The sequence below is a fragment of the Rhipicephalus microplus genome, chromosome 6, assembly GCF_043290135.1.
Source record: "Rhipicephalus microplus isolate Deutch F79 chromosome 6, USDA_Rmic, whole genome shotgun sequence".
Classification (NCBI taxonomy): domain Eukaryota; kingdom Metazoa; phylum Arthropoda; class Arachnida; order Ixodida; family Ixodidae; genus Rhipicephalus; species Rhipicephalus microplus.
In genome coordinates, this window is record NC_134705.1 from 119,026,977 (window position 1) to 119,099,065 (window position 72,089).

The 72,089-nt window shown below is 42.6% G+C and overlaps 2 protein-coding genes and 1 long non-coding RNA gene across 3 annotated transcripts; all 3 read right to left on the reverse strand.

Annotated features, from left to right (window-relative positions):
- Positions 1-19,382: 19,382 nt before the first annotated feature.
- On the reverse strand, positions 19,383-23,119 carry LOC142764900 (uncharacterized). The gene is made up of 3 exons (XM_075865444.1): positions 22,900-23,119; positions 21,738-21,845; positions 19,383-19,569 (listed from the first exon to the last, which is right to left on the reverse strand). Exons 1-3 carry the CDS (start codon positions 22,996-22,998, stop codon positions 19,429-19,431), a joined length of 348 nt encoding a protein of 115 aa, XP_075721559.1. The 5' UTR covers positions 22,999-23,119; the 3' UTR covers positions 19,383-19,428.
- Positions 23,120-30,503: 7,384 nt separating this feature from the next.
- On the reverse strand, positions 30,504-41,642 carry LOC142766006 (uncharacterized). The gene is made up of 6 exons (XM_075867817.1): positions 41,481-41,642; positions 39,226-39,308; positions 36,620-36,848; positions 31,851-32,064; positions 30,651-30,828; positions 30,504-30,545 (listed from the first exon to the last, which is right to left on the reverse strand). The coding sequence occupies exons 1-6, from the start codon at positions 41,512-41,514 to the stop codon at positions 30,504-30,506; spliced, it is 780 nt and encodes a 259-aa protein (XP_075723932.1). The 5' UTR covers positions 41,515-41,642.
- A 5,330-nt stretch (positions 41,643-46,972) lies between these two features.
- Positions 46,973-56,952, reverse strand: LOC142764901 (uncharacterized). The gene is made up of 3 exons (XR_012883952.1): positions 56,892-56,952; positions 51,787-51,855; positions 46,973-47,002 (listed from the first exon to the last, which is right to left on the reverse strand). It is a non-coding gene; the product is annotated as an uncharacterized LOC142764901 (long non-coding RNA).
- Positions 56,953-72,089: the final 15,137 nt, after the last annotated feature.

A 72,089-nucleotide genomic window follows, 5' to 3' on the forward strand; every position in this document is an offset into this window, starting at 1 on the left:
TGCTTCACTTTCGTGTTTTACCGATTATTAGACACAGGAATCAGCCACAATTTTTTCTTTGCAATCAGACAGCATATATTTTACAACGTTATATTCATGACGGCAATACGTCAGTGGGGCCATGGTGGACCCTGGCATGCAATGACGTAGCCAATCAGGAATTGCAATCCCCGATTGCCGTGGTATTTTCATAAAAGCTACGCAAAGCTCTATTTAGTGCTACTTTTTGTTGTGTCTGCTAAGAAACTCAGAATGCCTGTTCTTTATTTTTTTTTCTTTCTAATGACTGCTTATATAAAAGCCTTCGTGTGGAAAGACAAGCGTAAATGCTTCTTCAGATAATCTCTCGAAGTACGCAAGCGTAGATTCTTCTTCAGGTAATCTTTCCACTTCAATTGTTGTAGAAGCACTTCAATAGATACATAACATACAGCCACGAACCTATCTATGAAGACGGACATAGTGCATTGCTGAAGTGAGTGCAGAAGTTTCATATAGCGTGGTAGAACATCAATATTAAAAGCTAAGAATAACGCAAATGAGTGCTGAGGAGCTAGTGTATAGGACAGGGTTGGAAAGAAAACAGTACTGTTAATCTGTTCTTTCACGCGCATCATATGAGCCCACGAGCCTAAAGTTGCAGGCAGCTTATATATTTAGTTCTCTACCAATCACACTTTCTCGGTTGCAAGGGCAGCACAATTGATAAAGATGAAGAAGTAGATCAACAACATTCCATGACTTACGTGCTTTCTGCAAAATGGTTGACGGTGCAAATAGTGACACGATTAGTGGACACCGGCCATGGCTGGTGTTTTATTTGGAACAAAGTGCGAGTTTCTCTAGAACAAATGACATCTTGTTTTAATACTACACTTATGAGAAATGAACCGCCGAATCGTTCTTCAAATGAACGATTTGCACACAAACGCCAGAGTAAACGAAAATCTCCAGAAATCACGCTGACTAGCTGCTCACATCAGTTAACACATAAAACATTGTCTTAGACATCACTCTTAAACTATATTTTATATAAACATGAATTAACGAGGGGCTCCCAAAAATACTCATATCTACCAGGCAGTGCTAACGCACTTGAAAAGGAGGGCGAGTTTCCAAATAAACGAAAATATGCACAATTCACCACAAAGCAATAAGACACCTAACTGTTACGATCATGTTACCTCAGTTCATTTGCAATGTTCAAGTTGACAGTGCATGCCTCAATAGATTTTGTAGAGATAAGAACTATGCTTGGATTGAATAAACTTTCATTTGGTCCTCCAAAACACAGATCACTGTGTTGCGGGCAGCTCCCCCGTGGGGACTGAGATGCAAAGCTCCTAAGCCGCCTCGCGGGCTTGGTGGACAGCCCAGAGCTGATCTACCAAGGATGAGCTGCGGATTGCCGCCTCCCATCTGGCAGAGGTGACGTTCGATATATGAGCGAATTTGGTGCACTGCCAGAGCAAGTGTTCTAATGAAGCTATTTTCCAACAATGTGGACAAAGATTACTTGGGTATAGGTCAGGGTACATGATGTGTAACATTTTCAAAGTAGGGTACATCTGCGTTTGCAAAAGCCTCAATGTAAGTGCATGGGGCCGGGTTAGATTTTTGTGAGGTGGAGGGAAAATCCTTCTAGACAGGTAGAAATGTTTAGTGAGCTCGTTATATGTTGTAAGAATTTCGGGGTTATCCCATTCACCGGTAGAACCCGGGGAGGCGCGGTTGGAGAGTTCTCGCGCCGCCTCGTGTGCTGCTTCATTGAGATTGGGAGAGGAATAGTTGATCTGCCCAAGGTGAGCTAGGACCAACTCAGAAAATGATGCGTTACTTTCTTGCCTTGCAGTATTCTCAGCGTTTGTTCAGAGACTGTCCCCTTGGCGAACGCCCGTAGTGCTGCCATGGAATCACTGTAGACGACTTCAATGTTATCCATCTTGAGTGCTAAGGCGATGGCCACCTGTTCCGCAATGATTGGGTCTTTCGTCTTGACCGTCGCTGAGTTGACGACATGGCCAGCCCCATCGACCACCACTGCCACAAACGCTTTTCCATTGGCGTAGGAAGCCGCGTCAACAAATACAACCCCTCGTTCCTCGTTTGAGACTTAACGAAGTATAGTTCTGGCCCTCGCTACTCTTCTTCCGACGTTGTGTTCTGGATGCATGTTTCTTGGTATAGGAGACACCGTGATATTCTCCCTGATGTTGTCGGGGATATCATTGTAATTGCGTCTGATTGCTATTGGGTATTGGCCCAGCTCCTGCAGGATCATTCTCCCCGACCTTGTTGTAGATAACCTTGCAAACTGTGCTCTCTCTTGGGCTTCTGCTATTTCTTCGAGCGTGTTGTGAATGCCAAGCTCAAGGAGATGCTCGGTGCTGATATGTATGGGTAGGCCCTGGGCCTTCTTGATAACTTTCCCGAGGAGCACATTCAGTGTCTCGGACTCTGCTCTTGACCAGTTGTGCATTGCTGCCTCGTACGTGAAGTGGCTTGGAACAAGCGCATGCATCAACCTGATGAGGTTGTCTTCCTTGATCCCAGTTTTTTTTGTTGGCCACTCTGCGTATGAGGTGCACCGCACTGTCTGTTTTCCAAGTTAACTTGGCTATAGATTTGCTGTTGGCGCCGGTAGACTCTATCAGCATGCCCAGGACATTGATGGAGTCGACCCTCTGGATGGCATCCCCTTGATTTGTATGGAGGTGGATGTCTATCAGCTTTAACGGCTTCCATCCCCTGGGCTTCGGTCCCCGGCGTGCAGTCCGATACAGTAAAAGTTCTGACTTACTCTAGGAGCACTTGAGCCCGGAAGAACAAAGGTATTCTTCTACGGTGTCAATCGCCTCTTGCAGAGCGCTCTCAATCTGCCCCTCGCTTTCACCTGTGCACCAGATGGTAATGTCATCTGCGTAGATGCTGTGCTTCAATCTTTCAATGCTCAATAATTTCTTTGACAGTACAATCATGGCAATGTTGAACAGCAATGGTGAAATCACTGCCCCTTGCGGCGTGCCCCTTGCTTCTAGTTCGATTGCTGCTGTCTCGACATCTGCAATCTTCATAAGAACTATGATAACACCTAGGCCAATCTCGGGAGCTGCAAGCGTATGAACAGTGTTTGTCCGCTGATATTTTAGAGTTGGAGACGCTTGATAGTTTACCGGCCTTGTGACAGTCACGAGTTGAACGGGAGCAATCTAGAATCAACAGTTTTGAACCCGAGTTCACTTGACAACCAGTTTAACATACGCCCAGTGCAAGGTTGAGCCCACCCACCACGTTGGCGCTTGCAGAAGATCTGTCCTCATGCTACTACGCCAGCGAGCGGTATGGTTCAGCTGTAAGACAATTGCGCAGGCAATGCACTCACGCACAAAGAAAACAGGGATAAGTTCTTCCATATAAGTTCTTCTCTATAATTCCTTTCATCACTTGGCTACCTCGTAACGCAATCTATTTCACCCTGCTCACGAAGTACCACTCACAACCGCGTAGCTGTGATGAAGTGGCCACCCCCATTGACATTTGTGGTGAATAACGACTTTCGAGGCATCGCTTCTACTAATTCTTTTCTCCAGAAAAAATTTTAGGCGTGTATTGTAAATAACAATGACCTGTCAATTTATTTGCGTGTAATATTCGATAGAATCAAGACGAGCAGCACGAAGGTGCTGCGTATGCACTCTTTTGGTAATCGGGAGTGGAAAATTCCATGCTCGGGGTGAAACGAAAGACCTCACCTAGAGGTCCATTAATGCCCACGGACATGCCGGTAAGCGGTGAGATTCATCTCGTAGAGATAGTTCGACAATCACAGTGACTTGCTGCACTGTTGAAATGTTGACTGAGTGGCAGCGCTGACGCGTTCGTACGTGGTTTTCTTTCGAAAACCTCCTCAATTGCTACTATACATGCATTTGAGACGTTAATTTTTTTGCTCAACGCTGCTTTCACACGCTCCGCGCTGCTCTTCTCTTGTGACCGACGTAGTGCGAGCTCAAGGCAAACTAAAGTTCGCGAAAAGCTCAGGCCATTCTGCATAGCTGCTCTGTGTACGTTGTCACGCCACAACGGCTGCCACTCTGTCAAAGCTGCACAACCACTCGCTATACATTTCACTTTGCTGGCAACTGGGACAGTCAACGTTCCCCCGCAGGAGTGACTCCTTTTGCGAAGGCCTTCCACTTCTTCAGCTGTTAACTGGCTCCACCGGCCATTCTTTCGTGACCTAGTAGATTCGAACATTTAAACTTGAGATGATGTGGAGTCAAGAACAGCGACGGTAGTGCCACTCATTATTATGCGTCATCCAGTTATTTAGAAGCATGGAAATTTTTATCACGGGATTTTTTTCGAGGCCATTCATCAAGGTGCCCTGTTGCAGCGATCATGCATCTGCTGCGAAGTGGTATAGCGGGGGCGATAGCTCAGACCATCGAACTGATCGTAAGTACGGAGTTAATAGCTAGTTCAGTGAGCCAGGTAGGGTAAACATTAATTATGATCACCGTGAACCAAGAGGCTTTGCCCTCTGCAACTTTTTCTCCGCTCCCATCACACGTGTGCCGATTGGTTTGGCGTGGAGTGCATTAGTTATGATAGGCGAGCGAATTACATGACGAAACATTCACGTAAAATCACGTAATATTTATGCACATGACTAAAGACAGCTTATGAAGCAAATGGTTACGTGACTACAATCACGTAACATCATGTGACAACTGGTCACGTGACATTATCTGGCCAATAACCTCGTAACCGCAAGTCACGTGACTGAAGGCACGTAACGTCAGGTGTGTACTAGTCATGGGAATAGAATCATGCTACATAACGTAACTAATCACATAACACGTTGCCACCAAAACACGGGACACGTGACTTATAGGGCAACAAACTGATATGGGAGAGCAGTCAATTCTCCAAATAATTAGTACTACCAGCTAGCACAAACAGAAAACAAATTAACTTCTCTACCAACGCATGGCAATACTGGCAACCTTGAGCTAGGTCGAACACTATCTCCACTGCCGGTTCTTGTCGTGCGCCACTCGTACAAACTGCATGCTTTTCTGTTTCTCAGTTACACCAGAAACTACGTAATTTGGCCGCTAGTTTTCACCCACAGATTTCTGGTGACGGCATCATCTCCCACCAAGCAAAGTAAAGCTCAGAAAATAAAACAGTACCTTTAATTTTTTTCTTATTTGGTTTCGTCCCCTACAGTAACGAATTATGATGCCCTGCCAAAAACGCATAAAGTCTACATGGCATAATTATGAGGTACTCAGTATTATATTAAAAACATACAATAAAGGATTGTTTTTTGCAAGTTTCAGCAAATAATGGTGACAAGCATATAACCATTTATGTAATTATTCGGCCACCAGTCAGCTTTTGTACTTTGATAAAATTGATCAAGTATTGGGCCTCAAACATTCACACTGTTTTTGGTTGTACTCGATTCCAGCGGAAAGAAAAGAACTGTTTTTTCGGTGGTCCTAGAACGCAGCGTGATGAAATATTGTCCAACATGGCAGTGTCTCCAGAAAAGTGATCTGTTGCAGCATTAAGAAGCACTAAAATCTAAATTGACCATGGTTGGCCACTCAGAAAGCCTGCAGTAATGTGCACAATTTTCTCAGGTCATTTCAAGAAATATGTGGCGTGTGACGCGCCTTCAATGTTTACGTACACAATTGTGTGCGCTGGGATTGAAAGGGTTATGGTAAGATGAAGTTCTGGTGAGATAAATACAATGTATCTGTATGTCGCCTCTGAAGTGTTCAATTACCTGCTTCCTGAGGAGGTGCAGTCAAATCTGTAAAAAAAAAAAAGCGATGCTTCATCATGCACTTGCAGGGAACCTGAAGCCCTTTAGGAATTACTTCGGAGCATGTAAGCACAGTCCAACGCAAGCACAATTCACAAAATGAGAAAAGAGTTCTTAAACGGGAAAGTGAATGCTAATGGCTATTTTCAGCCAAAAAAAACAGACGCTGTAGCCGCAGGGCTAATTTAAATTCCGAATCAACCTGGCCCCCTTTCTAAGCTCCGACTACAGCGCGTCACAATTCAGTCACACAGACTGCACAGTTTGTTATGCTCATTCGTCTACTACTTCATTTTCATGAGTAGAATAACGTGTCCTTTTTAAAACCACTTTTCAGAAGTTCCTCGTGCTGATTGCAAATATTGAAATCGTTTTCAATTGCGTTGTGTTAACGACGGTGGGCTTTGCCTTCAGATATGACGCAGTGACTTCTACGTAAATTAGCCCGTCTGGTTGCGACATAGGTAGGTTGGAAGGGAAGGAGGGCTCTCTACTTTGTAATCATGCAATCACTTATAAAAACCCCCTTCTTTTGGCATTTTATCGAACATTAACTTTTTGTTTTAGATATTTCGCCGACTGTTACTTGTCTAGCAACAAAATATTCTCAAGAAGTCTACATACAGGATGAGGAGCAGCGTAAAGCTAATTTAGCAACCCATAAAGTGCTAAAATGATGCATTGAACCTGTAGAACATCCTATATTATTCGAACATCTATAAATAACAATACTTTTATACCTACTAACTTTTGTTTCAAACAGAACCTTAGTTTACGAATCCTTCCTCCCTCTTCCTTTGTATTCAAGATTCTCCGACAGATGCTCAGACGGAAGTAATAGAGCCATTTTAATTTACCACAATTAGGGTGTACCAAGATATATATATATATATATATATATATATATATAAGGGAAAGAAGTGTATACCTGAAGGCTCGTTTTTTCCGTGTTTTAAACACAATATTAATGAGATCTAACAGACAGTAATGCCAAGGAATGTACGGAGGAAGTTATTACAACCAATGGAATGTAAATAAGAAGAAAGAAGAAAGAAAAGTGGATGAAAAAACAACCAGCCGTGAGCAGGAATTGAACGCGTTATTCGAAGGTCGTAGGTTCGATTCCTCCTCACGGCTGGTTATTTTTTCATCCACTTTTCTTTCCTCTTTCTTCTTATTTACATTCCATTGCTTCTAATACCTTCCCCTGTACATTCCTCTTGGCATTACTGTCTGTTAGATCTCATTATATATATATATATATATATGTATATATATATATATATATATATATATATATATATATATATATATATATATATATATATATATATATATGGTGTTTAACGTCCGAAAACCATCATACGATTATGAAAGACGCCGTAGTGGAGGGCTCCGGCAATTTCGACCGCCTGAAGTTTTTCAACGTGCACCAGGCTAGGGTGCACCAAACGATGTTACTTTTCTGTTGATACAAGCAAGTAAGTATTTACATACCGGCCATCTCAGTCGATTCCACAGCGTACTCCGACATTTCTGATTGCTCAGCCATTTCTGAAAAAAAAAAACGCAACATGTCAGGCTACTGTTACAAAACCACTAGAACTCTGGGTAAGATCTGTTACGAGGTTTTTATGAAGCAATGTCACAAAAATGGCAAAGAACAGGGTGCTGGCGACGCACAACTGAGGTAGGGGCTAGAGTACGCACGCAGCCTCTGCCTAATAAGCTCGAAAAAATGTGCGGAGTCGTGGAGGCTCGCTAGCCTGGAAACAAATAGGTGCTTTAGTGGAACCAAGTGATCCTCTACACCACCGTAATTTGAGCAGCAATACTTATTTTATTTTTTTTTGCTGAGAAGCATGTTCCAACGCAGCGCAAGGACATAAGGACAAGTTCTTGTAGTGACTACAAATCACCTTGTTGCAAGAATCATTTCAAGTACCATTAAAACACTCATATTTAAGGCATGTTTTCTCGTTTATTATCTCAAAACGTGTAACTGTATTAGCGCTGTTAGCACTCATTTCGTCTTGTTGGCCTTTACATTTGAAGAAAGCATTTTATGATAAACTGCGAAGCCTGAATTCATTACAGCACATAGAACACGCACACTCCCAGGAATAGCTATTTCACAATCATTTTTAATGCGAAAAGTGTTATACGTATGTACACGTACCGTGTACAGCGGGTATGCGTAAATGCCCTGAACCTCATAATTGCCGCCCCCAACACACACACACACACACATATATATATATATATATATATATATATATATATATATATATATATATATATATATATATATATATATATATATATATATATATAAGAAACCTCAGCGTAGACTACACTCTAAAAAAAGAGCGAGTAAAAAGGGTGTCTTTTTGTCCCACAACAATAATCGTCATCTATATTGCGTTCCATTCTTGCGCTATCGCCCCGCGCCCGGTACATTCCGGTCACGATCGACATGCCCAACATCAGGGTTACATTGTATTCTCGATAGGAAAATGGCCAGCGCCGAGTTTTCAAGAAAGGAAGCGCACGCAAGCCTGATGACGATTATTGTTGTGAGACAAAAAGGCAACCTTTTTACTCGATATTTTTTTAGAGTGTAGGTCATCAAATATTAAACATATTAAACAGGCATGCTGTGAAGAAAAGTGATAGAAAGGAGACTTCTAAGCTGTCCTCCTGTCCCCACTGTACATATCTATGTACAGAAATAGTCCCAGTAATTCGTTAGTAGTCGTGGCCTGTGACGTTAACATAGATTTTCTTTCCATGAAAAAAGACGTGAGAAACGGACTCTATTTATTTATTTATTTAAAATTCCTTAGAGGCCCTTTACAGGGCATTGAGTAAGGGGGGTAATTGGTGAAGTTTTACAGATCACACAAAATTAATTCACGCGTCACAAAGCGTATCAGCACAATGAAAATATGTCGTGGTTTGCAATATAGGTTGAAGGTAACAGGCGATAACAAGAAAAAAGAAAAGGCAATTTCATAGTGCACACACGACAGTGAGAACCGAATACAGTCATTATAGCATATGAAGGCGACATCAACCAAAGATAGCCAGCTGGCTTTACCTCAACGACGTGCCGTAATTTGTTTATAAGTTGCAGAATATATAATAGAAAAAGCACCAAAAAATGTAGAACCTATACCCATATACACAAAACATTTCCAGTGAGCAACAAACATAACCGGGCACAAAATCCGACACTAAAAAAAATATCCTTGACCCCTGCTCGGTTAAAGACATTTACTACATCAGAACATGGACTACGGGGCAAAGTAAAAATGATATAAGGGTTTCGTTTGGAACAACACACTTTTGTTATCAAAGTCGGGACTTAATTTTGTCATTTATGCGCCCAGTGGTCACTATTGTGCTCCTAAGAATAAATACACAGATAATTTGCAATTTCTCCCTTTGGCTAACGTGGCTGCCATCGCTGATAGTTTAGCTAACTTGCTCTATTTTAGCCGCACTCTGCCTCCTTACTGTAAGCTCTCATTAGCGCTAGACTACACTGGTGGGTGAAAATGAAATTAATAGGCATAGTATTTATCTACGGAAAAGCAAGCCCGGCAAGAGACTAAGCTATTTAACACTAACTTGTAGCTATTCATACACGGAAAATCCGAAATACAAGTGCTATTAAAGAAATCCTAAGACTGGAAGGCTCCTTGCACACGGGTTAAACTAGTCTGAACATATTTGCTGCTGTGGGGGGTCACATGGACGATAAACAAATACAAGAGTAAGACCCTGCCTATACGTCACAATTCGCAGGATTCAGCCTTAAACACTAATATTTTTTACTTACTGAGGGCTTTGGGTTCTCTCGAAGACCGGCAAGAATAGAACAGGGCAGCTCAGACGCACGCTATTTGTTGTTGTTGTTGTTGCCCCTTCGCACTGGCACATACCCACTATGGGGGATTGGCCATGAAATCTAGAAGTATCCTATATGAGATATATTAAAAGGTTTATCCTTAATGAAAAAACTAATGATGTAATAGAAAATAATAATTAACTAAAAAGGAATATTAAACTAAACAAATAATTGAAGATTGAATCAAGAAGAGAAAAGGTGAGGTAATACTACAGTGGAAGACAGAAATTTTGAGTAGACCAGACAATCGAGCTTATCTCGCCCGGTCACAATCAAATGAATATGCAAATTTCATTCAAAATTAGACAAGTGTCTTCAGAAATATATTTAAGCTGGCATTATTATGACAAGCGCTTTGATTCTCGAATGAAATTGCATACAGCATCGAATACGCTCCTGTGGCAATGTCCCAAGCTAAAGGCACCGAAACTTAGAACATTATCTGCAGTTAAATTTAAACCTACTGCTTGAAACGGAACAATTAAAAGTCTTTTCCTAATTAATGAATAGTTTTTACATGTTATAAAGTAATGCTCTATTGTTTCCGTTTCTTCACAGAATGGACACAGGGGGGATATCGCCAGACCAGCTCTGTGCAAGTAAAAGTTTAATGGAGGGACACGACATCGAAATTTGGTTAAAATAACTTCTAACTTTTTAGATTGACTCCACTGAGGTTTCCAGGGGTATGTTAGGTGCTGATAGTCCGTATATTTAGTAATATTTTCCATAATATCCGTATAAATAGCCCATTTTCTATATCTGATCGACACTATGTGTTCCGATTCTGGTAGTACCGAGATCACAGGGCCATCAAGTGTGGCTCGAGATAGTGAATCGGCTATTTCATTCAACCGTATGCCACAGTGTCCCGGGACCCAGACTAACTTCAGGAACTTCACATGAGGTGGAACTAATGTTTGTAATGTCGCTAGAGCTCTTGATTGTTCTGAAGCTGTGAGAGTAGTACACAGCGAAAGAGAATCAGTAATTATCATTGCACTCTCTTCGTTTGAAGGAAGTTTTCGTAGCGCTAAAATAATAGCCAGGAGCTCAGCTTCGCTAACTGGTTGGTCGTCATTCATAACTGGTGACGCACGCTAACTGGTTGGTCGTCATTCTTTTCACTTTAATGATCGCTCATACCCGCCAGATTAAATAAACTACTTTCTTCTGACAATAAAATTAAGCTATGTTTTTAATAAGCTTGTTATAGGCCTAAACAAAATAAAATCACGGCAAAATAATTTAGACGAACGTATTTCGTGAACCGCCATAAATTAACTTCAAATTCCCTATGGCCGAGAGATATTGTGATTCCGCACCGGAGGAAGCAGGCACCCAAGAAAGAGTTTGCGCCATATAAAGGATTTTCATTGGTTTCAAACCACTTTTGAAGACTTGGCTTGAGCAGAGGGAATTGATGAAGAAAAATTGAATAAAATAGTCTCCTATGAGCTCCAAATATCGGGCCCAGTGGCAATAAATCTGTACCAGCAGAGTGATGATAAAACGTGGAAACATATACACGAATACGCACTTTGGTAAAATTTCTTTGTTTTGCTTGCTTGAGAAAAGAAGTCGTCAATATCAGGTGGATTGTTTTCTCCTTTAATTTTTAATGGATGAGCTGTACATTACCACTTCAAGGTTTGCCCAACGTTTAGTGCGAATGACCCCAGTACTGCTCGCAGAGACAGTCGCTCTTCAATGCACTCGATTGGCTGGACAACCAATTTCTTTCGTGAGCCACGGACAAAGCAAAACTTGGGTTTTCGTTATCATCCTGGGTCGGCTATTACATGAATTGACAAGGAGGAGGAATAAACTTTATTATTCAAAAATGGGAGGAGAAACGGGGAAACCGAGTTTCACGGGGACGAGGTTGGGGCCCAAGAGGCCGCAACACGAGCAGATCAGTCCGCCAGCTTGGCTGGTATATGCAAATTTGCAAAGAGTAAAAGCGAGCATGGGTACGCCACCTAGCGGTTGTCGGACCCTTTCTCGCTCGGCCGCGAAAAGGCTTGAGTGGCCATGCTTTCTGTATGTAGTATATTCCTTTATGCGGATAGTATATACGTATATACACTAAAGCGCTTACAACGCATTAGCACATTCTATGGGCACAGTCCAGTTTACACAGCGTGATGACATCGTAAATGAAGTTTGTACAGATAATGGCAAGGAGCTATAATAACTGAAATTCAATTATTTTTTTCCCATCGAGAATATAAAAGGAAAGCTATATCAACAGTAGTATTTTTTGCAGTAAATTATGTATGATTAAAATCACAAAAAGGTCAAATTTCAAAGTGGTGCGCAAAATCACACATTATACAGTGCCACCATGAGAACACACAACCAAACAATTTCATTAACAACAAAATCATGGACGAGATTACCGCTAAATAACCATTTGAATGAGTCAGTGATACGAAGGAGTATATATATAATAAATAAATAATTGTAGAAGAATAAAATGTTCACCAGACGTCACGTGATGCCCGTGAATGTTTTTAAATAGAAATTCCCACCCACTACAAAGAGCTAAGACACGTATATACTCAGGTATTTGACATATAATCGAGAAACTCGTGCCAAAATTTTATTGTTGCTAAAAAATAAAAATTAACCATACATGTTGGATAACATAAGGCCGATCGCACTAACATCAAACTTAGTGAAATCGATTGAGAGAATCATCAATGTACGAATTAATGAACTAATTACCATGAGGTCAATTCTAAGCCCCTGTCAAATTGGGTTCAGGGCTAGTTGTTCAATTGGGGATGCCCACGTTGATTTAGAAAGTCGGCCTCAATTAGCTCAGCTACATAAAAATATGCAGCTTTAGTTACCTTATACATCGCTAAAGCATATGATACCATGGAGCACTGTAATTTGATAGATCGATTAGAATACCTTGATTTCCCAACATACATAGTAGCGTGGGTTCACAATTTTCTCGTAGACAGGAAATTTCATTGCTTTAAAGATGGGAGATGGGTTTTCATCATCTACTCACACCCAAACGAGGGGAGTACCGCAAGGCTTCGTGCTTTCCCAGGTGCTATTTAATTTACTAATGAGCACCATTCCACGTAAAAAGGATATAACAACTTATGTTTATGCATACGATATCGCATATTTTGCAATGGAAGATAACATTCAGACCTTATATGGACGGCTTCATACTTACCCTAATGTATTGGATAGCTGGATCGATGGCAACTGCTTTCTACTTAATCCGAGTAAATGTGCCCTCGTTGTTTTCCCGCTGCAATACCCTGTGAACATCTCTATGTCTTACCATCATGAGGATATACCACAGGTGGAATCTGTTAATTACCTTAGAGTAATTTATCACACATCGCTCAACTGGTGACCTCATATCAAATATATCGCCGGAAAAGTTGTGCGGGCCATTGCCATATTACGTAGGCTAAACAACTGCCGCATAGGTATGAGAAGTGACATATTGGTAATGATATATCACGTGTACGTTCGTCCTATTTTGGAAATTGGTTGTGTAATTTCCTCTGGAGTTCCAGCTTACAAGTTTCGGTATCTAATTATTCTGGAAAAAGAAGCTTTGCGCTTGTGCCTTCGCCCTCCCAAAACAGTTGCTAACAATGTGTTGTATCTGGAATCGATGTTCCCTCCGCTTTCTTGTACAATTCCCCTTCTGACTGGTCAAACATTCTTAAGAATTTAAGAATCATCATTACGACATTCAAAAACAGCCTTTTTTTTCACCCCGGAATTATTTTTTGGTGCTAGATGGCCGCGAGTGCAGACCCCACAATATATATTTGTGCAACATTTACTGGAGCCTCCAAACGTACGTATATGCGACATCATGCCGAGTCCTGATAATTCAGCCCCGGTGGAAATCCCATTTGACGACATTTTTCCTAATAATGCCGAATTACTTTTCCATATTATTTTGGATGGTTTACTACAAGATCACCTTGGCAATATTACAACGAACGTTAATATTGCTACAGACGCATCGCAATATGATGAAAAATCAGGGGTTGCCATTTTCAGCCCGATTTCGGATTGAATATATTCCCTTCGACTACCCGATTTCATACCCGTTTTTATGGCTGAATTTCTGGCAGTAGTGCTTACCTTACACAAGTTAGATACAGCAATTACATAAGCTGTCATAATACCAGATTCCCTATCTCTCTGTGCGGCACTTTCTGTTGGTGCTGATAATCAAGTAACAAAGGCGTTACGTGCACTAGTACTTGCGCATTTGAGAAAATTACGATATGTTTGGGTGCCTGGACATAAAGGTTTATTTCTAAATGAAATAGCCGATTCCATAGCTAAGTCGTCGGTCAGCGAACCGATTCCGCCGCACTGTCCATCATCGCTTATGTGACTGCTGCTTGATTCCGCAGACGTACGCTTATGGAAGTCTTTAAAGGTTCAGCACTAACAAACTCTACAGAATATAACCATTTAATATATCCCAGGTGAAGATACTTTTGCCGCACTCGTAAACAAGAAGTAGCTATCACAAAGATGCGCTGCCGGGTACGAAATCTAAATTTCTATTAACACAGGTCTATAAACACAGAACGCGCACCTTCGCCATTGTGCGCATTCTGTGATGAACTGGAAATAATAGATCATTTCTTTTTGAACTGCAGGTGGTTTAACACATTACGAAAAACCCTTTTAGAAATACCTTTACGTGGTATTGGTATGGACTTATCTGTGCCTGTCATTTGGTCTTTTGTAGCTTCTATTTCTGGTTTTTCTAATGCAACAGTATGTACGGCCGTCCGGAACTATATTGGTGAAACTAATAGGTTGACTAATTAACCAGTTCTATTGTCCTAACATGTCTGCATAATTATATACGTAAAAAATCAAATTATTGCTCTATTCTAAGAATAACTTTGTTTATGTATATATTTGTATGCATTACATTAAGCACCACACTTTACTAGGCTATCAGTAATCTTTCTGTTTTACCTCCATTATTCCAAATCTGAACAGTAATTTTTAAACCCACTCGATTCTTGGCCAATCCCCCATAGTGAGTATGCGCCACTGTCAATAGGTGAACAACAACAACAAACGCACATAACGCGTTGCAGTTGTCTAGCGGGTGCCTCGCTTCTCCGCAGCCTCACGAGTAATAACACAGTAGGTACTACCATACTTCACCAATATATGATTGATTACGGCATTGGATATCTTGCTTGCCTGTACTTGTAGTGTTCCATCCCATAAGCGTTCACGGCGAACTTCATGTTGTTCCTCCAGTTGCGTGTTTCTCACAGGCGTTCCATATCTTATTATTTTCACTGTTTAAACGTACTTCAAAAAGTTCAACTGGAAAAGAATTTCCCATTTCAAGTTAAAAAATGAAACGTAACTTTGTCGTGAGAGATGCGGAAAATTGGTTGGCGTGGTATTTTTGAAAATATATCCTATAATAACAAAGGTAATAAAAGCTTGAACATTAATATTGCTGGCAATGACAATAAGGATAGTGGAAAACTTGTCACTGAAAGGACCATTTTATATTGTGTACTTCTACAGATGCACCGATTATAACAAAACAGTGGACGCAACGCTCAAAATGCAATTAGCCCTTCTTTTCAGTGGTAGCTATGCTGAAATTGCTAGTTTGCGACGCCTATACTACTGTAGCGCACTTTCAAGGAAGTAATCAGAATACAATTTTCTTCGTCAGACAAGCGATTGCCTCCTCCACACTTAATTTGTAGGTGCACCCATAAAGGTCAATCCGACTTGACGGATTCATATGTCGCTTAGTTGTACGCCTAATAAATAAAATCAACAAATAATCAAGCCAAGGAAGATATGGCATCAGCATTTCATTCACCTTCACTAAAATTTGACTCATGTACGCACTTCCAGGTATGCCATTCTCGTAGGTGACCACCTCGACGAAACTGGAAAGCAAGCTCAGGGACGCATACAATGAGTCCACGTGAACTGTTTTCGTCAAGCAGTAACAATCTGATACACCTTAATCTGGGACACCTTAATCTATTAAGATGACGACTAAGGTGCCTTGTGCCTGGAACAGAACACTGCAGCTCGAGTTATAGAAATGAAACAACTACTCAAGTTAAAACGTTGGTAGAATCTGAAGTCGTAAGTGCCGCCCGGCAGCCCAAATGAACGGCACAGTAGCGTAAGAGCACCACCCGTTTGAGCAACACTTGTTCGAAAAGCCAAAGTTTTTGGCGTCCTCACTGTGGCGTTTATAGGGACCGCCAACAAGCTTGAAAAACAACGTGAATACTGGAAACACGCGTAGAACACGTGATCACTTTCAGCCAATACGGGCGCGGCATGCCTTTCAATTATATACGCGTTCGGGTTCCTCGCGAACGATGGCAATTCAAGCCAAGTTTGAATCCGACAGATCCTAGCATTCACCAGCGTGGCTGAGCTCACAAAGCGAGTTTCGCCTCTACACGTTTTCCTAAGGAACTTCATTGTCCTAGGTATACAGCTCAATGCAACAAATGAAAAAGGAGAAGTGCTTGGTGTGAACAACACTTTAGAAAAGCTTGCGGCAGCGATGCTTCTTTCGCAGAAGGATCGGCTATCCCTGACGAAAGAGTGCACAGAAAAGCTCATTCGCTTTGGTCATTCTCCCACAATGTTCGCAATAAAATTCAACTTAATTATTTCATTCAAGTATAAGCGAGGTCACACTTCGGAAAGAGGACTATAGACGTTGGCACCTGAGTGCGTCATTGTGCCTGTAACAACAACCGCCCACTCAGAGGCACTTGCAAGAAAATTGAAACTGGCCAAAACCTTACATAAAAACACATGCAGAAAAATCAGGGAAGCCTTTAAGAGTTGAAAGCGATAGCGATATTCTGTCCCTAGTGCGTACCTCAAAGACTTGGTGTATGAAACCTTTTCGAACTTGCTTGCACCAACTACGTGGCCTTGAAGGTGCAATAGGGTTTTTCACAAGCAGAGGCATGGTTGTGTGGTAGAACACCCGCTTTCCGCGCAAAGACCCATGTTCCCCCTCTAACACGTATACTTTAATAAATTTATTTGAATCATTCTTGATTTTTTGGTCACGCAAGGTATTTTCTTGACTCACAACTAGCGACACCAATACCTACGCCGGAACTTTTGCATAGCCACCTGTTTAACGCGTTAAAATAAAAGAGCGAGTACAATTTTGATCAACATAGAATAGCCGACGTATTATCATCGCCGCAAACACAAATCACTGAACACAAACATAACGCAATACTCACAGCAACACCGAATAGCTATAAAAAGTATACGATTTATTATCACTCTATTTTTCCTAACTAACAGTTCTTCCTTTTATACATTTGTTGTTCGACAGTTTTTTAATTTGGTAGTATAGCATTTGTCAACTAGAGATTGTCTTGATCCTTTTATTGCTATTGCTAACATGCTCCATAGTAAATTTTGGAGTTCATCAATATTTTGAAATTTGTCAATATTTTTTCTGTTCAAATATTCTTGTTTCAATAGTGTGTTAATTTGATCACACAGTGTTTGTGAACCCTACCTTCTCCTTATCCTATTATTTCTGTATTTAACATGTCGGAATGTATGAAGCAAATTTTTTTGCTAGTCGTGTAAGGTGAGTGAAAAGGTAGTGTTATTCGTGAGAGATGTGTCTCAAACCCCTCGGCAATGTCTTAATTCATGTATGTTCAGTATGCCCAGTTTGCTTAAGTGTTCTTGAACAAACTGTGCCGGAGGACATTTCTACGACAACGAGGGAACAACGACGCAACGATCTGCCACATTACGAAACCCCTCGGCAAATTGTACCTCCTAACGAGAACACGAGCTAAGAGCTCGACAGCTTTGAAAATACTTTGACTAACGTAGTGAGGCAGTCTACAACAAGGCTGCCGAATCAAGTAAGACAGCCGTCATGGTAATTTGCCGCATACCATTGAAACTGGCGCGACTCCGCTTGAAACAACCTGTACCACAAATGTGGCATCCGCGGCTACTGCTCTAGTTAATAGAGATAACGAAGTCTAAAACACCTCCGCGGTAGTCCTTTGATTTTCTGGAGGTCTATAGATTGTGTGTACGTGGTGGACAAGCGAATGCCATCCCGAGAATATTCAGCGACAATCTGTTACAAAAAACAAGCCATTACCTGGTGCCAAGATGTAGAGGGTATCTCAGATAATGAGCTGGCGTGACCATCGGCTCAAGATTCCACCAGCTTAGCACAGAGGGATAAAAAATACAAACCTCACACTGCTCAAAATATACTTCACCGACGTACGACAAGGATGTGTTGTGCCCCACCATAAATTCAGGCTAACAGTTCCACATCTAGAATGGTTTTATTACCTAAACTCTACATATCTGAAGTGCCAGTTGATACCAACGCTTCTCTGCATAGCATAAGAATATTGGAGTAAACCTGTGGAAGCACAGTGACCTGTGATACTCACGATTCTCCTTTACTTTGTGAGTCTGTCTGCTCCCGAACAGGCTTAAGATCTGAAGGGGTCTCGAGGATCAATTCTGACGAGCAAAGGCGGCCGCGTGTGTTCATAAAGAGAAAGCTCTTTGTTGACGATTCGCCATTCTTTATTTTTCTCAACGGTAAACGTTGTATACCGCTTCATATCTTCCTGAGAAGCCACGCAATCGATAATAGTGCTCAGAATACATTGTTTAACATCGATGCTTTATTTCGTAACCTTTGTAAAATGTATCGCTCGATAAGCTTGAACCAAAACAAGATAGACACGATGCAAACCCAAAATGCATTACCATGCCGCTGAGTGAAGCTGAAACTTTGGGTGTTGGTTGGTTCCTCAACACCTTGGCGCAGCCCATCCAGGGGGATAGGCCAAGAATGTGACGGTGCCTTGCTTTTCAAATTATTTCACTTGTTGAAAGGGAGGGTCGGATTAATTAGGTAATATAGGAAATAATTTAAAGTTGTTAGATTTCTAAAAGAAGAACCTTAAATAAACATAATAAACACACAAAAAGAAAAAAAAGAGTTCTATACATAAACCACAGAAGTTATCTATTTTTAGCATTCAATTCTTTTAGATTCTCGACGCTGACTATGGACGCGGGTCGGTGGCCTGGAAGTGCGCCTGCCAGTTGACTGAAACTCTGACGAGCGCCAGAGAGAAGACGAAAGATACGATTAATCGATGCCACCCTCCAAAAGGGGTTTCGTGAAAAGCAGCTGCCACGAAATATGACGCCACTAAAGTGCCTACATTTTTCCCTGTTCTTTCTTTAGTACCGACAACCATCGAGGAACCTCAGAAGAATCTCATTGCCTAACGCTCATTTTCGGCAATAATGGTCGTCTTAAGCCTTTGGCAGCACCTGGTGAAACGATTCGTCTGCTCACCGGAGGAGAAAGGCACATCTCATTTACTTAAGTATGCGTCGCTAATGTACTTAGACATAGTTAGACAAATAATTGTGGCAGAGGCTGGCTGTGTGTGAGAGAGGGCTGAGAGAAAATGCCGTTGTTGGTGCTTACTTAGGTAAAGGGGAAATAACTAGGGGCTATGAACGCGGCGCTCACACATCACTTACACACCACCAAAAGCACATTCATCGTAAACCTTATATTGATACGTGCCACTACGGGGACTTCCGCGGTTAATGTTTATTATTTGCTGGCCAGGTAGTCCCGCAGCTTCCGCTCCCTGTCGAAGCTCGAAATGCACGTTCCGGGAGTCATAGAGAAGTGAGTGTTGTACAAGAGCCAGGCGAGCTTTGGTGGCAATTTTAGGCTCAACACAGCATCAACCTGTCACAAGAAGTCGCAACAGAAGCTGTCAACATGTAATCAATCATTTTTATGTTAGTAAGGTTTAGGTAAGTAACGCTTCGTTTATTCAAACCTACATTTGATACAAAATTGCCGTGTAAGGCTGAGTAATTGCCTGACTATAGCTGGAGCCACATCGGGAGCAAAGCAAAACGAGCACATCAGTGTACAATATAAGCGGAAAGTTCAACAGTACATATTATTCTACACGGGTTCCAGTGTCAGAAATAATGGTGAGTAGATAACGCGAAAATGTAAACACATCTCGCTATAATGCAATCATAATACAAAAATGCGTACTTTAAATAAAATAAACAGTAAACATATCCTTGCTGAAAGTAGAATGAATAAATATATAAACCGAGCTCTCTTTATATACTATATAGAGTGATCGCGATCACTGGAAATATTACTGGAGTAAAATACCGTCATATATTATTCTACCACCACTACACTCTACTGCAGGGAACGTCTGTCGTGAAATGAACTACCTTGCCAATGAGTCAACACAAAAGCATATATATTGTAATGGAATTGCTGGCTGTCAATGTCACCCCAAAATTATTCTGGGAGGCTGCGTACAGTGCTGGGACCTAGAAATTTCGGTCACCAGCTGTTTTATATAGTGACCCCATAGTTCCCGGGTCTCGAGCATTTTCGCCTTCATCGCAAATACTGTAGGAATCGAAAGGAGTGTAAATAACAGGAACCCTGAAAGCAAGGCGACAGCGTGCGTCCTCTTCCCCTTTATTCATTGGGACGTACCCACTATTGTTGCCTTGTGCTATCGTTTGGATACTGTGCCATCTTGTATCGCATCATTGGACCCTATTCTAGCATTTGGCTATGGGTCCAAACAGTTTTTTTTATCTATCATGTTGGAATTGGAAATAAAGTGAAATGAAATGAAGAATGAATGAATGAACGATTCTTCCTTGAGTTACATGCCCAGACGCTGCCTGGACTGCGAGCCTTGTTCAGGCTGTCACCTGTGTAGACTATTTTCCGCAAGGCAAATGGGCGTCACCATTTTAGGCTCTTAAGCCCATGTTTTCGTGTTTTTGCACATCGCGACGGGAATTAATAAGCCCATGAAACATCATATGCACGAACCCAACTGTTTCTGTGCGTATGCGCCTATTCTAACAATGTTCGTTGAGGTGTTCAACATGCAAAACACTTAGGTTAACAAGCCACTTTGGCGGCCCACACACACATTCATAAAATTGTCTATATCGAAGCCCTCGCTGCTATCAGGCTTGGCCTAATAAATAAGACAATACTGACACCAGTTTAATTTCAAACTTCCTTAGTACGAGAGTATACAAACTACTAAAAAATGCGCTTGTTCTTAGGCTGCTTTTCTGTCGCCATATTGCCTTTTCGGAAGTATATATTCTGTTCAGCAAATGCAGCCTTTGTCCAAATCTCGAGAGCGGTCTTTTCAAAGGTCATTACCGCTTTTGTCACAAGTGGACGCATAACATTATCTGGTCATTTCATCCTTGAAGCGATGACTCAAGTATACTGGTTTAGCAGCGTCCATTTTTTAAATAGAGAATTTCATGCGTGGAGTGAAATCCAGCAGTTGCAGTGATCCAGTGTTTGCGATTTTTCTCATTTATGTGATATTATTGGCAGAAAGCATATTTATACCCATTTATTTAATTTATTGAGAGCATGTTTAAGATGACTGTGACACTTCCTGTAATTTCTCAAAGTTTATGTGCCGCATCCGCAGCTGCCATGTCACCGGTAACTATTGCATTAGAGCCACTACCGTCCAAAAAGGTGGTTTGCGTTGCGAAAAAATTATCGCAATCTTTTGTGGCATACTTGAAACTCTTCTAAATGCGAATATAGCGTTTAAAAAGCAGAATCTTTTTTGCAACACAATGATTTTCCGGTGCTATTCTAAACAGTTGGAAGTATTAGTGAACATTCAGATAACCAATTTTTTTTCGAATTTGTTCTTTCATCTTCTTAGCGGCATGTATACATTTCAGTTTTCGAAAAATATCTCAAAAAACAAAGTCACCATATTACTCACTTAGTAATATTCATCTTGAAATATCTAAATTACGCAGCATAAAAAATATCCCATCAGCGCATGATCCAAAAACGTCTGCATATGTTCGCAGACTCACCTTCTTTTTTATGGTGTCCCAGCTGTCGTAGAAGAAGACATAGTTAGAGATGACTCCCGATTCAACGACGTTGTTAAGAGTTTTCAGTCTCACGTGTGGATCGCAGACCTGCGTGTACAGGTACAGGGATATCTAATCACTGTTTCTGTGGCATTAGCCAACGCCAATTTAGGCAGTGACGACGCGTTTAACGCCAATCGGAAACGCGCAACTTTTTTGGCGTTCAGTGCAACATCGTTCAAGCGAAAAAAAAAACGCATAGTGCTGCGGAAAATCCAGCGTGTCAAAACATGATGATAACAAGAAACAAAGTGCCTACGCTGTCTAAGGAGGTGCCCATGATGCGCTTTTATTCGACATTTATGTCCACGTTGTTGGCAATAATTAGTTTTGCTTCTTGTCAATCAAGCTCTACCTTAATATTTGAAATGAACGGACGTCGCCTACTCGATTTCAGCACTAAGCTTCGAAAGAAATCGCAAAGAATTTCGCATTGAAAAAAAAAGAACGACCTTGTCGTGTGCGAAATTCGACACGGTGCGGCGTCGAAAAATGTTGTTGTCTGTTGGCAGAAGTTTTCTTTTTAAGAAGTGGGTGTTAATTTTCGGTGTGGCATCTCGATGCGAGCGGGCTCACGATGGCGGTTCTTTTTTGTGGAATATGCTTGGCATTACGAAATTTCGCTGAGCTATTTCAGCGTAGCCGATAGATAGCGCCATTATCAATCTTCACTGCACGACAAATACTACGCTGGCATTTATACAGCGTGGCTTTACTGTACTGAGAACATAACAGACAGTATCGAAACGTGCACATTCCGATATTCATTTTATGTATGGCAAGATTTCCACGGCATAGTATTGGTACACTTGCTCCGTTTCAATAAACTATACGGGCACAGCTCAACCCTTTTAATTTCACGAAAGTGCCTCCTCCTAAAGCAGGCCTGCTCCTGCTCACACGCTACGTGAAAGCCTCGAAAAGGGACTCCACTAAACCGGACCTGTTTATACTTCTGCGTTCTATATCATAGCGATATATTACTGAGCATGCGTCATGCGAACTAGTCAAACTATAACATATGTGGGGATCGCTTTACTATTACAGCGCTTTCATATGCCAGCAGTGGCTCGACCGTGTCAAGCAGGCTCTTTACACTTACCTGCTCATATGCGACTTGCGTGTACTGATCACACGGAGCAAATGGAGCATCCTCTATTGCAGTATCATTATGCGACAGCTGGTACAGATTGACCCCCATCTCGAACGAAAGGCCCACGTACAGACTGCTTTTCGGGTAATGCTGCGAGTCGAGGAGCAGCTTGGAATGCCTCTCCTGCGAAGGCGATAATGTCCAAGCTGAAAGTACCCTTGGAACTGGAACCCGCGTTGGCGGCAGAACTCGTTAGAATGTGTGTAAGGAAGGTACTCGCACAAAAGAAGAGTAATTGGAGATCACCTGGGAACCGTATTATCCACGAATATCAAGAGATATTCGAGTGCCAGGATTGTTGTTCTCAAATATTTTTTTTCCGCTGTACTGAACTTTGTATAAGAACATATTGCCACCATTGATGAACGAGCCCCTGTGGCTCATACTCTTTTTGGGTCCACGAAGAAGAAGAGAACATTTTGGTTGCTCTTATTCAGGTCTACCCAGCACTTCCATCAGTAATGTCACGAGCAAAACAAGACCTACAGTCAGGAGTTCACCTAAACCAGAGCAACCAAAATGTTCTCTTCTTCTTCGCGGCCCCAAAACGAGTATGAGCCACATTGGCTCATTCATCAATGGTGGCAATATAGAAACATGGTGAGCCCAGCCTACTTTCCCCTCAATAAAACTAGCAACATAAAAGCTTATAAAAAGTCAGAGCTACAAAAGTGTTCAAGCACAAATATAGCGACAATCATAGGCAGAGGCCGAAAAACGTGGCCTCTTCGATCTACCGTTTGAGGCATTGCGTGTTTCATCACATAGACCATTGTGCGCTTGAGGGAAAACCATTGCCACTTGTCTAGTTTCGCCTACCAGTGTGCGTTTGCTCGTCTTCGCTCAAAAAATAAAAACAAAAAAGTCATGAATTCCCCATCCTGAAAGTGCACAATGCGATCTTCAAAGTGCGCTGGATAGTGCGTGTGCCGTAGGTTATATTTATTCTTGGCGATTATTCACCGAATAAACAGGTGTAATACGACTCTGTAGGACAGATTACATGCTAAACGTAGGGTTTTTTGTTGTTATTCATCGGCGGCAAGGCAAATTTTGCGGGTACTCACGATAGAGGAGAAGTTGGTGTTTGTAGTGTTCCAGACGCTCGTCGGTGCGGCGTAGCAGACCTTGTCTCCTATCTGACCCTCTTCACTGGTAACCGCGATCAGGATATCCACGTCGTAGCTGTTTGTCATTGCGATGGTAGGAAAGCAGAAAGAAATAACAGCATATTTGTCAACCTAAAAGTGCTCTCGGAAGGAACGCTTGAGTTTGTTTGTTGGTTGGTTTGTTTGTTTGTTTGTTTGTTTGTGTTCGTGTGCGTGTGTGTGTGTGTGTGTGTGTGCGTTCGCGTGCGCGTGTGCGTGTGTGTGTGTGTGTGTGTGAGAGAGAGAGCGTGTTTGACAGATTATGAGATGAACAAAGAACGCCGCTATCGACACATCGAAAACATGCACTGAGCACACTGAGCATCCTCTAACTACAATACAGAAAAGTAAGATCTGAATAACCAATGAATAATAACAATTCGGCATGCTCCTCATTTAAGCGCATTCCGTTCTTTCCAGCTTTGTAACAGAAATGAGAAGAAAAAAATACAAAACCGGAATCAAACTTTGTGGTCTCATAAGTTTAGTGTTTACTGGAATGCTGTTTTAGTTAAGAGGAGTTATGCTTAATGCACCACAGTTTTATGACGGTTCTCTGCCCGAGGTAATTCTAAAATTTTGCATGATGTATTTTAGTGTACGCTAAGAAAAAACAAAATCAAACTTTTTCAGCAATAAGTTGATTGTTTACCGGTACACTGACAGCTATGCGTAATGCTCCTAAATTCATTGTAGGCTCTTTGTCTGGGGTAGTCAAAACGTTTTAGATATGTTGTTGAAATACCAGTACGCCACATTTGCCTTCTTAACAGTACACTTAATCTGCTACACCTGTAAATTGCTGCTTCTTGCACGTTTCCTAATACGTGCACAGTAGTATTTATGCTTTAGGCGGCACTCAATTCATTGTCAAACGTCACAGAGCAATCACAGCTTTTCTACCCTGGAAGATTTCGCCTTTTGCTGCTACTTTTTCTGAATTAAATGAGAAGATCAGGCGCTGTAAGAAGGCATGGCACAGCGTTGACTTGAAGTTTCGTACATGATGATCAATTAATGAAAGAATAAGGGGTCCTACGTACAGACAGCTTTTCACTACATCTATTTCCGGATGACATAAGTAACATGCGGAAAAACCTCGGCGTAGGATGCCTCTACCTGTCCTGCGAACAGCAGTAAGTTCAAGAGAATCAACAGCTCATCGCTAACATAAAAAAAGCGAACTTAAATCAATAAGCTCAAATTGAATCATGCCGAATTTCTTATTATTCTTTGATTGAATTCAAATCGCTGCTGAAGAACACTGTTTAAAAAAATTCGCTGTCTAAATAATTCTTTTTTTTTGGTAAGACAAACAGTTGTACACTGTCGTTTTTTATGAAAGAGAACACGCGAACGCGTGGCCTGCGCTCTGCAGTGGCTGCCTACAGCACAATATACCGACAGCAAAAGAAAACACGTTCCTTTTCAGCGTCATCTGTTGGAAAAAAATAACAGCATATCCACGGAGAGAATGATGGATAGTGGGACGAAGCATCCGTCCGTTTGTTCGTTCTTGCTTCCGTCCATCTATGCGTGCGTCTGTGTGGCCGCCCGTGCGTCCATCCACCCGTCCGTGCGTGCGTCTGTTCATGCGCCCGCACGTTCATCCGTGCGTCCGTCACTGCTTTCTTCCATGCATCCGCGCCTGCGCTCGTCCATGCGTCCATTCGTCCGTGCAGACATCCGTGCGTCCATCCTCCATCTGTCTCTGTGTCCATTCGTCCACCTATTCAACACTCCAAGTACAACAATTTCGCATCTTTTCATCATATATTCCTCATATAGAAGCACCGCCATCCAGCGGACATTCCAAGGACTCAACGAGAGGAGGCACACGCACACTTTCTCACGGCTTGCGCTTCGTGTCTACTTCCCACCTTTAACCACCTCAAGTTAATGGTATATACTAGTTCACTGTATTCATGGCACTGTGGCCCGACACTCGTTAAACCTTTCTGAAACCTAGCAGGTTACGCCTAGCGAGTATAACGTTGCAAACCTTTCGTGTCTTCTATGCGTTGTTGAACAATAAAAAATTCGCAGCGTGCGCGTTAACTAAAAGCCGGATTCTCCTGTCTCTCATTCCCCCTTAGCAGCCATTGGCATGTACAATGAGCACTATCTTTTATTGTTAAACAACGCACAGAAGAAATTTCTCACCGGCACCACCTTGGAGGTCAAAATTTATACTTGTTACACACTACTACTACGGCCACGAGGGACGAACGGGTGCTGCCAAAAGTAGTTTTGTCAAGTGATTTTGTTACACCAGACGGTTGTACTCACCTGAAATGTTGTTACCAGTTTGCAATAAACTTCTCTGTTTCGCCCCTAAACATAATTATAGCGAGTGATGGCGGGTAGACAAGCGCTGCGAGATTGCACTCGCTCTCTGCTCACGCCTAGCGTAGTCCACTGCCAACGTATCAAATATCAAATGCTGTGCTCGGCTACGGCGCAAGCAGCAGTAATCGCCCGATATCACTCACCACGCGCGGAGGAAGGGAACGTAATCTAGCAGCGGTTGTCTACCGGCCATGACTCGTTACATTGCTTGGCAATAGAGGACGCCAAAAGCGAACGTGCTTTCTCCACTTGTCGGTTGAAGGTGCTGTAGGCAGCCTCCGCAGAGAGCCGGCCACGCGTTCGCGTGTTCCCTTTCATAAAGGACGACCATATATAGACATGGAAGGCAAAAAAAAAGAAAGAGCATGGTTGCGACTCTGAACCTGGGTGAATTTCCAAGCTCAATAAAACTTCAAAGAGAAGTCTTACCGGATTTAAAGATAGAACTAGATATAACCAAGCTTAATTTACAAAGTTTTTCATCAAACGCAGAAAATATCATTCCCCGATAAATATCCCTGGGATTTTATGGTCTCATCCGTAAGCATTAGTGAACAAATGTGGTCAGCAAACCCACCTAAACGAAGTGCTTTCTTGAACCAGCCTCGAAAGTGAATTCTTCATAATTTAAAGATAGGCCGGTTTTTCTCCGAGTCCACGCTGTAACGTTGTCGCATTAAAAACGTCTGGGCATCCGGGCCACTTTAATGCTTTTACTTTTACCATGCTGCACGCCGTTTACATGAAGAGAACAGCGGACTGCAGATCAATAGCGCTCGTACGCACCACACAATGCTAGAGGCTACGGTGACCTCTCTACCCTGATGGTCTGTTCGAAACTTTCTCGACCGATCTACTCGCAAAAACATCCCTTGATTTCTCCGCATCATGGCATATCGGCAGACTGTCAGGGCTTTACGTGACTGACCTGCATCCACCTGACCTGCATTTCCGAAGCAGGCCGATTTCGATCTTTGCTTGCGGAATGGGCCCTGACGCCGCGTTCACTTTTCGAGGTCGGTAAGTTACAATTGTATGGCGATTTTCGTTGAGAGGGCAGGATCACTCAGAAACGCGTTTGCCAGAGTGTTTCAGCATATTTTGGGGCTCCAACCGGAGTATATGTACTCGTTCAGACCACCCTCGCTCTATCACCGTCACACAGTGGCAGAGCGAGCTAGAGTGCTTTCACGCCGCCGAGAGTAGAGGAGATCAACCAAGTGAACTGCTCTCGCCTAAAAAGCGTAGTAGGCACGGAACGAGGGGGACGACTTGAAACGCCACATTCATTTCACATTCCTTAAGTTTTTGTTTCAGCCTATAGGAGTGCGGAGGCAATGGTAGCAACCAGGTGTAGTTCGACGCCGCTGAGGCTGGCCGTATATGCGCCATTTGTACGGTAGCGAGGATGACGGCTAGGAAGAGTACGCCGATGCTTAAGCTGTATGCGTCATTCGACAATTGTACTACATATCTGTGCATTAAAATAATGGCTAACATCTGACTGGCCAATTATATGCGTACTTTTCTGCTGTCCTGCAGAGAATGCCGGGGCTTTGAAAGTTTTCATCCCATGGTATATTTCACTCATCACCCCTCCCTTCCCATCTGCTTTCCCAAAGCATGCCGCGTTGTAGTGGCACATTGAGTGATCATGCTTCAGTGACCTGCCAGACACCCCTCCGTGTACTACAAACTGCTGTTCCCTCAATAAATTTCGTCACTGAAAAAAAGAAAGAAGTGACTGCTTGGGTAAATCTGCACAACTTTCACGGCAGCAGGTACACAGAAGTGTGCAGTGTTTGAATAAGCATATATGGTACGTGTTAATTGTAACAAGATGAAAGGGGAGGTCATTGAAGTTTGTACTAATTGAACGGCTGCAGTAGGCGTGTGTGGAAGCGCTCAGCTAATAAGAAATAGCATTGGTCGATAGCGCTCGGCCAAAAATAATTAAAACTCATGAATAAAGCAAGCTAGCGTCGGTAGCTAGGGCTTCCCTGCGCCTGCTTCCTGATGTCTTAAGTATATCAGCGTAAATAAATCACTACAGGCGGGTTGGATGTGGTGTGATTTGTATGGGTTTGTTCTTGTCTGGTCCGGTGCTTCATAGCTTTAAACAATGATGGTTGATTAAAGTTCTGCATTTAGAAGGACAAAAAAAGTTTCCGTCTTGATTCTACGGAATGACCAATTTCATTAAAAAAACGACTTGCGAAGGGTGATAATTTCGTTATTAGGACTTTTGACTGTACACTGAAAAACTATAGCACATCGTTTTGCGGAACGTAATTCTACAAATCGAACACCTCTAAACGAATGTGCGTGATGTCCTCACTTTCCAAGTTCCTGGAAGTACCGCCGATAATACATTGTCCAGTCAGAAGAGACGTTGACTTGGAATGCGCCAAAGGCCAGGACAATCACACCGTTCGGGTCGCCTCTCTGCAGCGATCTCATTTTCTGCACATGTACAAAAAGACGCACGGCGCACGAATCATTTCCATGTGCAGCTCTGGCTTGGACGTTGCGAAGAAAGCAGTAAGTTATGCGACATCATAAACTGTGAATGTCAATGCCACCTAACCAAATCACAAGAAAGAGAGGGCAAGAGCCGTTTACGCCAAAGTATATGGATGCTTTAACTGTTGAATTGTAATTGGGAAAGGATTGCGGAGGAATAAAAATCAACTTGCCGTAGGTAGCAACCGAAGCTTTATAAATTTGACCAGTTTGTTTCCTAATAAAAATAGCTCATTTTTGTAGTTCGTGGCAGTGTGGATTATGGTAAATGAACTGACGCAGCCGTACACAAGTATACATACTTGAAATCCTAAAGACATTATTTTTTACAAGTGGCAAACCATGTAAATATAGCGTTACTGTAATAAAATGATTCACTTCGCTAGAGCTGTTGAGCTATAGTTCGCAGTACTGTGCACAGTGCAGTAACACTTTAGCCTCTGCTGCACACTCGATGTTGCTATCCTTGCACCGATCTACTTCTTCGTCATTACATTGCCATAATGCAAGCACCTCATTGTTCGTAATGTTTTGTTGCATAAGGGACGAAGTGTCTTACTCTGAGTTGAATTTGAGTTTCAGAATTTACTGTGGTAGAAAGGCTGCTGATACGTAAATCATTCAATTACCCTGCTTCTCTGTTTTCATTTGAAGAACTTTATATGGCTTCATATATGAGCTGGTGCAAGTTGCGCGTCTCATTTATTTGAAAAGTAAATTCTTTCAAGAAGTTGTTTTTGTTACGGCGGCACCACTATACTACAAATTTTAGCTCCTATTTACTCGCGCTGAGCAAGTAATCAACAATTGAAAGACACCCGAAGTGAATTCGGAGGCTTTTCAGTGTACGCCGTGTTCAGTTTAAACGAACAGCGTACCACAATTCGGGGATTAGAACTGTAATAATACTCCGTGAAATATTTCAAAACTGGGCGTCATTCGTTATGCTTCTTTCGTTGTACAAGTTCTTAGCCGCCAAGTTTTATGGGTCTTGAAGTAGTGAATACCAAAACAAGGATATGAACAATAAGGACACCGTATTAAATGGCTCCAGAAATATTGGCTACCTATGATTATGTAATGTACACTTGAATACACGCCTACAGGCCTGTAGCATTTTGCTTTCATCGAAACAAGACCGCTGCGACTGGGATCGACCTCACGGCCATCCTGTCTGCAGCCTAGTGCCGTAATCGCAAATCCACCGCAATGCACTCGGACAAAACAGCATATAAATGCTCGTTCTGGCAGTGAGTGTGTGTTTTTTTTTCATTCATTACCCTGTTCAAAGAGGTGAATTGACCAATTCGCTGGTGTAAATATATGTAGTTAGCTCTACATATAGTAAATTAGATATCGTTGGCAGAGGCGTTCGGCCTGCAGTGGACCTAGGATAGGCGAAGAATTGTTATGAAAATAATAATGACGACACTTTAAGGTGTTTCTTCTTTGAAAACTCAAGAATATGCTTTTGATGAAATAAGAATAATATATTGCCACTTGCTACATTAAGATAGATTTTACCATAGCCAATTAGGCACAAGTATTGTTAATTACCACTAGTGATTTGGTACACTGCACAAACAGGAAAATAAATATCAGAAACCTGGCAAAAACAGCGGAAACAAGTAAGAAACGATGGTCCTTGTGCGTGTCGAAATGCATGACCATACTTCTCACCGAAAACGTGCTGGGCAGAACCGCCACGAGATAGGGCATAAGACCTGGCATTGTGATGCAATTGAGGATGCCGTAGTGTTTGATGTTGCTCTTGTTGTACAGTTCGAGCAGTTCAGTGCGGGCCTCCTCCAAGGCAGTCGGCAGTAAGGCTGCCCCAGTTTTTTCGTTGATGCCGTACCTGGGCACAAAGAGGTTCCGCTTGAAGTTTCACTTTATATGCATATGAAAACTTGCAAACTCTAAATCGACTCACTGTGGCTTATCACCATACAGAGTGCAGCTCATTGTGCTCCTGAAGCATAACTGCACTACCCAAAACACCGCGCCTATTTACCAACTTTCGTACTTATGGCCGCCTATTGCGAAAAAGAAGGCCTAAGCCATTTCTCATGCATGAAAAGTTGGTGTGTGCCTGTATGTTTTTCTCTGTAAAGCTTGTGCGGTTGATTCCGGCATCGAATGAAATGTTCAAGGCACCGCTAGTCTTTATCGAACATTTTGCGTCGCACCAACTTTTGATTTTGATAACGAATAAAAAAGGTAGCCTATATTGTGTCATTGTGACATATAACAGTCGTACGAGAGCCATGTTAAGGAAGACTCAGTGTTCCTCATACATACGCCTGAAAATACTAGAGGGGGAAAACCATTTTGTCCTGCTCCTTTCTCCTCCGAAGGCTTTCGGTGCTCATCGGCGTTTTGCATTGCCTCTTGGATCGATGGCCCAGCAAGCTACCTGCACCTCGCCGGGCAGCTTCTCGCACTGCCTCCGTGATGAGCCTACTTTTGACCAAGGAACCACGTCGAGCAATAACATCATAGCATGACGCCATGGTACGTGATGAACTACATTTGGCGATATAATCTACACGTGTTCTTGTCATATAGATCACCATGCGTGATCACGTCGGAACCGAAACACTTTCTAGAAAAATAATATTTTGTGGTACATGTCGAATGCGTTAAATCAGGCCAGTTGGTTTTCTATGATCAAAAATTATAACAGTGCAAAAAACGATGGAATATCAAACAGAAACAAGCGAGCGCCGACAAACAGCGTTATTATATGTCTGAGTGTTGGTCCATAGCTTTTTCCGCTATCCTGCTTCTTTTTAATCATGAATACTTTGTGTTCAAACTGTCGATGGTATTTTTTGTGGGTTTGTTAAGGTATTTTCCTATCGTCTGATGCTCACTTACCGCATATCAAAGGAAATTCCACCAGTGTAGCCGCCAGACGCTTCTATGGCGCGTACAAAGTCCTGAAACGCCCCACTGCCATCCGAGGCGTACAGGTGTTTGTTCCTCGATATGACGTGCGTGAAGAAGACGTAAGAGCACACATGCAACTGAGGCAGCAGGATTTGTGCGCTGCCCACGCTGCTCACTGTGCACACGAGGGGCATCTTTGTCGCTGCACAAGATAGCAAAACAGGAGTCACTCACTTCTGCAGGCACCAATGTGTATATTTATGCAATTTCGTTCACATTACACATTTTGGTCTTCCATTTCCGTTGAACGGCGAGTGCGTTTCTGGCCAAAGTGCGAGGGCGAGGCTTAGTTACGTGTAGAAATTTAGGGGATTCATTGTAGGCATAGTGTAAAAAAATTTCTTGCACGTGCTTTACGTGATTTCGGGTATTTCTTTATCAGTGCTTCTTTGTAAAACTAACGCTTCAAATGAAAGTGAGCGGTTGCTCGAGTTGCTGTGTTTCATCAGGTTTGTGCTTTTGTTTATTTTTCACGCTGTGACAATACATTCATATGAATGAGCCCTGTTAACTACGTTCCTGCAGTTTTTTTAGGAGCTTCATGCCCGGTAGATCACGTCAACTATATCTGGTGGAAATTTCTTGCATATTTCAGAAAGAAATACGTGCAGTGACAAAAAAACTGATTTCAGCGCAGAAATCACTGTTAGAGGAGCCTATACCACCGGCTTCCGTTCTATTCGTACAATCCACGTAAGGTTACTACCTCAAATATTGTAACAATTGTCCTCCCTACACCTGGCTCATTAGCCTCCCTATAATATACGTCTGTGTCTTCGTGTAGCATTCGCCCATGAATGTTCATAGAAGCGAGCAAGCAAGCATTTTATGGCGAATACCATCTAATGCATCGACGGCTTTGGAGAACATGGATGTTAGTGCCCGTCTTAAGAAGATCAAAGGCTTGAACAGCATGTAACATTAGCTTCCATCACCGGAAAAGCTCTCACAATTGACAAGATGCGCGGACCATGAGACGTTGCACTACAAGAGTACTGACATGCTTCGACATGAAACCAAACTTTCTATGGCTGATACCATCTAGTGCACTGACGGCATTGGGGAACATGTATGTCCGTGCCTGTCTTTGGAAGCTCATGCAACTTTAGCTCACTTCAACGGAAATACCCTCATGGTTTACAAGATGCGTGGACCATCAGGCATCCCATTAAGCGAGTGCTGACATGGCTTGGAGCTATCCCAAGAAGGGCAGTTTCATTTCTATTGTGTGTACTATCAACACTGTCCTTTACACAACTGAGAGGGACAACACGTATCAAACATTTACTTAAAAGTTTTCTTCAGCAAACTTACATTATCCCAAGTCATGACAGTTCACGGGGCTTCTGAAGTCTGCGCCCTACATGACCCCCGAATCGCGAAAATTGCTGTCAGAGTCTCCAGATGGCAAATAAATCATCGTTGCTTAAGTGAATCACCTGCGACTGACTGCAAAATGACAACTATTGCTAGTATGTGGCGAGTTGCAGTATTACAATCACGTCAGATTTCTGTTTACATGTCAGTTCGAAGCCACCCCATCGATACCAAAACCGAAATAGATTGTTTAGGTTTCCGGTAGTAATAATATATTCATTGCATTGTTTTATGAATGTAATTTGTATGTATGTATCTGTGCATGTATGTATGTATGTATGTATGTATGCATGTATGTATGTATGTATTGTTGAGCCCAATGATATTCTTTCTAAAGCTCTCGACACTTATGTTTTCATTTAAAGCAACGCACCAAAATTCGCGTCAGTACTCCTACAAGAACATTCGGAAAATTCTATTAGTTGAAATGTGCAAGTGAGCAATAAACCAAAATACATAGTCCTGTGAAAGAAACCGGGGGTCATATCATCTCTAAGCGCAACAATTAAGGCCTGTGGACCTCAAAATTCTCTCATGATAAAACGTCTCGTGAGAGTAAAAGTCTGCTGGGCCAAACACTTGATGTATCTGTAGCGAAAGCGGCTTGCAAATATGGCAGAGAGAACTCAGTAACTAAAATCTCCGTGAGCTAGCCTTCCTATAGCATACATCTGTGTCTTCGCGTAACATTCGCCCATGAATGTTCATAGAAGCCAGAAAGCAAGCATTTTATGGCGAATACCGTCTAATGCATCAACGGCTTTGGGGAACATGGATGTTAGTGCCCGTCTTTGGAAGATCCCGCGTTTAAAATAACCCCTTTTGTAGTAAAGGAAAGAAGGGGAAATTAAAGAAATTTTGTCTCTTTGTCAGACTCTATATTAGCAACAACTAATAAACAATGGTTTAAATAATGTATCGGCAATGTTATATCTAGTAAATTTATTCTAAAGAGGTTGAAAGAAAAAACAGAATGAAAAATTACTTGCGCTGGCAAGTAATTTGTAACGCTCTACCACCTGAGCTACAGTGGCAGGTATACCCCATCCACATCATGGGCCTTATATATCTATTCAATCCTGAAAAATTCCAGAGCCTCTAGTAGCCACGACGGCGAGTGTAGAACGCACTTTCTCAGCCAGTGGGCGTCACGTAGCGCGTAATCACATAACAAGCTGGCAGCTGACGGATAATCTCTCGCTGAAACCTGTAGGCATCAAGTCTACCAGAATACACGCCAGAGTAATATAGCGGAGCACGCTACCTGGAACTCCCTATGAATTCTCAAATTCAAAGAATTGCTTTCTCTTCTCTCGACAAATGATGGAAGCAGCTCAAAATTCACTCGTCACAGCCATTGGATTAGCCATTGGCTGAATTGAACATGGAGCGCTCGGTCGTTACAAGGATCACCGTGGGAGGCGGCGACATGTTCACACACACGCTTGCCATCACACTGAAAAACCGCCTATTCAAAGAAAAAAAATGAACAAAAAGTGCTCATAGTAATGAGGCGCGCGCGACGCACTTGCTTTCTCCATGCCATCCCTCTCTGCTTAGCTTCCAGCGATTTCGTCGGGGCGAGAGAACAGAAAATGCAATTGCAGCATGCGACAAATCTAACTCCGCTGTGTGTGGACTCGAAAACTTTTTGCAGTAGGGAATTCGCAAGGCAATAGGCTCCTCTAGCAAACGCCCCGCCGCGGTGGTCTAGTGGCTAAGGTACTCGGCTGCTGACCCGCAGGTCGCGGGATCAAATCCCGGCTGCGGCGGCTGCATTTCCAATGGAGGTGGAAGTGTTGTATACCCGTGTGCTCAGATTGGGGTGCACGTTAAAGAACCCCAGGTGGTCGAAATTTCCGGAGCCCTCCACTACGGCATCTCTCATAATCATATGGTGGTTTTAGGACGTTAAACCCCACATATTGATTGATCGAGCTCCCCCACATATTGATTGATCTATTCTACGGCTAGTTGAAAAAGCGTTGAGGGCTCCGTAAAAAGAACCACTCACCCGGCTGTGAAAATACAAAAAATAAGCAAGCGCAATATTCTCTCCTGATAGTTATTGTCCTTCTTGCGCCCTTCTGTGACGCAGACAGTTCCCGTGACGTCTATAGTGTACACGCTCACTAATGGACATATAAGCGAAATATAAAATGTGGTTTGTCTCCGGCACTGGTTCGCCAAGCAGTCATTCATCTGTTCTTCTTGTCTCGCACTCGATTAGTCCAAATACGCGAAATATAAAATGTTATTTGTCTCCTGCACTGCTTCGCCAAGCAGTCATTCATCCGTGCTTCCTTGTCTCGAACTCGATTGGTCCAAATACGCGAAATATAAAATGTGATTTGTCTCCTGCACTGCTTCGCCAAGCAGTCATTCATCCGTGCTTCCTTGTCTCGCACTCGATTAGTCCAAATACGCGAAATATAAAATGTGATTTGTCTCCTGCACTGCTTCGCCAAGCAGTCGTTCATCCGTTCTTCCTTGTCTCGCACAAATGTCGTGTGCGATGAACCGATTACATTTCATTTGGTTTGTTGCAACTGCGCAAACGGTGTTAACAGCATGTAGCCGAGAGGCGTGAAATCTCGATAGGCTATAGCGCTTATTGCTGACATTGTTCGCTTGCTTTTAAGTAGTAAGGGGCGAGGAGGATAAAATGTTTGTGTGAACAATAGCGAAGAAAAGGAGAAAACCACCTCCTCGTCTTTCAACGCGGGGCGGTGGAGGGCCCTTGAACATTAGAAAGCAGTCTTGTCCATCGGAATTAAATGAAACGGTATTCGCGGTGAACAGTTAGGTACAGTGCAAACAAAATAGAGAAACATGAAATGCGAGAGATACGGGAAGACTCACCAGAATATCTTCAATTCTTTACACTACACCTGAATGAAGAATAAGTGGCAAGAGAGGGACAGCAAGCTCGGGAAAGGTGTGTACAGAAACTACAACGTGCATAACATAAGAGCACGTCATCTACCGGTGATCACGTAGTTCAGTCACCTCCAAATGCTACAGGAGGATGCTTTGCTATTTTTTCGGCGGTATAAGACAAAAAACACAAAAACAGAGGTACATAAAAAGCGCGCTTTCGCAACTTGTTACGAAACAGTTCTTGGGTCCCCACTTTTTTTGTTTGCCTCTGTCCTTACAAAAGTAGATTTAGACAGACTATAGATTATTGAATTATATTTTTAGACAGTCTAAAGGATGTATCATTGTTTTTTCGAGGATGCGTTCATGCTACTTTGTATACTCGTCCCCACAGCGTCAGAAAAACCGGCTTGGTGCACAATGTCCGGGCAAATACAAACCGATGATTGGAGGTGGAGTAGTAGTCGTAGGCTTATGTGTCGGTCCTCTGGGGGCAACACTTGTATGGTGACCGGGCCCCGGTGTGCCTGGCTTCGTCACGATAGGTCCGGGTCTTATGGTCTTTCCGCCGTGGGTTGGACCGTGCCCCGAGGTCGTCTTCCTGCCAGGCTTGTGACCTCCCCCAGAAGTCGTCTTCCCGCCAGGATTGTGGCCTCCTCCAGAAGTCGTCTGCGATGGATCAACCTTTGTAGAAGCACCACGGCTCTGCACGCCGTGAAGCTTCGAGTCATCTATATAGTTTCGAGTGCCAAAGTCCCCACATCTCGTTCTCGGTCAGAGATACAGGAATGACTCAAAAATTAATCTACAGTGCATTGAACACTGCTCGCGGATTGACGTATATTGTGGTGCATACTGACGCATTTACTCGTACGCGCTTGTGCCATGTGTGCAGAGCCCGTCTATAGCACACCATGGACGCTCGAGGAAGCTACAGCTGAAACAAAACAGGAAATGCATGGTGCCAACTGGCACCTAACCTTGTAAGCACATATGCGTGGCTTGTGTGCACGGTAAACGAAATTCATGCACACATTTCTGTGGATGCCGTCTAAGGGGATGTGTATATGAAATTTCCCCATTGTTTCAAGGTGTCGCACTGCGTCATCACGTTTATCATGTTGCCTGCCTTTGTATTATTTGGCAGTTTATGATCTCATGTGCTTCTCATTACCTTGTGCTCTTTCGGCGATTTTTTCTTGTGATGAGTGTCCTCGACAGCGTTTGCTGAAACATGAGCGATGAACGCACTCGACCTCGCAGAATAATCGGAAATCTTGTGCAGGCTTCCACTCGTCATCCTAGCGGGATGATGAAACTGTATAGTGTCGTGTTCTGTGTGTAAGCATCCTCCATCCAGCAAGCATGTGCTCGCTAGAGCCGATATCGTCAAGTGCTACCTTGCCCCAGAAATGTAGCCCTAGGTCTTCATTATCAATGGGACACGGGTGTCTGGCCATACGGCGTCTTCCACAGTCAGTGTGGGTGCATGTGAGTGAGTTGAAGTGTGAGAGCGTTCTTCTGTTTGGGTGACATTATGTTTTCATCAGCACTTGCCCTATTGTTCAGTATGTTTATACAGCGCCCGATTCTGACGCGCTGGTAGGGCCCCGAGTTTTTTTTTTTTGGGGAGTGCAGGCGTGCGCACTTTGAGCGCAGTGTTACTTATTGGCGCAAGGTGACATCATTGTAGATGCACTAGAAAGCGAGGCTTGGTTCTCAAGCCCCCAAACGTGGCTCTCTTTTTTTCCTCCTGCCAGGGGCAGCCTGCCTGTCGTTTCGAATTGTTCTGTTTGCTCCTGCCCGTAATTTAAAAAAACGGCAGAATTGCACTCGACTACAACGACTAGCTGAGTGATAGTTGCATTTTTTATGCCATTATCATTGGCAGAAAACAATGCAACTACCATTCAGTTACTGCGTTAATTTCGATGCGATCAGCCTAACGGTGATTAGACAGGAATAATTTCAAACTGAGAAGACACGCCATTCATTTCGACGACACCGCAATCATGAAACCAATTTTCTAGAGAATCATCAGCGCTGGGAAAAGTAGCGAAGAGTTTAAACAAGCTTGCTAACAAGGAGCGTTACCTATTAAGCCTTACAATGCCAATTGTATTATGTTTCATACATTGAATAAAATACCTTAATAAAGCTACTAAAAGCTACCATAGGTGTCCCAATAAGCAGCTATTGCAAATTTCACATGTTATGAAGAAGGTACAGTCACACACATATTATACAACAGCAATTATTTCAATTTATGGTAATTATATTTATGCCTCAAACTGAATTCCACTCAAATTTTTTCTAAAATGCACTGCACAAGAAGAACGAAAACGTTCAGAGTTTGCTCGCAAATTTTCTGAATGCAAAACTGATCAGGGGTTTACAGGGTTAAAAGAGTTTGCTTATCGAGGCGGCATGCGCTAGCGGGCAGCTCGCGCTCCCGTTCACACGGCGCTGAGTTGAAGCGTGGCAGATTGGTCTTATTGGGTATGACATGACGATACTTACAGCGCGAGAACAGAACGACAACAAAGAGACAAGAAGGACACGAGCATTCGTGTCCTTCTTGTCTCTTTGTTGTCGCTCTGTTCTCGTGCTATAAACCGATGGATGGATGGATGGATGTGGCCTGTACCCTTTAGATGTGAGAGGAACGAAGATGGAAAAAAGAAGAAAACAGAGTAAAGCTCAACATAAAAACAAGCAGAAGAAATAGAAATAAATAAAAGAGAGGCAGACAGATAATCGAAACACGAGATGAAGAAAGGAGAGAGAAAAATGTAGAAACAGAGAGGGCACGAAAGACAGAAAGCCAACAAAAACAAAGACAGGTAAACCAAGTGACAAAAACAAAAATAGATACAACAAAAATAAATGCAAATAAACGAGCAAAAAATAAAAAAACGAAGATAAATCAAAAAAGAAGAAAAATATAAACAACGAGGCCACTCGGCTATACGCTTTCTCCATTGTTAGCACCACTAGTTCTTTACGACTTAAGCTTGCGACCAACGCAAGGGTGACTGTTACTCACAGGAGGAGTTTTTCCACCGCCAGATGGATCTACAGCATAGTGAGACTTGTCATCGTTCCCTCCGTCGTTATCGTCGGTCGTTTCTTAAGCAAAGAATAAAGAGGAAAGGGACTTATACAGTCGCCATAGAAATTCCTAGTGTCTTCAATGAAACGAAAATCTAGAGAAAAATGACTCACCCATGCGAAGTGTAAAACGTTGAAACGAAAAAAAATGACCCTACCTGTTCGAAAGGAATCGTTAGGAAATGCGAATGCATTTCATGCGCCGAGAGAGTGTAGCATTAGCGTCATTATCTTCACCGACTTCTGCCATCGTCTTGAGAGAGACCCAGCCAGCCATCCGTCAAGAGTGAGGAACCAGTGGGCGGGAAAGTTGGGCGCCAGCATTCTCGGCTCGGCGTTAGCGTTTCTGAGTGGCGTGTTCACGCGTTTCCGGATGTTCTTGAGAGGCACCCAGCCAGCGAACGGTATGTAGTAAGGCGCGACCGCACGGGAGAGTGGGGCGCAGGCAAGTGAGAGAGCGAACGGCGAGACAAGGAGCGGCGAAGCACTGCACCTACGCCCGCCTACACTCTCTCGCATTACATTCTTCGGTTTCTAGAGGCGAAGATAAGTGCACACGTCAACAGTTGTTGCTATGGGAAAGCAATGGGAGCGGAGAGATAACACCTTCTGGCGCACGGACACCGGGAATGCCTGGCATAGCCCAACTTCAAGATGCACTCGCATTTATAAGGGCGCAAGACCGGAAAGGAATGGGAACACTCTAGCGCTAGCAGCTGATTATTTGACGCACTTCATGAAGCATACAGCATATACACGAAAATAAAAGAACTTCAACAATTTCTTGCTATTTTCATCCATTCATTACTAACGCTTACTTATGTAACTACAGATCGAGAAACTGGTTTTCTTTTTCGGTCAGTGGTAGTGGCTTTTTCCTGTTTTTCTATGTTTACCGCTTTCTTGCCTAATCTATACCACTTAAGAAGTCGGGCAAGTCAAGACGACAGAAGCGTGGCAACCGACCACCTCAGCGACTAAGGGAATAGCCCCACTCTTGCTCTCTGCAACATTCTCTGCAGGTGGTAACAACAGCCGTCCGTCCCATGACGCAAGTCTGTAGAACATGCTCAATGGAGCAGGCTTGCGTGCATCGGCCTTTGAGGAGGAAGTGCTGTTCTAAAGTTGCAACCGATTATAGTGATCTTGTCTGATGAGAGGCTCCGCACTATCATACCTTCGAGTCGTGTAACGCAGCTACAAGCACAGCAATGTAACCCTAATAGATCTGTTGGGCGTTCTAATAGTGCTCCTGAGACTTTCCTTTAAGCACCTGCCAGTCTGTCCGATATGCGTTCGACCTCAAGACAAGTTATAGAACAGACCACATTGCGCGTGCATTGTGTAAAACGTCTGTAGGGCAGCGTGAAAGAAGCCCCACAAATGGTAGACGCAGTCGCTAGCTCATTATTTGTTTTTCCTATTTACTCAGCCACTTAGATCCTGAATACACTCAGGTGCAGAAAACGCGACCGGCTTGTCGGCTCTGCTGCCTATCTTCAGCAGGTAGTGGGATATAGGATGCAAGCAAGGTACGACTGCTGCGTTGTTCGGTTCTTCTGGAGTCGCCGTCACACAGCCGAACTATAAAATGCACAATAGTCATACCCTACTACCACTGTATCTACCAACATGGCTTTATGAAGATTAGTATACCACGCGTATCTTAAGATACGCGACCGACTATGACTGCTCAGTCATGGTGCGCATTGTCTGCCAATAGCGCGTGTTCTCCGTCCACCCTTTGCCGTTTTTTTTCCAAGGGCAAATTACTTCACAGAAGCTCCCAGTGCGTTTCATATCTGCTTGAGCAGTTTTGCAGGCATCTTGTCGTGTGTTTTTCCTCACGCATAGAAAACACGACGCGTGAGGCCATGTTATCAATCCGGTTTTTGTACGGAACACTACAGCGATGGCGGGAATGCGCCTATTGTTTCGATATAATTTCTTTCCAATTAGAAACGTATTGGTACACAATCAAGCGCTACATGTGTAAGGTCTCTTAGAGGTGCCCCCACTGGAAACAAATGCAAATCTTTAAATGCCAGGTGGAAAACACGACCTACTGCAAATGTAGCCAGAAAATCTGTCTTCGCGAATCTGTCAAACAAAACTAGTCTCGGGAGCATCGTGTTGAGCCTGAAAATAACAATCGGCACCACTTCGTAAACAAGACAATGGCTTGCTCACCAGCCAAGCTGTTGGAAGAGGACAGAAGCACCATCCCGATGAGTAGGATGAGAAGCAAAACACAGCAAACGGCGAACCAAAATCGCCGATGGTCTCTGTGCGAAAAAGAATGACTTAATCCGACGTACTCGATGATAGCGGGGGAACTTAGTCTATAATATAAATACATGCTCCCAATTTCAGTATCTTTCAATTGAGTAATACTTTTTTAGATTAGTGTAAGGGAAATTCACCAAAAGCCATGTCCACAGAATATTACATGCCTCTCGTGCTGAAACTGTACAAGCACACTTCGTGCGCTATCAGCGCAACCAACGTTCCCTTCACTAGAAATACTTACGCCAACCCGAAGTGGTGATTTGGAGTGATTACTCATAACAATTCTCATACAAACAAAGATGATGTCTCTTTTCAATCCGTGCGTACTGTACCAGCACATCTTCATGATAATTTCCCAGGTTGACACTTCTCTTATAACATTAAAAAACTATTTGCGATTACAAAAAAGCTAACTTCGATGCTATCAATCGTGAATTATCTGAATTTACCGACGTCTTTCTGACCAATTTTAACAACCATGCCGTTCAGTCTAACTGGGATATGTTTGCTGCCGAAGTTCATCGCCTCACCGTAAAGCACATACCAACCTACACTATTGCTAGTCACTCACAATCGCCATGGTACAATACCACTATCAAACGCCTGTCTAACAAGAAAAAACGCCTTTATCGTTCAGCTAAGCGCTCGCCAACTAACGAACGATGGGCCGCTTATAATACCGCATCTAGTATTTACGTCAGGGCACTCAAACAAGCTAAAGATAACTTCGTCTCTAATGTATTGCCGTCAATGTTAAAAACAAATGTAAAAAAGTTCTGGCGCGTTATCAATCCCCCAAAAAATAATTACATCTTATTGCAAGACTCATCTGGTGACACAGTTCCCATCAATCAGTGTGCAACAGCCCTCAACAACACATTTGCTGCCCAGTTTACAAAAACATCTGATGTTCCACTTCCTTCCACCTTTTGCTACAATCACCTCCCCATGCCACCAATTTTAGTAGACATTTCTGGCATCGCTTCCCTTATCAACAAATTAGGCAACCATTCTTCCCCTGGTTATGATTCCATTAATAGTAAATTTTTAAGAAATACTGTAGAAATTAGTTCCATCATATTAGCCAAGATATTCCAGCAATCACTCGACACTTCTACTCTCCCATCTGAATGGAAAATCGGGAAAGTAGTTCCTATTCATAAATCTGGCAGTAAAAGTTCCCCTGCTAATTATCGTCCCATTTCCCTTACCAGTACGTGCTGTAAGCTATTAGAGCACATCATATTCACAAACCTTGTAAATTTTCTTGAAAGTAATTCCTTCTTCACGTCATCTCAGCACGGCTTTCGTAAATCATACTCCTGTGACACACAACTGGTATCATTTACTAACAGATTACACCGCATTTTGGACAACTCATCACAAGCTGATTGCATCTTTTTAGATTTTTCTAAAGCATTTGATAAGGTATGTCATAAACTTTTACTTCACAAACTAAGCCAACTGAAACTTGATCATAACGTGTTTAAATGGATTGAATGTTTTCTCACAAATCGCTCACAATTTGTTTACGCTAACGGGTATAATTCTTGTTTTACTGAAGTACACTCCGGCGTTGCTCAGGGATCGGTAATTGGGCCTCTCTTATTTCTAATTTATATTAATGACCTCCCCTGCCACATTAAATCCAGAATTCATTTATTTGCTGATGATTGCGTTATTTTTCGTGAGGTAAATAACATAACCGATTCGTGTACTCTTCAATCAGACCTTAACACTGTTAATAACTGGTGCCGTACATGGTTAATGGAATTGAACATAAACAAATGTAAAGTCATGCGCGTGTCTCGCAGTGTTTGCAGTCAATTTACTTACTACTAAACGACATACCTCTTGAATCTACTAACTTGTACAAGTACTTAGGCGTCCACATAACATCCAATCTTTCTTGGGCAATGCACGTCGAACAAATAATCAACAAAGCTAACCGTACGCTTGGGTACCTACACCGTAACTTTTCCAAAGCTCCATCTTCATTGAAATTAGCACTGTACAAAACATTAATACGACCTAAACTAGAATATGCTTCTTCGATTTGGGATCCCAGCCACATTAATTTAATTACATCACTTGAGCTAGTTCAGAATAATTCCACACGCTTCATATTATCGAACTACAATCGCACTGCCAGTATATCTGCAATGAAGAATAATCTGTCCCTGCCTACCCTGTCACTTCGAAGAAAAGTTTCCCGCCTATCAACTTTTCATAAATTGTATCACCACCCCATCTTGCGCGACGAACTTATTTTGCAACCCCAGTATTTTTCCAACCGTTTCGATCACCGTCACAAGGTTGGAATTATCACTTATCGTACTAACACAGCTGCGCAGTCATTCCTGTCTCGTTCTTCTCGCGAGTGGAACCACCTTCCTCCTGAAATTGTTGCTATTAACGACAACCATCTTTTTCGTGATACCGTAGCTAACATTGTATACGCAGGACCTATTTAATGTATTTTGTTTGTACGCTGACTTTTGCTTATATTCGTACTAACGCTGTATTTTTCCCTCCCCACCATGTACCATGTGTTATTCAATGTAATCCACTCCCCTCTGTAATGCCATTTGGCCCTGAGGGTATTATAAATAAATAAATAAACATTTATTGATCAACTTCTGTACCATCACCCCACTCCCACGTTGTAGCATTGGAAAACAATTTTATCCCCCTCCCCGGTTCTTCAAATTAAAAAAACCTGCTTAATGGCGAAAAACCAAAATTAAGAGAAGGGTGCTACACTTACCTTTGGGCTGTAAAAGAGTAGAAGTTGCAGTGATTGACAATTTATAGACACAGCCGATCACCAACATGGGCATCGTAACGGTGTGATCTCTCTTTCCGGGATAGCCTACAGTTCGTAAAAGTCGTAGCATATTAGCGATAAACCACAGATTTGTGCAGTGTGTAGATGATGAACTTATAAACTTCGGTGTAAATCAACATTTCGGAATATTACATCGACTAGTAGCACGCATCAAAGAAAGTGAAAACGTGGAATCCGACATGTTTTCAAAACCAACGTCAATAAACGCTTATAAAAGGGACCCTGCAGAATTTTTTTAAGTAGCCATAGAATTCATCCAATAAAGGAGCCTATTGCCTCCCAAATTGAGTGCCCCAAATGTTTTTAGATTTCGTCCAGTACGAGCGGAGTTACAAATATTTGTCACACGCTGCAGTTATATTCCCTCCTCTCTCGTCCCGAAGAGAGCACTGGGAGATTATCAGGAAAAGATGGAACTGGGGAAGAGTGTATCTCGCGCACCTCTTCACATTGAACACTTTTTCTGTCTGTTTTGTATCTTCAAACTACGGCTTTTCAGTGTGATCACGCGGGTACGCGCTGAGAGGCCATGACCTCTCGCAGCGGCCCCAGTAACTCCTGTGCGCGTCATGCACAAGCCAACCAATTGCGGGAAAAGGGCTTGTGATGCAGCTATTCTCAAGCCTGTAGCGTCTTTTCTCGAGAAAAGAGAAAGCGTTTTTAACTGTATTTGAGAACTTATCGCAAGTCCAGGCCACATACTGGGCAATATTATTTGGCTCGCGTGTTTTCGGGAGCCTCAACTGCTGATTGGTGGCGCTTTTTGACCATGCGTAGAATGTGTGGCAATACCTCTTCAATTTATAGTCTTGAAAAGTGGCTTCTCCACTACAGCGCGTATTTCACAGGTAGCGTTGTTCGATTTTTTATTTTCTACAAACTGTATAGGCAGGTTCTCAAGAAAGACACAATTACTTATGTAGCCTCATAAGCTCGTTTACTTCCATTGATGCAGACTGGAATTGACAACACAGGTTTCAGAAACTCCAAGCACAAACAAAAGCTACGGGAATAACCTATAGTCTCATAAAACTACAAGAGATAAAACTACAAGGCCGTAGTGCGAACGCGGACTGCCGGCACGACTAAAGAAATAGCATCGCTAATCGGCTGAACATGGAAGAATTACAGCCAGTCTGGTTCATGAATGCGTTCTCCTTCATCATCACCATCATCATCATCATCATCATCAGCCAGGCTACTTCCACTGCAGAACAATGGCTTCTCTTGCGTTCCATCAATCCACTCGGTCCTGTGCTTGCTGCTACAACTTTATACCTGCAAACTTTCTAGTCTCATCTGTCCACCTAACTGTGTCTCCCTCACACGCTCGCATTCTCTTGGAATCCAGTCTATAATGCTCAATGACCAGCGGTTATCTTGCCTTAACGCTACCTGCACTGCTAATGAACATTTTTTTTTAATTTCGACTATCATGTCATTAACACCCGTTTGTTCCATTATACGCACTGCTCTCTTCTTGTCCCTTAAGGTTACACCTACCATGTTCTTTTCCACTGCTCACTGCGTCGCCGTCAATTTATGGTTCATGCAGGCCTAAATTAACCCACCTTTGAGAGATAAATGACGCTCCCTCATGGATTTCTATTCAACTGCAAGCCTTGTCGGAGTGTGCAAAGGCACTGCCTGTTCGCTGAATATTTTGGGCTGTCAAGGTGTCATGTTGCCAAGCTGCAACCGCTGCCGCTCTTCGTAACACCTTCGCAGCGCCTTGATCACGCACTCGATCGCGTTAGCTTTGTCGGTGATTTGGGCGGCAAGCGTTCTTTTGGTGTGACAGCTGGCTTTGCCCATATGAGCGTTTCGATGGTCGCGATTCGCTGGCAGTCAAGTGGCTTATCCGGCCATGCCTTGATATTGCGCCTGACCATGTGGCCACGAAATTCTGAACTTTAATCGATGAAGACTCCGCGAAGAAGTAAATGAGGCTGTTCCTATCGTAGGTGGTCTAGTTAATTTCCTGCAAGGCAGAGCCCGACCACATGACAACGATTCAGAGAGCCAGATCTTGTTTCACTTCGAATTATCTGCGCAGCGGCGAATTGGAGACGGAAGGCAAATAACCACACAGCGTTGTCCGTGTGTGCTCCCTTTTTCCTATCCCTTATTTCACCCTATACCAATGAATTAAAAAAACACCTATAACGCGACCTATCTCTGAGGCGTTCATTATTGTTGCCAGTTGTGACAGTAGCCCAATCGACTACAGAGCGCCAACGGGTGTGGCAGCGCAGAAGGTATAACCCACTTTTGTGTTGTATCGAAGCTCAGGTGACGCCTGTACTGCTTTGCGACCAGCACTTATAAAAGACGACGGGAACATGGGGCGATGCAAGGAAAAATATAGCACGTAACTGGCAAGAATGTGTTTTATTAGGGTCGTTTTTATGATTTTCAGTCGAGGTAAGAGATGTGGAGTTATTTATATTTACATTCATGTCTACATCAACAAAACTTACGATAGGGAAGTATAGCGTAATCCGGTACTATGATATCATATGATATTCGAGATGTATGAACCTACCGCCTCCTTGCTGATCCGTCGTACTCGTGTCTGCGAAAACGAAAAAAAAAGGCGTTGCTAGTACCGGCTCACTGTGACTAACTTTTGCTGCATACAAGATTACACGATCTTGGTGCCGTCTGCTTGAATTATAATTTTGGTTTCGCATTTACATTTTGTTTATTTAATTTTCAAAAACCCTTAAAAGTCTCCGAAACAATAAGAGTTAAGCAGTCAGCATCGTAGTGAATAAAAAAATGAACAGCGAGTGGAGAATCAACCATGGGACGAAACGTTGCTAAACATATCAAATTAAAACATATACCCCACAATAATTTTGCTGCTATACAATGGTTAACGCCATTATATGCTTTCATTGTCCCTACCTCCACCCTTACGGTCTTGATAAGAGTTAAGCAAAACTGAAAATTGTATTCGCTCATATTACCCGGCTCATAAACTGCTCCCCAATAGTCATTGTCATTATGCACTCCTTATTTTTTTGAGTCAACTCCAGAGCAAAAGCATCACCAACCATTTACGATTAACCCGTCCTAATTTACTGTGTGGTATTCAGTACTGGCAATCTTTTATTTCATTTTCTTACACAATATGCTTACGCGTATAGCTCTGTACATAGAGAAAGGTTGACAGCTCTGAAAAAAACTTCATTGTGATTTAGCTATATCGCCCAACGTGAGTGTGTCTGTTTGCTTCTGCTGATTTTTTTTCTCAACGCAGTGTAGTAGATCATTGCAGTAGTTTTCTGTGAGCGCTTTTCAAGAGACCATTTCTTCGTTAGATAAAAGTTTACTGAAAAACCAATCGCCAATGGCGCCAAGAAATGTATCGTGGACGTTATATAGTACTCTAAATGTATTGCAGTATTAAATGTGTACATGTCAAGAAATTAAACTGGATGAAAATCAACTTTGCACCTACAGGTATCCAATGTGCAACTTTCTGATAATGCAGTCGGGTTGAGAGGCGGGCTAGTTGGTACAACTTCATAATGGATTAATTAGAAGCACAAACCAACGGGACACAAGAGAAGAGACAAACAAGCTTAGACTGAAACTCAATTTATTCAGAGAAGAAATGATACACCAGAAAGATGAGAAAGGGAAACAACTAGGGAGATGGTTCCACCATGATCAGGTGTCGTCCAGAAACGATATTTCACAATCTATCAGTTATATAGACGGTGAACTGACACAACTATCAATATTTTTTTAATTAAAAAGGCTTCCGCAATCTCTCTAGTTTTCATGTCATGATGGCTGCATAAGACAGATGTGCGCGAACATTCAAGTACGCAGCCACACTTTTTGCAATGGGCGGACAAATGTAAACCCGGGGCTGATTTCAGCGCCTTGTAGAGTTCTCGCAAGCGAATATTCAAGCAGCGCCCAGTCTGCCCAATGTATAAGCTGCCGCTAGACAGTGGAATACAATAAACGACATTAGATCGACAACATATGAAGGAATCTACATGCTTGACACCACAACCTTTCTTCTCAATTCCGCTGTAACGAAATAATGTTTCTACAAAATGGCCCGTGTATTTTCTAATCAAATAACTAGGTTGCGACAGGCAGGCTTTCCGTCCAATGTCCATATTTCCGCCGCTGAGAAGGTATTGCGTATGAAGAAAGGGAAGGGATGCCCCTTAAAGGAGGCAGATAAACGACATAAGTTTGCGGTAGTCACATATGTGCACGAGTTTTCGCATAAGATAAAAATTGTGCAAAAAAAAAATCAACCTCGACGTTGTGTTTTCCGCACGTGGAAAACTGCAGCAAATATGCTCTAGAATTGAATTACAAAACAGAATGAAGGTAGGTCTTGTGAAGAAAGGTTGTGGTGTCAAGCATGTCAATTACTTCACCAATTGTCGATCTAATGTCGTTTATTGTATTCCACTGTCTTGCGGCAGTTATACATAGCACAAGTAATCATGTACATGTAATCACGAGCTAGGGCTTTTTTTGGCCGTGAAGGTTAGTGTGGAATAATCTCTTTTGTCAGTTGGCGTTACGTAGCACGCGGTCTTTTTAACAAGGTGGGAGCTCAGCATCAAGCTCTAAAAGTTTACAGTATCGATGCCTACCTGTGTGCGGTCGCATTTTCGTCCACTTCTATTTCTTCACATTTATTTCAAGATCACCATTATACACTTCAAAGACTAATAACGTCCCGATAGCTTCCTTCGCTTTGATTTCTATTCGTTTCATTAGACTTTCACAGCACAGCCATTCCAGTTAAATCAACAGTGACGCTCACATGTGATGATGAATAAGTGAAATCCAGTCGATGCGTGCATGGTGAGAACTCAAAATATTTTTGACGCCAGATTTCGACTTCGACAGCGTAGAGTGCAGAAAACCTTTATATTATGTCACATTCACCAAATATGCCAACTTGGTGTGCCCTATTACATAGATGGGCAGTCAATAATTCCCAATAAAGATATCTGCTTAAGCACAATACCGTGTAAGTTGAGCACAGTTTCTATTATTGTGCAACTGTCGCCTAATGTCATGAGTACAACGAATGAATGACAATAGCAAATCTCTATAACCCTTTGCGACACAGCACTTTTCTTTAGGTGTGTGACTTAATTTTGCCGTTTCTGTGTGCTGTTTCCAAGGGATAGACCACGAACAGAGCTAACGGTCAATAAAGCGTTGTGGTCACCCACACTTCACTTATATCACTTACGGGTGACTTATGCGGGATATATCAATATCAATTATGGGTGACTTATGAGTGACTTAAGTTATGTGTGAATAATGGCTTCAATTAAGGCTGTACCACGTGCAATGAGTTGTTCGAGGTGGAGTGCTTCGGTAGAAATTTGCAAACACTTTTTAACCTTTTCAGAAATGCTCACTATCAGCTGATATTTGTCGCATGTATTTGGAGCGCGTCCTTGAATTCGGTTAAATTAAGAAATACATCACAAATGAGTCTGAATTAACGAGATAATTATGTACATTTTCTGTTAAAATTATGAACTTTAAAATTTCCGGCAATGTTTTCGAACAGTCCCATTCACATAAAACTTTTTCTCTAGAACTTTAGTGTCGAATTTCGTATATTCGGCACATTCTTGGGGTACAATGATGTCTGTCGCACAAGGATACGGTCATTTCTTGTCCAGTTTGTGAAAACTGTGTATTAGCGTTGTTATTACATAAACAGTACCACACACTGAAATATAATGGCGCAGTTTGCAGCTAATCGAATGTACGTTTCTCCATTTTAATCTGACTTCAGCCGTATGATGCGCTAGTTTTATACAATGTGCATCTTAAACGTCCACATATCTGACAAACGTGGCTGACTGTAATATTCAAATAGATACTATTCCACTGATTTCAGTTTAAAATTTGAGTGTGATAAGTTCGTGTATTTTTTGTCCCTGTCTACGTATCACGCTCGCATGTGAAACAAAAATGAATCTTCAACTCGCCCAATTAACCATATTGACATACCTGCCACCAAGTTAAGTTTTCTGTTTTCAATTACTACGACAACGTAGTTTAATCGTGATCTTTGAAGGGTGATCAAACTGCGCGGCATATTTAGCGACGCGAATCAAAGCGCCCCAGTTGATTGATTGATTGATTGATTTATTGGTATGTGGGGTTTATCCTCCCCGAACTCCCATATGACTATGAGAGACGCCGTAGAGGAGGACTCCGGAAATTTTGACCACCTGGGGTTCTTTGAAGTGCACCCAAAGCTGAGCACACGGGCCTATAGCATTTTCGCCTCCATAGAAAATACAGCCGCCGCAGGTGGGATTCGATCCCGCCACCTTCGGGTCACCATCCGAGTACTTCAGCCACTAGACCACCACGGTGGGGGGCACACCAGTGCTCAGCTGAATTGGTAGAACACTTCAGTGAATACACGTGAACCATGAGCCTACAGCTTACGATTGCCATAGGAATGGAAGTATTTCCTTATAGCTCGAAGTCATTTCTACATTGTGTATTCAATAAAAAAACGTCTGCCAGTTGAAAAACATGTCTATTTTGTTGTCGTACTTAATGATACGCAATTTTGCGACTGTGAGAGTAAATTGTTAAAGCCTCAAACAGTTTCATTTTGATAAACAACTCAACCCATAAGACTCGGCGTCAAATGTGCAAAAACAATGCCGCTGTGGTTTTTTATGTATTTCACTTGCAATTTCAGCTGTACCTGGCACACCCACCCTGGCAACTGTGACTAAAGGCTGTTCACGCTTGAGTTCGCATCCAGATGAAGTTTGAGTTCAGTTTTTGCCACTTTCCTCTGCTCATCTACCGCTTAGTACGCAACCCAGTCAGTTACGCCCCCTGTATGTGCATCTGGGAGCTGTAGTGGGACGCGGACGCAGACGCTCATCTGTTGTCAGGCCCTAGCTACAGCAGCTCCAGTGTTAAAAGAATAGTTTTAGCCTGATGACCTTTTTTACCACAGGTGTACTGTATCCTAAGCTGGTGTACTGCAGTCGGCGTAAACCTTCGACTTCACATTTACAGCGCTTTCGTTTGATTATGAACTTTAGCTGAGTGATCTGCATAACTTACCAATGTGCAATGAATAATTCTTCCTTGTAGGCCCAATAAGCACTTCAGGTTGCTACTGCAGCTACGGCTGAAGTATGGGCACAGCCTCTATGATTCACAAAATGTGGTTTTTTTTAACAGCATATTCTGATATTTTTTTTCCTGCAACATCACCTAAACCAAAACCATCATGTCGGTGACATTGTGAGATTTTATGTTCGATTCCTGCACGTGGCAGTGTTGTAAGAACAAGACGATGTGCGCCCGACATACCTGACATGCCTGACATCTCAGATGATTCTACCGAAGACATGGAGGACATTTCCGACTGGTCAGCCATTCCTGAAAAAAAGAGCAAGATATCGTGACATGGTTACATACACTAGACTGAGATTTGTCTGGGACCTTCACCCAAAGGCGCAACAAAGGTACCGTTGAAAAGTCAGTGGTATGGCAACTCACGAGACGATCTCCACAGCCAAATTGGTTTGCTGCCTCGGCCATGCATTCCTCATCATTGTATAGCAGTTAGTGAAACAGTGAAGGCGGAAGAACACTTTTTTTCTCTATTGCTTTAGTATTATTTGGGCATACTTAGCAATAAGTCTGTAAGCCATCTATTAAAGACATTTCTTGACTGACAGTTGAATGCGGGACTTGTTGATGACGGCGCTTTGCTACGCCAATCGATCCCTCTTCGTACATTATGTTCGGTATGATGGCCATTCACGTTACTGTGACTCAGAGTTTAGAAAGAGGTGATAATTTTCACATGTGAGGGAGACACTGCCCAAAGGCAAACGCGTGGTGACGTAGGTAATACTGATTTCTTTAAGAGTGTTATTGTGACGTAACACGAGTGGTATACTTTCATGCTACATCGCAAACAGACAAATAGTCGGCAACACACACAAGTACTAACCCACAACTGCGTTTATAGGCGAAATGAGACAACTATCTTCGATAGCAAGCCGAACCTATTTGTTGTGCTTACACACTTGGAGGGGTATCTTGCCTACTCCTCTTGTCGCTTGATATAATTTCTCTATTTGATTGAGTGACTCGATGAGCGATCTAGCTGTGATTACCTCATTGAGTAATTCTTTTATTATTCACCTTCACTGGGGTCTAGTTTCATTATAAGTTACTAATTTTTATGTGGGTTACGAACAAGAACATTCAGGAAAGTTGAACATATAATCACATCTTTGTTGTGGTTGTGAAATGCAGTAAAAATATTAAATAACGCATCGCGAGATCTGTGACAATCTGCGAAATTCATAACAATGAAAAAACTGCATACTGTAAAAGTCAAAAAAGTTTGACGTTTCGGGTGATTAATTCAGCGTATGCTGTCGGATAACCAATTACAAACCTGCATAGCTTTTACAGACCTTTACCTACACGTTCGGCACGCCTCATTTAAAAAGAGTTTTTGATGTCCTACATGTGCGCACTATCTCTGCCTGTATAATATTTCTTGTAGTTTTGTTATTTCGCATTTTATCTTGTTTTCTGCATTACACCTGAAGAAGTCGGACAGGTCACTAAGGTCGTTCTTCCAAAATATTCTTCCGTAGAATTACTTAAAATCAGACACTTCAAAACAACACCAAAGTCCAATGAAAAGAGTAGGCTATAAAGGAGCCACACTGTGTAAAGCTAGTATGGATGCCAGTCAACATACGGAAACTTTCTGCTATCCAAAAGTTTCGTTTCATAAATTTGTTTCGCCACCTTTGAAAGTGCTGCTCTGAAAGCTGACGAACGCTAAAACGACGTCGCCACTCGAAGACATAGACGGCCCCACACAAATTTAATGACCAGGATGATCTGAAGACAGACGCACAGACTTCAACCCCATTCGCAACAACGGGTTGAAGAACGAAGCAGCGGCGTCTGGCTCAAGGACGAACCGTCGAGAGAAGGACCACGACCGACGACTGTTGGAGACGCGCTGTGGCAAGAGCTCTTTCAACACGTTTTAGGCATGAATAAAGAGGTCCTATCGTAGAAGCGGAAGACGCTTCGAGCAAGTGTGACGACGCTTACGAGCGAAATCGATACGAAGATAGAAGAAGACGCCGATCGAGCGCAACTTATGACGCTTCTGAACCAGATGAAGAGCGTGTCACAAACGCTAAGACAAGTTAACGAACAGATAGAACCGTTCATTGAAGAAGACGACGTGGAGGCAGAATTTTAAAGAGTTTTGCATTATGAGATGAAAATCGTCGCTGCAACGAGAAAAATAGAGGAGCGATTACGCGAGTTAGAACAAGCGACGCAACTGACAACGAGAATAGTCACAGAACAGGCGAGTTCAGTGCAAGGTACTAACAAAATCTCGGAGACGCAAGGGCTTGTTAAGTTGCCACGTCTGGAGATGATCAAGTTTGATGGGAAAAAAACAACATAGCCAAGGTTTTGGCATCAGTTCGAGACATCGGTGCATAACAGAGTGAACATGCCGAAGAATCAAAAGTTTAATTACCTTCTGGCGTCTCTGAGCGGGGAGGCTGCGTCCCTCATAGAAGGTTTGCAGTTTTCTGATCAAAATTACGAGCATGCAGTCACTCTTTTGAAAAAAACCTTCGAACGAAAAGATAATTTAAAAGAGACCTACATAAAAGAGCTTTCAAATTTGGAAGCAGTGAAGAGTCCTAAAGATGTAGATGGGTTGAAGAAACTCTTACAAAAGTTGCAAGTGAACACACGAGCATTGCAGTAATTAGGAGTGGAAATGGGTAGTTACGTCCAGTGATAGCTCCCGTTGTAAAATCTGCGCTACCGGTGGATATAAGGATTGAGATGAAGATGAAGGAGTTAAAGAAAGGGGACAACAGACCAGCAACTACGGAACCAGACTCAGCGTCAAGAGACAGCACGAGCAGTTTGAAAGAAATTATGGAGTTTTTAAACATATATATACGCAGCAGAGAAGAAACTCGAGAGGAAAAATACGACGTTACCCAGTCACCGCACAGTATGAGGCGGACTAGAACATCTGCGCTTCAAAGCACCTCGATGAAAAAATGCATCTTCTGTGAGATGACTGGACACTACACGGAAGATTGCAGAAGAAGCATTAGTATGCAACAGAAGAAAGAAGCCTTGCAACGGGAACGAAGGTGCTTCAGATGCACCAGACCTCACCACACCGCAAAGATATGCCGCGCTAACGTACGCTGCAAAACATGCAAGGGAAGGCACGCAACATCCATGTGTCGACCACGTATGCCTGCAGGAAAGTCAGCACAGCAGCAAACCGGTGATGTTGAGCAAGTGCGTAAAAGCGCGCAACCTGACTGGTTAGACACCAGCAAGTCCTGCAACATGCACGCACAGCAGTCTCATGAACACAAGTGCATACTACTGCAGACAGCCTTTTTGTGGACGGAGAGAGAAGACAGCGGGTGCTACGCACGGATTCTGCTGGACAACGGGAGCCAGAGGACATTCATCCTCAAAAGATTGGCAAGAAAACTAGCGTGCAAGGTAAAAAGATCCGAAAGGAATACTGTAGGATCATTTGGAGGAGGATAGATGGAACTAGACATGAAAGTCGTCGAGGTCAGCGTGAGGCAGGATCCCATCTCGGAGCCAGTCACGATTGAGGCACTGGAGATAGAAGTTATATCCTGTGACGTGCTACCATCGCCACCTTTGACAATAACGAAAGAGCAAGATCGATGGGAATTCGTTTGGCTGATGACAACGAGAAGACGGACAAAGAAAGAAAAAATATGGAAACTTCTATATTAATTGGAGCAGATTATTACTGGACTGTAGTCACTGGTCGCATTTGCGAGATTCATCCAAACGTAATGGCAATAGAAACAATATTGGGATGGACGGTCCAAGGTCCTGTAGGACTTCATTGTGTGCCGATGAAATCATCGACGGTTATGGTAATCAAGGTCAGTGCCAAGTCGGACACGACTGCGGACGAACTGCAGAGATTCTGGGACTGGGAAAACATGGGCATCAAGGAGAAATTAGCAACTAAGTTGAGCGATGAACATGTGCTAGACTACGTCCGACAAACAATGGAGTTCAAGGCAGGAAGATACCAAGTGCGGCTACCATGGAAGGAAAACATGACATTGGACGACAACACCACCATTGCAGAGAAGAGGCTAATCCAGGTGACCAAAAAATTGTGCAAGGATAAAGGTGAACTCCTAGCCTATGACAAAGCTATTCGAGAGTACTTTGAGCAAGAAATATCAGAAAACGTCGAAGAAGATGCTGGATCCGATATACAGAACAAATTTGTATACTACATGCCGCATCAAGCAGTAATTAAGAAGGACCGAACAACGACAAAAATACGGATCGTCTTTGACGCATTGTCAAGCCTGAACCCAGGTGAATCCTTAAATGACAACTTGGAAAAGGGGCCAAACCTAAACCCCGACATCACAAGCTTGCTGAAGAATTTTCGACATCACAAGATCGCTATGTCAGCCGACGTGGAAAAAGCATTCTTGCAGATCAAGATACATGAAAATGACCGAGACGCACTGCGATTCATGTGGTGAGAAAGAATACCCAGCGAAGATATGCCAACCCATAAGATGAAAACATGGAGGATGACAAGGGTTACTTTCGGAACTACACCAAATAGCTTCCCTCTAGCGGCCACAATTCATCGACATTTGGATAAATTTGAAGAAAAATATCCTGGTCACGGCACCATGTTTTAGAAGGACCAGAGAGACCGCAGGACCGATACGTCTTCGGTTTATTGTTGACAGAACAGGAAAAAAAATATGCAGAGCGTGACCCTGGCTACTTCTTCTTCCTCGACTCCGAGCTCCATCTTCAATCTGTTTTCTACACTCTACAATTAGGCATTCTTCGACAACTCCGAAAATTATTTGCAATAAAACTCTTCGATAAGGCGTTCCTCCGACAACCCGCAAAAGAGGCTGCGCTCGTCAGCTCCACTATACAGTTATCTTCTAAAAGTGACATGTCAATGGGAATTAAACCCAAGCCCTTCAGCTTCACAGCCGCTAGCCTGAGCTGCAAATCTACCTGAGCCTTCTAATCTACCCTGCCAGACAAAGACTAATGAGGTCAGCACTGCACGAGATAATGAATCGAAGAGAAAATTAAACGGCTTGGAACCAAGACAACTCGTCGAGAGAAATGTGGGTGCTCAAACGGTAGCATATTTATAAAGTATTTGGTATTAAGAAATCCCATAGCTGGTTCATTGGCGTGCAATCTTCAGGGGAAAAAACTGTGCCTTTACCCTCGTGCCACTGCTTCAGTGCTTCATCCACGTAAAAGGGAATAGCAAACAGATTCAGACTGCGCCCTAAGTTTTCCGAGTCGTCCTTAAGGAATGCGTACTGGTTCTGACTTACTGTTATCGATTCTTTTCAAAACCAGAAAGGATGGAACGGGAGAGCTTGCTTTCCGGCTGCTTCGAACGAACGTGCGCCGATTTGTTTGTTTGTTTGTATCCTCCAATTCATGGCTCGTACCCACTCGGGGGGATTGGCCAAGAGAACATATACCATAGTCTCATATGGAAGATAACTGCCTTATTGTTTACAACGAAAAAAAAAGAGGGGTTGGGGTAGTTGTATAGTAAAGAGAGTATGTTAAAAAAAAGAAAGAAACCAAACATTTAGATAGTGAGAAAAAAGAATCAACAACAAAGTAGACACTAATAGCTACAACTAAATTTTGGTGCCGACCAGACAGCTGGTTTCGCCAAACCCAATTAATTTGGTATGTCACGGATTTATCCAGAATTGAAAATTACTTCTCGATCCGTTTTTCTTCTTTTTTTTTTGAATATCTGTTAACGTGGGCTTCATGTTGAAAAACGTTCGTTGGGTTTCTTCTTCTTCTAATCAGCACGGGAACCCCCAACATGGAAACGCCTGACATTGGCGTGGCGTTAAAAGTTAGGGTAATAATTTTCTTCAGAAAAGAGCCGTAAAAATTAAGGGACAAGCGTGAGAGAAGAATAGTTTGCGAAGAGCGCGCATATACTGAGAACCGCCCAAGGCAAGTTAGGTGTTCTGCTATGGATAAAGAGAGAGAAGGAGATGTGATGCGGAAATGCAGGGAGGTTAACCGGAAAACAAATATCTGGTTGGCTACCCTGCGCTGGGGAAGGGGAGGCAGAGAAGTAGAGAAAAGAGGATTGATAGAAGGGAGGATGGAGATAGAAACACATATAAACACACGGGAGTCCCTGCTACGGCTGGTATATAAGTTCGTGATTAAGAAAAGGCGGAGCGAAAGTTCAAAAAACACTGACGCGGAAAACGCTAAGAAAACCGCAACACAAAAAACAAAAAACATCAAGTTTTCCAATTACATTCCAAGGTTTTATTTACAGGAAGGTGATAGCGGAACGCTGATACACCAATTCTGGGCATTATGCGCCGAGGTGTGTAGTAATGATTCTTTGCGATAGGTTTGTCTGAACTGTGGAGCGCACCCGTATTCATTCCTACGCGCAGCTATACATCATCGGCCGTCCGGACGAGTGTTGACCACGTGTTCTTCTATATAGTATGCCATTCAGGCACCTTCTGACCCTTAAAAAATCACTCTTCAGTAGTGGTCGAAACTCCGCTGAGAATTTACTGCAGCAGCCAATTTTAAATCAATTGTTAAAAACTGTACAGCTTGCCCGAGATATATTGAAAAGTTTTCTGATGAGTATATCATAGAATACGTCGTTGAGGAAAAAAAATGGCAGTGTAGCGCAAACATTCAGAATACCATTGCATGTATGAGCAGTAATTACCAAGAGTGTTAAGTTTCGGAAACTTTTTTACGAATGTAACCGGAAAGAGTGAGTGCCAATACAAAGACCTTCAGTGCGTTGGCGGCCACCTTTCGTATCAGTAATAGCTGTCTTCACAGCAGTGATTTCTTGAATCTGTTCATTTTTATTAGCTAAAACGACGAACTCACCTTGAAACCTTTCTTACGGCAACAATGCATAGCTTACTCCTTCCTGCAGCAGCCAAAGCAACGTATATGACTGCAACCTCGGAGTGTGCTGTCGCGCTCACTGCTGCAACTAAATACACCAAGACAGCCTAATTAGTGCTGAAACGCCCATTCTGTTATAAGACACTCTGCTCTGTAGGACTTCAGAAATCGGAAACACAATCGGCTTAATAGTGTGCACCAAAGTCAAACCATTCCTCCAGTATTTTCGCCTCTATAAAAAGAAGGGGGAGGGGGATACCTAAGCTTTGGCCTTTAACCAAGGGGCGGAAAGTCTCTACTTATACCTCCAATGTATTTACTGTCGGCAGCGACAGCGCCGCTTTTACCACAGGTGGTTGCCGGGCGTTCTACTAGAAATAACTCAGGAACAAATAATGCCCTTCATGACATCCCTGATAACGTCCTGAAATAGAGATAAAGGACGAAAAATTGAGAGCAGGAGGGTTGCCGCGGAATCCCTCCTTTCCCACTTCGCGTGCAAGCGGAATGCTCTCGTGCCTTCTTTTAGGTATGCTCACCGCTCGGGCGATGCAGACATTCTTAAAATTTTCCTAATCGTTTTTTTAATTTCGTTTTTTTTCGTGTTTTCTGAAGAGGTCAACGTTCAGCTAATGATTTTTCAGTAAAACAAAACTCAATCAGCCAAAAGAAAATGAACTTTTTTATTGCAGGTTTTGTATAAAAAACAGATATACACGTAGAGCTAAAGTGTCAATCTATAAAAGCAGTTAAACTTACATGCGTACAAAATTAGTAAACTTTGAGCCCGAAATATCCAAAATAAAGCGAAAATTACCAACAATTGCGACTAGGGCACGTCGTATTTGGCTCAATCACGTTTGTTATGGCAGTTCTCATAGTTTTTTTTTTTTTTACAGAAATTCAGTACCAAACAAGGCTGAAGTTCAGAGGCACGGAGAGGCTTGAAGCGATCAGAAGTTTTTCGAGGAAGAACGTCGCTGGAAACTGTGTTTGGGCAATATTACTTGTCTTCGCCAGGGCAACAGCGTTGCCTTGACGAAGAAACGCTCGCTTGTCAAAACTTCGGCTCCACGACATTCTTCGTAATAATCTTTAGGAGCAAATAGTCCATCACGTGTACTTGAGTGACACTATTAGAATTAAAGAGTAACAAATTTTCAATCCGCTGCTACAAGAATTTTATGGCGAGGAAGCAACCTATAATTACTTGACATCATTTGAAATACTCGCCGAAATAAAAAGAAACTAAAATCATGTAGCCGAGTCAACTCGGCTACATGATTTCATCAATTCAATCATTTCAGTAAATGCATTTCCCTGGCAGTAGTTTGTATGTTCTCTTCACCTATTAGTCAAGCGACACTGCCTTTCTGTCAGTCCAGGCCGGCTCGCAGAGAACTGTGTTTAATCATGTGTACACGTGCAAAATGAATACCTGCTCAAATTATTGGTACAAACTTTTCTGCTCACCCGTTGCCTTTAGGAAACGCTGAAGAACCTTCACGTAACTTGAAACCCTCTGGTTAGCACACCGCTGAGTCACTGGAAACATGCGTTGCTCGACAAAGCCATCTTTGACGACTGTCTGGTCGACTTGTTCGGCGTATAGCTCACTGCGGCTTCCGTTCTCTGCCCACCACAACTTGATGTCTTTATCTTTCTTGTAGCTGACGCGCCAACTGAGCGATATAACTGAGCGCGATCCAACTTTTCACGTAGCTGAGCGAGGGGCGAGAAATAGCGGAGGCACGCGCTACGAACGCAAGCCGATCTCTTCCCGCGCTTCGCCTTGCCTAAAATTTATAAAATAAGGAATAAAAAAGGCATATAAACAAAAAAGAAGTGCCTACAAGGGTATAATTTTTTTAACTGTAAGAACTTGTGAAAGCCAATAAATGCGAACATTCACATAAACTTCACTCTGTTCAACCGGATCTTAGAATGCGTCGCAACCGCTAGGAGCGTGCATGTTCCTTGAAAGCGAAGCTAGCGATGAGTTTCCAGGGCCTGGCAGAGCAGCTGGTGTGTCTGTCCACGCGGCCTTTTCTGTTTCAGTTAAGCACGGGGAATGCAGATGTGCAGGTCACGCGTACCTAACTCATGTCCTCTCACCTTATTCACGTTCTGTGAAAGACGTAATTCCCGGAAGGTATGCATGAACGCCGCAGCGAATAAGCTACTTCGAGAGATGGTAAAGGGGCTGTGTAAATGTCGCTATTAAACGACAATGCGGCATCATGGGCAGCCACAGGCGTTCACTAAAGTCGCATCAGCCCAGGTTAACCTGCATAAACTGCCTATCGAGGAACGTGGAAGAAGACCAAAACTTTATTTGCGGAAAAGACTTCGTTGCCGCTAAAGCAGAACAACGCTGTGTGGTCGATCATCTATTCCAAGGCACCACTGGCTATCGCCATCCTTTCAGCCCTTCTGTCTAGCCTTCGCTAGTCCTCAGGGGCCGGGCTGGAAAGCGTTGCCTCCAACATTTCCCTGTTGCTGTCCCCTTCTTGTCCTTCAGTGTGTGCCGTACATTCCCACGTGATGTGGTGCAACTTCACGGCATCTGCGATCACGCACAAGCGACACTCATCGGTGTCTTTGTACGCCTCCGCGTCCCACAAGAACGCCCCTTAATAAGACGTCAGCTGCAGAGTTCAAGCTAGTGCAGATTGTATAAGGCAAAAATGCCGATGAGTGCACGAACTCACAAGTACTGTAGAGTTCCGCGTCTCTCGATTACGAAGTACACGAAATAGTTAAACATTTTTCTTTTCTAAACACGAATTTGTGCATAAGAAAGTGCTTGTACCAGTGTAGTCGTGGCTTCCTGCGCAGTACTACTTATATGAAGCGACAGCCGGAAAGAGTGATTCTAGAATAGGTTTCACTAAGTAAAAATGTTCTAGGCAGAGGTGTTGAGTGAGTCATTTTATGTTTGTTCAAGACGGGTGAGTCGTTTTGTCTCCGCTCGAGAAGCACTCGATGACAGATCTAAAACACGCCCGGTGAGGTCATCGCATTCATTTTCCGAGCCGGCTCGTTTGATCTTGGCTACATCTCCATCATCGCACGTTTTTACCCGTGGGTGGAAGAAACGCTGCGTGGGGTATATCATGAGTTTGGAATTTATACGGAACATGACCACGATGGTGACACCAAATTCTAGCATCCGTCGAGAATGTGTGTATAGTTCCCATGGCAATAGCTATATTTTTTGACAGATTCAGTACTACTTTACAGACCCTGCACTTTCGTTTCCATAGCTTCAGACACGCATGCATTAATGCCTGTTCAATTGTCTGGGTGTGGTAAAACCTGCATTTCAGCAGTTATTCAGACATCGATTTAGATCTGGTTTACCTGCGATTATTCAGCAGCGGAAATGGTTCATGAATACGAAAGACCACACCTATGCCATTTTTTTCTTTGGGGCATTTGACGTCGTCCCTCATCAGGATTTGAAAACAAAATTATTAGCTATGGGTACTGAGTGGACGGTGCTAACGTGGACTGCATGCTGCTTAAGAAACATAAGACAGGGCGTATAACGTGTGTGCCTCGGAAGAGTTATCAGTGTACTCCGGTGTACCGCATAACTCAGTCCTCGGGCCCCTTATTGTTTTAGTTTATAATAATGATATTCATTTTTCGCCGAGCCACCGATCTGTACTGCGGACTGATTGCGGATGACTGCGCAGTATGTTGAATCAAAATATTAAGATACCTTAAATAAACGAAATCATGCTTTACGCCCACTTTAATAACAAAATGGCATGATTTTAATGTAATTTGAGTCACTTACATTGAAAATATTTCGAGTGCCACTTTATCGCACAACAAAAATATATATGTACTGAACATTGATACGACTTTCCAAATTTGTAATTATTATTTGCTTATTCTTTTATTCTTTCAATTGTACCAAATTAAATACAAGCACATTGTGAACTAATTGCAATAATGTGCAAAACAATTGTAGAATATTTCGCCTTGGCGGTATAAAAAATATAACAATCACAGGTGGACACTCTTAACGTTGGAGAATGACATTCGTTGCGGTGATATTTGGAATAGCGCAGCAGACGCCCAGCATCGGTGTTCGAATGAAATTGGCTGCGCAAAGAGAGTTTCACAGTGTCTGCCGACGCCGGCTAATGAATGTCGTAGTGGAACTTTCTAAATTCTCTGAGGCGCTCAAAAGGGCCATTGGGGCGACACTTCTTGGAGATGTCTGTCAGGTGCACGTTGAACAGGAACCACGTGAAGTTGGCCCTCTTTCTGTTTGTAGTCATGACAAACTCCGCCTGAAAGAAAAATAATATAGCAGTATTGGTTTTGTTACAACTAAAACTCAACGTAACTTTTTCTCTCGAGCTGGCGGTCCCCTGGCAATAAAGGTGTCACAGGCCGCTTGAGATGAACTACCGTACCACCAAGAACTTCCAAATTTCCACAATTATCCATATAAATGCGATTACTACGAGGAATGAATATTTTTCTTAGAGACAGAATTCGTGACTACAGCAAGAAAGAAACTGCGTGAAGCAGCCTTTCAGGCAATAAATGTCGTGCACATACGCTCGTATCTAAAACATAACGAGGGTACAAGTCATCCCGACATATATTTTTCAAATCACTTATGCTTGGACATCTCGCAGTCAGAAATAGGGCGCATTCAAAGTTAGGCGTTTCATTGGATTCATTATTCCAACTTTCTGAAACCCAAGCTTATATTTTCGTGCGTGCAGCTACAACTACTTGGTGCCTCATTCCAGCAGCGCTAAACATTCAGCTAATCAGAATTTCAATAATTTTGGCATGAATTTAAGTTTAAACACTACCTGCGTGTTTCTCTGTAAAGCTCCAACATTTTACTGGAGAGAATCGGGTACAACCATCCTGGAAGCTGTAACTGCTGAATTCACCATCCACCACGGTGGCCTAGTGGCTATGGTGTTGAACCCCAGGTCACGGGATCGAATACCGATCATGGCGGCAGTGTTTCCAGGGAGGCGAAAAGGATTAAGGCCCGTGTACTTAAAATTGTGCACGTGAAATAAATTTCCGGAGCCCTCTACTACAGCGTTTCTCATAATCATATCGTGGTTTCGGGACATTAAACTACAACAAATATTATTGTTACTGAATACGCAATCTATGCATAGCCCCACAAGCTGCTTAAAAATGTACAGTTATTGTTATACGAGCGTAAAAGTATTCCTCGGTATATGACTATATAATAGCTGCTAGAATACAAAAAAAAGAAAGCCAAGGCAACGTGCACTCAATATTGAAACAAAAAACGTACATAATAAATTAGTCAGTATTTAGTGCATACATACGAAATATATGCACTAACCACTGCGTGGAACGCACGACTTTCGCAAAAGAAACAAATGTTGTGATTTGGAGCCGGCACACTTGCCGACATGTCGCTGATGCAACTGTTGCTGGTGCAGGTACCTCTGCTGCTGGTTTCTGCGATCCACTTCGATGCAGCGGAGCGCCGGACACAGCCCTTTTTGTCTGATCCTTGGTCAGCATCTACAGTATCTCGACTATCATCCACACGTGTGCATGGGTCGTCATCTGTCGTCAGAGGCACGTGTGGCCCGAGCCACGGATGGATCAGCAAGGATCAACCCATGAATTTGGGCCAACAGAACTCACGTGGTGCCGATCAGGCGTATATAGGCACTCAGCACGATGGCTTCGTGGGATTTGGAGCCGGCACACTTGCCGACATGTCGCTGATGCAACTGTTGCTGGTGCAGGTTAGTCATTACTACCCATCTCAATCGCGGAGACTTGTATATGCATTGCCGGCTCCTCCCACGTTGCTAACTGTTCGTAACAAAAACCACGGATGTACGATGCATACGTCGCGTCTGAAGAGATTGCGATTATTTTCTAACAGAGTGCTGTATTTGATTTTGTTGTTAATACTCGCGGGGGATGTTGAACTGAACCCAGGTCCTGCTAAGACACCGGAGATGGAAGTGCTGAAATGTTTGCAGAGTGGGCAGGAAACTTTAATTTCAAAATTAAACGGCATTGAATCCAGGTTCGAAAAAAATGAGAACATACTGATGGAAGTAAAAGATAATCTTAGCCAAACTCAGAACCAGATAAGGGACCTCAGCAAGCATGTAACGGAGCAGGCAGCTATAATATGGCAACTTATGCAACAGGTGAAAGATCTGCAAAAGAAAACAAATGACCTCGAAAACAGAAGTCGCCGGAAAAATCTTGTTTTCTATGGCGTTGATGATAAAACCTCAGAATCGTGGGATGAATCCGAAGTTATAATAAAGAATATTTGCAAAACGGGCCTTGGAATGGAACTCCAATCTGTGGAAAGGGCACATCGCTTAGGACGCTATAATGAGAATAAGAAGAGGCCAATGATTGTTAAATTCTCATTGTACAAAGAGCGTCAGGCAGTGCTTCTCAATGCCAAAAGATTCAAGAATTCCCAGTACAGCGTTAGCGAAGATTACTCGCATAAGACAAGAAGTATCAGGAATAAGCTGTGGGAATATGCCAAGACAAAAAGACAGGATAAGATCAATAAAGTGAAGCTTAATTTTGACAAACTGATTATTAACGGTAGGGCTTTCAGGTGGGATGACGAAAAAGAAGAGGTCGTCCCAGTTTGCAGGCGATGACAAACTATAAAAAATGAGAAATACCGATGTCAAGAACTTGTTGCCGTCATCGTGAACTGCCGCAGCGTAGTTAATAAAGTTGCTGAGCTCTTGGGCTTAATTGAGAGTGTTAACGCAGATATAGTTCTTGGTACAGAATCTTGGCTAAAGCCCTCGATTGCTGATAGTGAGGTGTTTCCGCAAAATTATGTCGTCTATCGCAAAGATAGGCTCACAGCAGGTGGTGGCGTTTTTTTACTTGTTCATTCTTGCTTACAGTCATTTGAAGTTGATTATAAGTGCGAAGCACTGGAGTCTGTATGGTGCAAGATAACACTGCCTGATAACTTCGCGTTTTTGGTCGGAGTGGTTTATCGCTCGCCGAGCTCAGATAGTAGCATAATGCAAACATTAGATGAAATTCTTTGTGAAGCATCAGCCCAGACAATACTCCTATGGGGGGATTTTAATCTGCCTGGCTTATCCTGGGGTAATGGTTCCTGTATAAGTATAAACGGGCACATGAACCGTGCGATGAAAAATATCGTCGACAGGTTTGGTTTGACGCAGTACTTTACCACCCCTACTCGCAATGACGCTGTGTTAGACTTGTTGTTTTGTAACTCGCCAAATTTCGTAAATGACGTGACTGTGATTCCAGGAATTAGTGATAATCTTGCTGTTGTTGCTTGTATCCAAAAGAAAAAAGTGTGTGCGAAGTTACCTACGAGTAGAAGGATCTACTTTTATGACAAGGGTGACTACAATGCAATTTCTAAAAAACTTCGTAATTCGTTCCCTGTTTTCAAATGTCTTTTTGAGGAGGGCAATTCGCATGATATGTGGGACAAATTTAAGAATATACTTTCCGAGTTAACAAATAGACATATCCCCAGTGTTCATTCATCACGGCTAAAAAAGCACAAACAACCATGGGTAACAGCACATATATTAAAACTTCTCAACAAAAGGAAGAGGGCATTAGGCGCATTCAAGAAAAGCAAATCAGTTGCTCACTTTGAAAAACTGAAGTCGATTACCCACGAATATAAGCTAAAGATAAAAAAAGCTAAAGATGATTACTTCACTGAGCTGAGCAACAAAATGAAATCAAATCCTAAAATGTTTTGGAAGTACCTAAAACAGTGTGGCTCAGATTCCTTTGGAATACAGGAGTTAAATTATAACAACACGGTAATTACGAATGACGAGGATAAGGCTGCATGCCTAAACAACTTTTTCCACTCTGTATTCTTACCTAAACACAGCTGTAATTATCATCAAACTATTATGAGCATTTCGCCTATGCTTCCTGTCGAGCTTAATGTTAATGGAATTGAAAAACTATTGAAGGACGTTGATGAGAGTAAATCTAGTGGTCCAGATGGAATTTCTCCGCGTGTACTCAAGCGTTGTGCGGGGCCAATTTCTATGTATTTTTATGCAATTTTTGAAAGATCTTTAGCGACAGGTACCTTACCACATGACTGGAAAATTGCGCACGTGGTACCGATACATAAAGGTGGGTCCAAAAAAGACGTTGGTAATTATAGACCAATATCGCTTACGTCTAACCCGTGTAACCCGTGTAATTTTAATTTATGTTAATGATATCTCTGCAGGAATTTCATCTTCTATACGGTTGTTTGCGGATGACTGTGTTGTGTACAGAAAAATTTTTGATCACAATGATGTATTAGAACTTCACAAAGACTTATCGCTCATTTATAGCTGGTGTACCAAATGGAAAAAGAATTTGAATATAACAAAGTGTGTACATATTTCATTTACCAAAAAGATGAAACCATTTCAGTCACAGTACCATCTGAACAATGTACAGTTGAAACAAGAGAGTACATATAAGTACCTAGGTATAATACTATCATCTGAATGTTCATGGAGGCCTCAGGTTGACACTCTCATAGCCAAAGCTGGTAAGGCTTTAAATTTCATTCAAAGAAACCTGCGATGTTCGCATGTGAATTTAAAACGTATGGCATACACTACTTGTATCAGACCTATCTTAGAATACGGTTGTGTCGTGTGGGACCCCGCCGAGGTAACCTTCATTGAGGCTCTGGAACAATTACAAAATCGTGCTGCCAGGTTCGTCTTGGGACGGTACGGAAGGGGAGGAGCTGCACTGCCATGAAGGCTGAGCTAGGATGGGAGTGTCTTTCTGACCGCCGCCAGAAGCAGAGATTAAAATTTCTTTACTGCATTTACTACAATAAAACTGGAATTAATAGAGAAATATACCTACACAACCCTCATTACACTTCAAAATGTTTTGATCATAGTTGAAAAATTCGGGAATACCCAGCTAAAACGAACATGTATGCCAATTCATTTTTTCCTAGAACGATTAAACAGTGAAACAGGCTAACTGAAATGCAAGTACATAGTGGGAACGAAGATATATTTTATTCACTGCTGTAAACCCGTGTTGTAAACTGAACGAAGATATATTATGTGTGAACAAAATTCTGCTATGTGTGTGAACGAAAATGTATTTCAGTTATTTATGTGTGAACAAAGTTGTATTGTGTCGGTGAACGGAGATGTACGTCATTTATTGATGTAACCCCTCTGCTGTAACGCCTTCGGGTGCTGCGGGGTATCTGATGAATAAAGAATAAAGAATACACAAGTAACGGATACAAAAGTTGAAAGCGATTCTTCTTAAGATATCCTTTGTGTCAGAGCAGTGAAAATCTCGTAGTATCTAATTAACTTGATTCGTGTGAACTCTTAGCGGTCGTCTTTGGTACCACGCACAAAGTTTGCTTGCTCATAGTTGCAGAGCGTGGATGTTATGTGCGTTCCTTCAATCAAAACAGGTACGCCCATTTTAACCTACTGTATACCAATAAAATCACTGGATAAATCATTTCTTGAAATGCATAGATCGCGGATAAATCCAGGGTGTTCCACTACACAGCTTGCAGGGCTGGTACGAGTGGTACCTCTGGAATTTCGCTGCATCTCTGGAATATCGAGTGTGCTGAATCCTGAGGGAAAGCTTTAAACTTAAGTTTAGTTTTCTTCTTTTTACTCTTTCAAAATTCTTTTTAATGTGGTTTGTTCTCTATTTCTGGACGTCTTAACGTACGCCCTTTACCGAACACCAGAGGCATCATATGAAAATATCCTGAAGCCAACTGCGCCACATAACCCGCACCATCTCCAACAAGATTCGAAACGCTGACAATCTCACGCAGTTACAGCCCTCTCGGATGAAAGCTCTCATCGAGCTTGAGAACGTCGACAGTCTCACGCATCCGTAAGCACATCGGTTACTACTTTTCGGCGGCATGTGGCACGCGCGCCCATCCTACGCACGGCACACCGCAATGTTTTCTCGTTCTTTTTCTTTGCCTCCAACGCCGTCATCTGTCTGTCAACCATAGGCTTTCAGTGACCTGTTGCTCGTGGCACAAGTTCGCTACCTCTGACACCTCTTGCACGCGCACCGCTTTTGCGCACGACGCTTTGCTTATCTGCTTTGCGTGCCATCACAAAAGATGTAGTGATTAGCGTTTGTTGGTCCCAAAAGAAACAAAGCGTGTGTATACGAACACAGTTGTATCTTTTTCGATGAGCCTAAAGTATTCCACTGTTAATTTCAAGTGCGTTTTGATATAATTCTAAGTTGTATTTATTGCACTTCTACTAACTCATAACGTATCCACACACCTTTTCATCTATAAAAAAAGTACAGTTATGAGGATGTGTCGGAATTATTTATTACACGAATAAAACTCTGTCGTAAAGAAATTTGGCAGTGAAAACTGTGATGAATCTATATTTTTGTCTGCTTCTAGTTTTTATCGCAGAAAAGTCTGACTGAGAATATGTACCTTTTCCCTCATCGTTTCAACGGTGTCATAGGTGTAGAACAGCGTCCTCCGTTGAACATTGGCGACGCTACCGGCGGCCTTTTCAGCTGTCAGAATCTCTTCCTCAGCTTCGCAGGTCTAAGGGCAAGAAGTTATAAAAATAAAGATCCACTTACTAATACAAAGATGTCTGGCTCCCTCGTAATCAGAAGTAGATGAAAGCGCCAAACAGCTGCTGGCTAGGGAGACAAGTTAGAAGTTATAAGCATTTAAAGTGGGGTAGTGATTGAAATATGCACCGCGAAATTTTAAAATAATTCTATGCATTTAGGCAAGCTTTCAACCGACCACACAGCCCCACGCCCGGCTGTGCGCTGGTTCGTACGCACGTCATTATTTGCTGTCGCTATGTAAGACAAATCATGCGTTTGGGCTAGCGTATGTGGCGATGACGTGACATCACACTTGTATGCCGAACCCAACGTCATGCCATTCTCAAAGGAGACCACAACCATCGCTGAGGAACTCGCTCGAGACGCTCTTTAGAGAGAGACGATGACTAGCATCTTAAGGAAACATCACTATTGGGAAATGACAAGCAAAGCTAAAGCGTTCTAGAGGTTGTAGCTGCAATGATATAGTGAATAAACATTTGAAAGAATTCGGAATGAGTGTTTTATAACCTGTCTGGGTATTCATCAGCATATGCGCTTTTGTACAACGGGTTGTGGTCAGATTTCACGCTTGTTAGAGCTCAGATTGTACAAATGTTCTCGGGTTGTTTTTTCTTGCTCTTTTTTGTGACTGCACTCGGAATAGCTTAATAAAGCGCGCTATGTTTTTGCTAAAGGTAACTTGAAGGTTGCCCACAACTAAAACTAAAAATGTTTTATTCTTAATAAGGGAGAGTCTAGAGGTCTCTATGAAATAAATACTGAAATTCTTCAAGTGTTTTGGTTTATGGGTTCCAATGACACAAAGCAACTTAGGCTAGTATAAGCGCCGTAGTGGAGGGTTCTGAATAATTATGTCCACCACGTGCCCTTTTGATATCCTCTGACACAACACAGTTCATAGAACTCGGCTAACCTGTGAACTGTCGCCGATAATGAAGCCGCTACAGTTCTCGTATACTGCGTCGGCGGGCCGCCGGTGGGGATAAGTCATGTTGTAGATGAGGGTGCCCATCTGGAAGGCGAACGCCAAAACTTGGCTTGGGGGCTTGAAACTGTCGTTAGCCATTTGCACAACGTAGTCCTGTACCAGTTGGAGATGAAAAATGCGAGAAAAATTAGAACTCCGCCACAACGCAGTAAACAAACTTCGGGCAATTGCTGTCGTTCAGGAATTCGGCGAGTGTTGTGAAACTAGTCAGCTTCGTGAGTTTGTTTTTTTTCACTCAGTGAGGAACTCTGTGAGTTGTTTGCCTGCTGCCACAAATTAGAAAATTCAAGGAACCAAGCGCGCGACCAAAAATACGCAGTTATTACAATGATGATGGATAACTTTGAGCTTCAATTTGTTCAGAATACTTAAGCTTGCCCCTCATAGAGGCAAGGCTGGTTCCTCTGAAGCTGCACTGGTTCATTCGAGCGTAATACTGATACATTCATGAGCAAACCGAATCGTAATGCACAGTTTCTATGAATAAAAAGAGCAAGGTCTTCTTGTTCAAGGGTGCAAATTAAAAATAATTATTTTATATTATCAAGCTTGAGAATCTTTCTCATCTGAATTGAATTTTCAAGTCTTTTATAACAGAATAACTGTATAAACGATTGATTGCGCTGATATAGATTACTGTGATCTTTAAATACTAGCAGAGGAATGGCAGTTTGCATGGCTCTGTGGGTGTTTCATGAGCCTTCCACATTAAGTAGACGGTCTTGAATATGTGCATTTTTCAAAACACTTTAACGGCATAGTTCTTAGTAAAGTTACTAACTCGGACCATAAATGGCGCCAAGATATTGATAGCATACCTAATTGATTTCATGTCCGAGCTATCTTGCTCCCGGAATTTTCAGAGCTGAAGGGCTAACGATAGTTGTAGCGCGAGAACAGAAGGACGACACAGATACAAGAAGGACACGAAAGACACGTGTCCTTCTCATCTGTGTGTCGTCGTTCTGTTTCCGCGCTACAATTATCGTCATGTAATACCAACTAGCCCAAGCTGCCACACTTCTATGAAGGGCTAACACACAACTAACATTGCGCTTATGGGATTCAGAAACGACAGACGTTGTAGCATGCCTGGTGACTAGAACACCTCTAGAAGTAGAATTTAACACATCTGGCATCTTGTAAACGTAGCGGTAACAGAAATGACACTGAGCTAGAATGCATTCTAGTGTGATTTTTTTTTGCAATGAACTGAATAAATTACCAAGAGTGAGCAGCGCCCACTACGAATTCAATTTCTTGTTTAATATTGGCATTGTGTTGCACTGGAAAACCAAGAACATTACTTAATTCAGCCAATCAAGCCCTTGGGTGCTCAAAGGTCTCGTTAAAAAAACATCAGCAAATATTTTATCATCGTATTCTACGATTCTCAGGTGCATTTGTATCAATAACTTTCAAAAGTCGACAACATAGCCACCAAATTTCACGAAAATTTAGGAAATATTTATGAAATATAATTGCTAGTAAGGCCAATTATTTGAATTCTTTTTCAGCTGTTCACCTAGAAATCGAAGAACTGGAAAGTACCCCCTCTCATTCGGTCTCACATTCTTTTCAGCATTTTGTATGTTCGTTAGACGCGAACACTGCAATACTCTCAGCGTTGCCTTTCTAAATAGAGTTTTCTGGCTAGCGGCTAATTCTTAACATAACAGGCATCGGCATTCAGGGAGTTACGTTAGGCGATGAATAAACTGATCTTGTTACCTACGCCTCATTAGCCCCTACAACTGGCACTCTAAGCATCTGTTTAGACTTGCGGTACTGTGCCCGGTGTATAAACACGTGCTTCAGGACAGGCTGACTCGCGCTCAGCATTTGTGTCCTTAACCTAAATGGAGCTATTGTCCTGCCCTAAGGACTTGCCTTGTAGGTGCCATACTTGGGGTGCATATTAATGCGAAAGCCTTAGATGCTCATCAGACAC

What these genes read in the sequence shown, in the direction of transcription:
- LOC142764900 (XM_075865444.1), bottom strand. Translation starts at nt 22,998, where the DNA reads ATGGGGGTCAATCTGTACCAGCTGTCGCATAATGATACTGCAATAGAG. An exon ending in CGCAAGTCGCATATGAGCAG is followed by an intron (nt 21,846 to 22,899) that starts GTAAGTGTAAAG and finishes CTGTACACGCAG; the next exon opens with GTCTGCGATCCACACGTGAG. An exon ending in GGGACACCATAAAAAAGAAG is followed by an intron (nt 19,570 to 21,737) that starts GTGAGTCTGCGA and finishes TTCTTGTGACAG; the next exon opens with GTTGATGCTGTGTTGAGCCT.
- LOC142766006 (XM_075867817.1), bottom strand. Translation starts at nt 41,514, where the DNA reads ATGGTGCTTCTGTCCTCTTCCAACAGCTTGGCTG. An exon ending in GGAATTTCCTTTGATATGCG is followed by an intron (nt 30,829 to 31,850) that starts GTAAGTGAGCAT and finishes CTTTGTGCCCAG; the next exon opens with GTACGGCATCAACGAAAAAA. An exon ending in TTCTGCCCAGCACGTTTTCG is followed by an intron (nt 30,546 to 30,650) that starts GTGAGAAGTATG and finishes CTGTTTGTGCAG; the next exon opens with TGTACCAAATCACTAGTGGT.